Genomic DNA, 60,948 nt, shown 5'->3' on the forward strand with positions numbered 1-60,948 from the left:
TCCACCACCCCAAATAGACTCTGCACCCATTACACATTAACTCTCCACTCCTTCTTCCTTCTGCCCCTGGTAACCTGTGATCTACTTTTCTGTCTCTATAAATTTGCATATTCTAGTCATTTCATAAAAGTAAGATCATGCAATGTTTGTTCTTTTGTGTCTGGCTTATTTCACTCAACATAAGGTCTTCAAGGTTCATGCATGTTGTAGCACGAATCAGAATGCCATTCCTTTTTTATGGCTGCATAATATTCCATTGCATGTATATACCATATTTTGTTTATCCATTCATCAATTGATGGATACCTGGGTTGCATCCACCTTTTGGCTATTGTGAATAATACTGCTATGAACATTTGTATACAAATACTAAGTCCCTGCTTTCAATTCTTGTGGGATTGCTGGCTCATATAGTAATTCTGTGTTTAACTTTCTGGCAATTGCCAAACTGTTTTCTACAATGGCTGCAACATTTTACATTCCCACCCAATGATGTAGGAAGGTTCTAATATCTTCATATCCTTGCTGACATTTGTTATTTCCCATTTAAAAAATAATAGCCATTCTAGTGGGTGTGAAGTGGTAACTCATTGTGGTTTTGATTTGCATTTCCATGATGGCTGATGATGCTGAGCATCTCTTCATGTCCTTATTGGTCATCAGTAAATCTTCTTTGGAGAAATGTCTGTTGAAGTCCTGTGCCCATTTTTTATTGGGCTGTTTGTCTTTTTGTTGTTGTAAGAGTTCTTTATACATTCTGGGTATTAAACCCTTATCAGATATATGGTTTCTAAATATTTTCTTCTATTTGGTCGGTTGTCTTTTCACTTTCTTGAGATGTCCTTTGATGTACAAAAGTTTTTAATTTTTTAAAGTTTCAAATTCTGACAGAGCCCCATTTATCTATTTTTCTTTTGTTGCTCATGCTTTAGGTGGAAAGCCTAAGAATCCATTACTCAATGCAAGGTCCTGAAGATGTTTCTCTATGTTTTTATTCTATGAATTTTATAGTTTTAGTTCTTCTTTTTAGGTTGTTGATCCATTTTGAATTAATTTTTGTATATGGTGTGAGGTAGGGTCCACTTTCATTTCCTTGCTTGTGGATATCCAGTTTTTCCAGCCTCGTTTGTTGAAGAGACCATTCTCTCCTCATTGAGTAGATTTGACACTGTTGCCAAAAATCCCTTGGCCATAGACGTGTGGGCTTATTTCTGAACTCTCATTTCTTTTCTATTCCATTGGTTTATATGTTTGTCCTTGTGCCAATACCACACTGTTTTGACTACTGTCACTTTGTAATAAATTTTTAAATCAGGAAGTGTGAGTCCTCCAACTTTGTTCAAGACAGTTTTGGCTATTTGGGGCCCCTTCTCCTTCCATATGAATTTAATGATTGACCTTTGCATTTCTGCAAAGAAGGCTGTTGAACTTTTATTGGGAGTGTGTTGAATGTGTAAATCACTTTGAGTAGTACTGACATCCGATATTAAATCTTCCAATCCATGAACACAGAATATCTTTCCATTTATTTAAGTTTTTAATTTCTTTGAGCAGGGCTTTTGTTTTGTAGTTTTCCATGTACAAGTTCTTTACATCCTTGGTTAAATTTATGCTTAGATACTTTATTCTTTTTGTTGCTATTATGAATGGAGTTGTTTTCTGGATTTGTTTTTTGATTAATTATTGCTGTTGTATAGAAATGTCACTGAAGTTTACATATTGATCTTGTATTTGCCACTTTGCTGAATTCATTTATTAGTTCTAGTAGCTTTCTTGTAGATTCTTCAGGATTTTCGATACCTAAGACCTTGTCATCTGCAAATAGCGATAGTTTTACTTCTTCTTTTCCAATTTGGATGCCTTTTTACTTCTTTTGCTTGCCTGATTGCTCTGCCTAGAACTTCCAACAGGATGTGGAAGAGCAGTGGTGGAAGTGGGGAGCCTTGTCTTGTTCCTGTTCATAGGGGGAAAGTTTTCAGCCTTTCATCGTTGAGTATGATAGTAACTGTGGATTTTTCCTGTAAGCTTTATCATGTTGAGAAAGTTCCCAGGGAAGTTCTTCCTGGGATTAACTGCAGGTCTCTTGCTTGGCACAAAGGGCCCTCTGGGAGTAGTCCAGGGCGGAGACTGTGGCTCTCTGAAGAGGTCAGAAGTGAGGCCCTGTGGGATCAAGCTGGAGTTTTGTTCGTTACTAGATTATTAGAGCCCCCAGTATTGAAAAAGCCACCAAGACCCTCAAGGGCAGAGCCCCAAATAATTCAGCCTAGAGTGGTTATCTGCTCTGTGCCAGAACACCTCCAAAGAAAGGGTGCTCTCGCTGTCTGGTGGCAGCCTGCCCCACAACGGAAACAAGTACGTGACAGTCTCTTTTTGTCTAGGGTGAAATCCGGACCCTGCAGCTTCCAACCTTCAGACCTTGCTCTGCCTCCTGGACCCACATAGGAAACGTCTGGGCCCTTTAGCCCAAGAGTCCTTCAGACACTTAAGGTGACCCCACTTGTTCTAGTTTCCTAATGCTGCCTTTATACAAAATACCAGAAAAATGAATTCGCTTTTATAAAGGAGGTTTACGTGGTTACAAATTTACAGGCTGAAGGCCATGAAAATGTCCAAATTAAGGCATCAACAAGAGGATACCTTCACTGAAGAATGACCGATGTCTTCCAGCACACCTCTGTCAGCTGGGAAGGCATGTGGCTGGCATCTGCTGTTCCTTATCTCCCAGGTTGCATTTCAAAATGGCTTTCTCCAAAATGTCTCTGGGCTTCTCTCTCTTAGTTTCTCCAGAGCAAACTCTGGGCTAGCATCTCTTAGCTAAGCATCTCCAAATGTCCTTCTGTCTGCATCTCCAAGCATCTCTAAGCATCAGCATTTCTTGGGGCATTTTTGTCCTCTCTGCTCTCTGTGTGAGCTCCCTTTAAAGGACTCCAGTAAACTAATCAAGACTCATGCTGAATGGGCAGAGCCAAATCTCCATGGAAATATTCAATCAAGAGGTCACACCCTAATCAAAAAGATTAATCAATCTGCCCCCACAAGATTGCATTAAAGAATATGGCTTTTGGGGGACATAATGTATTCAAACCAGCACATCACCTTGTGTATTTATTTATTTTGAAATATTTCATATAAGCAATTCTATTCTATTCTATTCTATTCTATTCTAAACAGTAGTGTCCCTGCTTGTATCCCTTCCTTCTCTTCAGAGGGAATCACTGTCCTCTTCTTTATTTTTATCATTAATTGCTTTATAAAAAGATACCTACTGCATATGTAAGTATCTCTATGTAATACAGTGGTTGGTTTTGCAGGGTTTGAACTTTTCTATAGATGGCATCCTACTGTGTGCACTTTACTGCAGATTGCTTTTCTTGCTTAGCATGTTTGCAAGATCCATCCATGCTGATGTCTTTTCACTGTTGTATACTGTGTCAATTTGAGTGTATTATGTCCCCCAAAATGCCATTATCTTTGATGCACTCTTGTGTGGGCAGAACTATTAGTGTTGATTAGACTGTAATTCTTTGAGTGCTTCCACGGAGATGCGATCCACCCTACTGTAGGTGATAACTCTGATTGGATAATTTCCATGGAGGTGTGGCCCTGACCATTCAGTGAGGGCCTTGGTTAGTTTACTAGAGCACTGTAAAAACTCAGACGGTAGGAACGAGCTTGCTGCAGCCAAGAGGACACTTTGAAGAACGCACAGGAGCTGAGAGAAGAGCTGCAGCTTACAGAGACATTTTGGAGACAGCCTTTGAAAGCAGACTTCTGCTCCTGAGAAGCTAAAGGAGGGCAAAACGCCCCAAGAGCAACATTTTGGAGAATGCCATTTTGAAATGCAACCTAGGAGCAAGTGGACGCCAGCCACAAGCCTTCCCAGCTAACAGAGGTTTTCCAGAAGCCAATGGCTATCCTTCAGTGAAAGTACCCTGTTGTTGATGTCTTACCTTGGACACTTTATGGCCTTAAGACTGTAACTTTGTAACCAAATAAACCCCCTTTATAAAAGCCAATCCATTTCTGGTGTTTCCAAAAGGGCAGCATTAGCAAACCGGAACATATACCATCCCATCAAATGAATATACCTCACAATTGTCAAAACTTAAAAAAAACTGACAGTACCAAGTGTTGGAGACAATGTGAGGCAATAGGAACTCTTCATACACTGCTGGAAGAGAGTAAACTGATAAGACCACTTTGAAAAACAATGTGACATTATCCAGTGTAGTTGTTGATGTGCATTCCCCAGGACCAGCAATTCCACTCCCAGATTACACCTGGGAGGATGGTGTGCATCCATGCACCAGGAGACACGTGCAAGAATGTTCACAGCAGCAGGGCTGGGAACAACCTGGTCACCCCCACCTTATTCACACTTTTATTCACTCCACAAACATCCACTGAGCACTTGTTGAGGGCCAGGCACTGCAAATTTGAAACAGACAGACCTCGTCCCTGCCCTTACAGAGCTCACTCTGTGCTCAGACGAGGTGGGTATTATTGTCCCCATTTTACATAAGGAAGCTGAGACTGAGTAAGGTTAAGTGTCTCGCAGGAATTCAGACTCAGGTGTGCTTCCAGAGCCTGTGCTCTTAACAGCCTGGCTACTCTGCTTCTGGGCTGTTCATCCTTCACTCATGGGCACACGAAGGCTTGTCTGTGCCCTCCTTCCGTGGGGACTTAGAGCAAAACACAGCCCTGGAGGTGAGGGCAGACCCTCATGGGGGCTGCACATTCAGTCAGCAAACACCTCAGGGGACCTCAGTGTGGGCGGGGCATTGAGGCACAGACCTCGCCGTCTGCTGCTTCCCTGGTGGCCCAGCCCTAGCTCCCTACTCCCAGACCCAACCCAGACCCAGCTGGCCTCCAGTTCTCTTTCCACTTCTTCTGAGCTGTGTCCTCAGGTAGAAAATCATGGATGAAAATGACGACACTTTGACCTACCTCACTATGCTTCCAGGGCAATGTAGCTTTTTTTGAGGGAATAGTGGCCCCTGGTGGCCAAGCCCCACCACAGCGTCTTCTACTTTCCGCTGAAGCTGAGTGAGGAAGGGGGCAAGGCTGCTCATGAAAACCACAGACCCAGAGGGTCTGCTCCAGAAGGGAACAGCCCTTCGTGATGTGCCCATACCCTCTGCCCTTGAACGACCCCGTCCATGCTCACAGTTCCTCCCCACTCACTCCCTTTGTGCATCCTCCTCCTAAATCCACACCCCAGACCCACCCCTGCAGCAGCAGCCCTGCCTCTCCCCATGCAGGGTCCCCATGCCCCTAAAATCCACAGGGCTGACCCCAGACTTGTTACTTTTCCCCAAGATTGCTCCTCCTCTCTGGCAGTCGGTCTCAGGAGAGCAATGATGCTCTCCCCAGCCCTCTCCAGGGCACCCAAGTCACATACTTGGGAGTCTTTCCTGTCTCATCCTCCCAAACCCACATCTAACCAGTTTCTGATCTACGCTAGCACTCTCACCCCTTCCCCCCACCCCTAGGTTCAGATCTCATCACTCCAGACCTTGATGGCAGCAGCTGCCTCCTGACTGGCCGTCCTGTCTCGCCCTCCCCATCCCAATCCTCCACAGCCTTATTTCTAGGATGCAAATCTGACCAGGCTACCTCTTCAATCGAGGGTTAAAACTCTTCAACGGACCAAACTCCTCTTTTACCCATATGGGCCACCTCCTGAGGTCCCTAGTTCATATCTGCCTGTTCATAACATGATCACACCCTGTGGTCCCCGTGTTTGTCCTCTACCAGGCCCATCAGCAACTTGGGGCCACGGCTTCAAATTCATCATCCTTGATTCCTTTGCAACATTAACTGGGTGCCTACTGTGCACCTGGCATTCAATAGGTACTCAGTACCTATCATTTGAGTAAATTAATGAGGTAATCAAGACCCAAAGGGGTGAATCGATTTGTCCAAGGCTGCACAGAGAAACAGGGCTTCTTGATCAGTATTTTTTTCAACCTTACTGTGCCATCTCTCAACCCCTGCCCAAGGATGGCCTTGAGGGGAAGAGATGCCATTCCCATCGACCCCCTAGTTGGGAGAAGAGAAAGTGGAGAGACAAGGAGCATTTCCTCCTCCCAGTGCCAGCAGCAGCTCCAAGCCTCTACCCTCAGTGGCTGGAAAAAAGCAGGAGCTCAAAGACAGGGTGCTTTCTCAGTTCTGCTGATTCCATCTTTAGCGCCAGCTCTCTCCCTCTCTCCATTTCCCCACTTTGGTTGCTCCAGAGTGTCTCAAAGTGGTGTCCCTCCTACCATCTATTCTCCACCCCACTTGCTTCCCTCTATCCATCTTTTCTTGTCTAAAGACAACGACTCATTTCTGACCTTACCACTTACTACACACATCCAGTAGGTTCCATCTGGCTGGGAAATGGGAGGGGGGTGCAAAGAGGAGAGAGGAGGAGAGGGACAGAGAGAGTTGGGCAGGTGAGAGTTGGGGCAACAGTGACTTCCTGGGTCTGCCATAGCTCCTGCCTGAGTTGTGAAGAGGCAAAGAAGGGGGGGGGCGGGTAGGGAAGGTAACAAAAATGAAATGGTTTTAGATCTCTCTGACCACTGCCTGCAACAATAATCTGTTGTATCTCCGTCTCCTGTCCATTTATGACATTTTGTCTGATCCCAGAGATTTCTGAGCATTTGGGGGTATAAAAATGTCATTCTGTACAGTTCAATTTAACCCAGTTTGAAATTTCAATCTCATACCTCATTAAAAAGCTCCTTCTTACCTGGTAGCCAAGAACTCCAGATCCAGAGACCTGCAGTGAGGAGAATTGTGCTTTACTCTTCACCCTCTCCCCTTGCTCCTCTGAACCCCCCTGAGACTTCTTTCTCCTCTGAAGGGGGGAGGAGGAAATAGAGGGTGGGTGTCACTTACCTGGTGCTACAGGCAGCTTCCCTCGGATGTGGACCTCCTTTGGGGGTGGTGAATGCTCAAAGCTGGCTGCCCCATGGGCAGAGCCCTCTTGGCTCACAGAATCTCACCTCTCTCTCCCTGTGGACCCCTGTTCCCCTGCTGTCTCTCTCCAGAGTCAGAGATAAGCAGATAAGCAAGACCTCTGCCTTGAAAAAACAGCCACCCAGGAGGGGGAGGCCATGTATTGTTCAGGCAGGCCCCCAACCTTGAGGAGTCACTCCCTTGGACGCTCCTACCCACCCACCCCCCTTGGCGGGGCATCACCCTTCCTCCACATGCCACTTGTCTTCTCTCATGTAGACTGGGGCAGGGAGGCTCCCAGGGTGTGTCTAGCAACTTTCTTTGGGATGTACGTGGTACTCAAAGCCTATTATTTTAATTTGGGAGCTTGGCTGCAATCTGAGATGCAAGTTTATTCAGAAAGCCTTCATCAAACACATCTCCAAGTTCTCTTTCCATTTGGTCATATTCCTCTAGGATGAACTCCAACCTGTCAAGGTCCCTCTTAAAATACAGTGTTTAGAACAATACTCCAGGCGTGGAAGGCAGTGGGAATGGGACACCTTGCATCTATTAATCATTTCCATTCTTTTTAATTTTTTAGACAGCCTCTTCACAATGTTGGTCCTACCAAGCTTGTGGTCCTCTAGAACTGTCTGGTCTTCTTCACTAGACATGCTCTACTCTTCAGGTGGTTCTTCATTCTTCCTTTCTTATGGAGTTGATAGTTTTAAAATAAAATGTAGAATTTTTTTTTACTTATCATCTGGTTCACTTTTTTCCTATTCTGTCAAAATCTGTCAGTTCTTGCATAATCTGTAGATTTGATAAACATGGCCTCTACCTTTTTATTCAGGTCTTCAATAAGAAATTTTAATGGTCAGGACCAAGGCCAGAGCCCCATGGGGCAGCCCACAGAGCCCTTCTACTTGCTCATGGACATCTTGGCAATGGCTGCTGAACTGCTTCGTATCCACTCACTGCAGTATCTGGCAGCCTACATTCTCCTCACGGCCCCAGAAATATGATAAGGGATGCAGCCAAAGGCCTCATGAAAATCCTGTTAACACAGTATGACCCCCCGGGGGAGGAGAGGAGGACTCCTGGCCTGGCTTATGCCCGTTGAGCTTCTGCTGGCCCCCAGGGAGGCCGCCTTCTAAGTGCAGCAAATCCTTGGTTATCTGCTTAGAATCTGCTAAGCACTGATGTCAGCTCTGCCTGGCTGTATTTGCTAGAACCCATCTTCTCCTGCCTTAGGAAAATCAACACCACACTCTTCCCCAGCATTCTTAGCCCATCTCTGCAACCCACAATCCCCAAAACTCACAGAGAGTACCTCACAGCAGGGTGGACTTTCTTTAGTTTAATGGCTTTCATTGTGGTCCTCAAAAAGGCTTTATTCAAAGACCTCCTCCTGCCTGGTTCCCCTTGATCCTCAGAACAAACACATGGGAATGAGTAAGTATTAGCCTCCTTTACCAAATAGGTAAACTGAGGCTCACTCAGAGAGGTTATGTGATTTGCCCAAGGTCATTCAGCTAGAAAATGCAAAAGCCAGACCTGGTTCTCTTTGCCTGAGCCACAGTGCCAAACGTGTCCCCTCTGGGTGAGGGTGAGGGGCCCAGGGGAGGAGCCCCTACTTCAGCCACCTCACATTTCCAGGGCAACCTCTAAGGATCCAGGAGGATCTCACATATTCATCACTCATCTCCCCACAGCCAGGAGTTGAAAGAGAAGGAAGAGACCCAAACTGGCTCTCCAAGTGGCAACTCAGGTGTCCCCAGCTCAAACCAAACAGCAGGATTTGTGAGGTGCTGTGAGGATGCAGACACCTGGGCATTCTGGACCCTCAGCCTCTGAGTCTGACCTAAAGCTCAGTCAGCTCCCCTACTGGCTCCTCCCCAGTCTCCATCCCACATATTAGTAGTGAATTCTAAAGCCCAGTTGGCCTGGGGATAGGGATGGGACAGAGCCAGACTCAAAGTTGATGGCATGGCTCCTGGTCATAGCCCATGCTGTACCCTCCACCTAGAGAACCTTCTCCATCCTCTGTGCTCCCCCAGCTCTCTGTGGACACCTGACTAAATATTGCAACTATTTATGGTGTTTACCTCCACCACCAGACTGAGAGCTGTCATCACTGTCGACCTCACATCATGACTGTGGGCTCCTCCAGAGCTGGAACACAGTCCCTGATACTTTTTTTGGTGCAGACACATGCAAGGGGCTCAATAAATACTTGTAGAACTAAATTGGATTTACATGATCAAAAATACTTCTGAAAAGATCCCTTCCGTCTCATTATCCCTGAGTCTCCTCCTCCTGGCCCTGCTTCCCTTTTACTCTACACATCCCACAACCTACCTGTGTCCCCCACCATCTGGCTGGAGGACACTCCTCCTCCAGAAAGACTTCCCGACTATTCCCATCCTCAGTGAGCTCTCCGTTTCCTGAACTGTAACCCCCTTAAAGGGATGTTTCAAGGATAGAGTCAGATAATGTAAGTAAGATGTTAGCACTGAGAGTGGGCACACATAAAGGCTCAATAAACATGGGCTAGTTGTGATGATCAAAATTGCTGCCCCTTCTTTCTGCTTCCTGATCTGTAAGCCACCAGGGGGCACCCTCTGCCCCCCCAAAAATCCCCTGACATCAGCGGCAGGATGGGACGCTCTTCCTTGAGAACTGGGAGAAGACTTCCACTATTGAAAGTGAATATGTGAGTCTCAGATTATATGGAATGGTGGTAAGAAGGATGGGGGTGAATAATGGGAAGGACGTTCTTCAGCACTTGACACACTACTCCTGATCTCTGTTTCCTGACGGAGACCTCAGGCAATAGGGAGTGTATGTGTAGCATGCGAGTGAGCTGTGTGTGGGGGTGTCCCAATAGCAGATACTTGTTCTTTTTCCAGTGTCTCCAGTGTCTTTTTGCAGTGTCTCCCCAACTCTCTCTGTAATGCTGGTCTCCTCCAGTATCTCACAAGGATGAGCATTTACCCTTTACAAACGTCATGGCCACATTCATCCTTTCAGCAGTCCCATGAGATTTTCATCCCTGCTTCCATTTTATGAATGATGAAACTGAGTCTTAGAGCAACTGAGTACGGGATACCTCCCTTGGGTGTGCCGAGTAACTGGGACCTGCACGTGCACACACACACACACACACACACACACACACACACACCGCCTCTCAGGTTCAGTTCTGCACAGCATCTCTTTTCTCGGGGATTATGGCCCCTTCCTCATGGCCTCCTTCTTGAGAAAGCCATTCTCATTGAATTGGATTCTCCAGGGCGTGGTTCCTCCCTTGCTCCCACTCCCAAGCACATGGGAGACACAAGGACAGAGGAGCGGCCTTTCTCAGGACTCTAAGGGGTTAAGGCCTGGATCCCGCCCCTTTTCCCGCCCGGCTGGCGGGAGTATGAATAGCGGTCGCTCCTGCTCTCTACACAGTCGCTCGGCTGCTCCCTGCGCCCCGCCCCGCCCTGTCGTGTCCCTGTCGATCTTTTCTTCTCTTTCATTCTAAGAGCGGAGAGCCGCTCCAGTCTCCCGGTGCCCTGCTTCTCTCCACTTTAGGTGGGTCAGACGAGAAGGATGGAGGGCTGCCTGGGAGAGGAGTCTTTTCAGATGTGGGAGCTCAACCGGCGCTTGGAGGCCTACCTGGCCCGGGTCAAGGCGCTAGAGGAGCAGAATGAGCTGCTGAGCGCAGAACTCGGGGTTCTCAGGGCACAGTCCGGAGATACCTCCTGGCGGGCCCGTGCCGACAACGAGCTGGCGGCCCTGCGGGCCCTAGTGGACCAAAGCTGGCGGGAGAAGCACGCGGCCGAGGTGGCACGCGACAACCTAGCGGAAGAGCTGGAGGGCGTGGCGGGCCGGTGCCAGCAGCAGCGGCTGGCCCGGGAGCGAGCGGCCGAGGAGGTGGCCCGCAGCAGGCGCGCGGTTGAAGCCGAGAAATGCTCCCAGGCCTGGCTGAGCACCCAGGTGGCCGATCTGGAGCGCGAACTGGAGGCCCTGCGCGCGGCTCACGAGGAGGAGCGCGCCAACTTGAACGCGCAAGCCGCCTGCACCCCTCGCGGTCCCCCGCCGCCGCGCGGGCCCCCCGCGCCTGCCCCGGAGGTGGAGGAGCTGGCGCAGCGGCTGGGCGAGGCATGGCGCGGGGCAGTGCGCGGATACCAGGAGCGCGTGGCGCACATGGAGACGTCGCTGGGCCAGGCGCGCGAGCGGCTGGGCCGTGCCGTCCAGGGCGCCCGCGAGGGTCGCCTGGAGCTGCAGCAGCTCCAGGTGGAGCGTGGCGGCCTGCAGGAACGCAGGGCTGCGCTGGAGCAGAGGCTGGAGGGCCGCTGGCAGGAGCGGCTGCGCGCCACTGAGAAGTTCCAGGTGAGTAAATCGCAGGCCTGGGCCAGACTCCGGAAAGTTCCTATAGGCTTGGAGACCTAGTGGGGAGAGGAGTGGGTGGGGGGATGGCTGCCAGTTCTGGGGCTACGTCTCAGAAAACCCATCCCTGGTGCGGTGAGTCCGTTTAGAATGGGTTGGGAAGGTTGGGGGTTCGGAGACCTCTCCAAACACACCCAGTGACAGAGCAGTCAAGCCTAAGACCCCATTGCAGGGCCTCCCTCACCTTCCACAGAGCTCTTGGGCTGATTGCCCCCTGGGCCCCTTCCTCAGGTCTGCTATAATGCAGAAGAACCCCAACTTTCCCCCTCAGCCCAGAGTCTGATGGTCTAGCCACTCAGAATCTCAAAGTTCCTAAAAGCCCTCCTACCCTGAAAGGAGGATGTGAGGGGCCCTGGGTGAGTGGCCACCAGCCCCTCTCCTGTGTCCTGGATTCTCAGCTCCCTGGAACACATTCCAGAGGCTTGGGACAGCAGCTCCCCCTCACAGTCTGCACAGCTGTGACCAGCAGCTGAGAAAACAGTCTCCTGCCTGGGCCAGACAGAGGTCTCGCCATGGCCAGCCCCCACCCCTCCTTCTCGGAGGAGAAAGATTCCAGAGCATGTGGGAAGTGGGAGGGGGTGGGGGGCCCAGTGTGAGGAGCAGGAGACAGCGGACGCAACCAAGCTGTTTGGCTTCCAGTGCTGCAGGCTCCTGGCCTCTCGATTAATCTTTTTTCCTTCTGCTTCCACTATGTTCCCTCTCTTCTCTGTAACCCATCTCCTCTCCTCCCTCTTCCTGTGGGAGCTGAATTCTGAGCAGCATGTGCTACCATTTGATCAGCATCCTCAAAGGAAGAGCCAGGCCGTGGGAGAGGGTCGATAGGGGCCACTGTGCTCCTCCTGGAGACTCCAGAGGGGGATTTCTGGCCAGGAAGTGGGGCAGGGGACGCAGGGGGTTGCCTCTACAGAGAAGTCAGGCAGGGAGCAGAAGACGCAGCTGTAGCAGAGGAGAAGAATGCAAGTTAGTTAGCAGGAAGGACACCCGCCCCCCAGCCCACCCCTTCACTGACTGCCTCTGGCTTGCTCTGCAGCTGGCGGTGGAGGCCCTGGAGCAGGAGAAACAGGGCCTACAGAGCCAGATCGCCCAGATCCTGGAAGGTCGGCAGCAGCTAGCACACCTCAAGATGTCTCTCAGCCTGGAGGTGGCCACGTACAGGTGCGGCTGACCCTGATCCACCTGGAGACACAGATGCACACATATGCTGGACTCCTTTTTTGACAGGAGCCACAAGCCCAGGGTGGTGGCGTCTCTGCCACCAGCAGGCTCTGTGACCCTAGGCTGGTCATTTCCACACCCATCTGAGCCCACCTGCTCCCCTCATGGGTTCAGGACCAGAGAAGTGTCCTGAGGTGCCTTAACCCACCTCCCTCTCCCCAAAGTAGAGGTGATATTGCTGAGTGGAGCTGTCTCAGAAGATGTCTGGGGTATCTGCACCCAGACCCTTAGCCCAAGGGCTGAAAAAGCGCTGAGTCTCTGTGTTTGCTCAGAAAGGAGGAAAGGCAGGTGCAGGGTGGTCACACTGAGTGAGATTCAGCCTGCTTAGCTGGGGGATGAGAGATGACGGCCCGGGTGACTTCCAAGGCCCCTTCCAGCCTGAATGTCACAGAACCTGAGCCCTTCAAACCCTAATACCATTGGTCCCGCCCTCCCCATCTAGTGACCACATTTGCTGTCACCTTACAAAGGGCTGAGACCAAGTTGGTGCTGCTTCTCACTGGCTGTGTGACTCTGTGCAAAGCCCACAGTCTGTTCTGGAAAACTGGCCGGGTTGGCTGTAGTGAGGAGTTGGTAATGGAGCTCCGGGAAGGGGCTTTGTGACTGGTTAAGCGCTGTGCACCTCAAGCCCACAGGGTGGGGGCTGGGGCTGGATAAGCTATTAGACTGGTGCCCCTAGCATTCATTGGCGAAACAAGGCAGGGGCCCTGGGACAGGTTCAGGAGGGGAGGGAAGGCAGGGCCAGAGAAGAGAAAATCAGTGAGGATCTAGGGGGGAGTGGAAGAGAGTGGCTCCCCCTGGAACCAAGCCAGAAGGGAAGGATAGAGATGAGACTGTGAGAAGGACAAACCAGATTCAGAGGCCTTGGAGGAGAGCGGAGAGTAGGTGTGCAGTGCAGCTTGCTGAATTGATTGTCCTTTCCCTCCCTCAGTCAGCCCCATGGGGCACGGAGGCAGGGGAATGGACATAAAGACCCGTGCTGCCTGGGATGGGGGGTGGGGGTGGGGGAGGGGAGCGGGGATCCAGAGTGCTTAGAGATCCCAAGATGAGGGCCTTGACCTCCAATCAAACCACTGAGGGAAAGGGTCTGGGCAGGCCCCGAGGAATTTAACCACTGTTTTTTTGATGCATGAAAAGGATTTGGAGAGAGGGGACTGGAATTCATTTGCTTTTGTCTGTGACCAGCACTGGGGGCCCCGGGGAGGGGAGTGGGGACCCCATCCCATGGGAACGGCCTGAGAATTCCCACTTCCCCTCGGAAGCCCCCCTTCTCAGACCCTCCAGATGGCCGCCTGGACAATGGCAGCCATTAGCATGAGAATCGGCCCCCCACACTGAGGATGAGGTCATCAGGCCTTGGGTGGGGAGGAGGAGCCGAGTCTGAGTGATAAGGGGGTGTGTGCATATGCCATCGTGTCAGACTGTGTGGGAATCGGCCTGTGTGACCGTGAGCCCAACCGCGTGTTCCACATATGCATGTGACTCTGTGTGACCAAGTGTGCAATGTCGGTGGGTATGTGACCATGTGACTTTGTGTGCGCAGCCAAATACAACTCTGTGTGTGGCTTTTGTGCGGTAGTGATGGAAATGAAGCCTGCAGAGCAAGCTCAGCCAGCCTGTGGGTAGGGGGCTGACCCAGTCTTTCCTCTCTCATTCCCAGAACCCTCCTGGAGGCTGAGAATTCCCGGCTGCAGACACCTGGCAGCGGATCCAAGGCTTCCCTCAGCTTCCAGGGTAAGAGGAGGGGCTAGATTTGCCCCTGAAACTCTACCTTTCTTTGCTCTTCATACCCCAGACCTGCTCCTTTCCTAGGAGGCACAAGTCTTAAGTTTTGATGCCTTGACCCCAACAACAGTGAGCATACACTCAGTCCAGCCAGTGGGGCCGGGAACAGATCCCAGGGGGTACTCTTGCTAGAAGTGGGGTGGCTGCTCTCTGACTGCACGCCCTGCCAGTACATACTGACCCTATTTCTGCCCCCTCTGCCTTTCCAGACCCCAAGTTGGAGCTGCATTTCTCTGGGACCTCAGAGGGCCGGCGTCTGGCACCCCTGCTCCCTACCCTGAGCCCAACCCCTCTGACCTCACCCTTGCCTGACACCCTTGGGACACCTGTGCCAGCCTTTCTGAAGAGCCAAGAATTCCTGCAGGCCCGTACCCCCACCTTGGCCAGCACCCCAATCCCACCCACATCCCAGACTCCCCACCCTGCCACAGATACAGAGATTAGAGCCCAGAAGGCCCCTCTCTCCCTCCTCCAGCCACAGGGTGGGAAGCAACAGGCTCCAGAGCCCCTGCAGGGTGAAGCCATTCCTGCCAGCATCCTGCCAGGACCAGAGGAGCCTGGGGGCAAGCAGCAAGAAGCCAGCATAGGTCAATCCTCCGAGGATCATGTCTCCTTGGCCCCACCCCTCAGCCCTGACTACCCCAGTTTAGAGGCCAAAGATGGAGAGCCCAGTGGGTCTGGAGTATCCAGCATATCCCAGGAGGAAGGTGAAGGGCAAATCTGGGGGTTCACAGAGGAAAAAGCGGAGGTGAAAGTGGTGAACAGCTTGCAGCAGGAAACATGGCAAGAAGAGGGAGATCTGGAGAGGGTTGAAGTCCAGGACTCCCAGTGTCCTTTGGAAAAAGAAACTCTGAAGTCTCCAGAAAAGGAGATTCAAGAGCCACTGATGTCTCTGGACAAGCAGACTCATGAAACACTGAGATCTCTAGAGAAGGAGAATCAAGAATCTCTGAGATCTTTAGAAGAAGACAACTTAGAAACACTAAAGACTCTAGAAAAGGAGAATCAAGAACTATTGACATCTTTAGAAGAAAAGGATCTGGAAGTAGTGAGACTGCTAGAAAATGAGACTCTAGAACTATTTAAGTCTAAAGGAAAAGAAGAGCCAGATATGTGGCAGTCTCTAGACAAGGAGAATCAAGAAGTCATGAAGTCTCTTGAAGGTAACCTAGAGACATTTTTATTTCCAGGAAGGGAAAATCAAGAATTAGTAAAGCCTCTAGAAGAGGAGAACTTAGAGGCATTAGGGGCTCCAGAAAAGAAGAATCAAGAACCACTGATATCTCAAGAAGCAGAGAAACAGGAGACATTGAGACCTGTACCAAAAGAGAATCAAGAGCTGCTGAGATCTCTAAAAGATGAGAACCAGGAGACATTGAGATCCCTAGAAAGTGGGGAACAAGAGTCACTGAGGTCTCAAGAACAAGAGAACCAGGAGACATTGAAACCTCTTGAAAAAGAGACTCTAGAGTCACTGAGGTCTCTAGGGGAGGAAGACCAGAAGACATTGAGTTCTCTAGAAAAGGTGAATTTAGAGCCACTGAAGTCTCTTGGAAAAGATCGGGAAATATTCAGCCCTCCTGAAAAAGAGAATCCAGAGCTATTGCGCTCTCTGAAAGAAGGGAGTGTAGAGGCAATGCAATCATTAGAAACAGGGGATCGGGAACCACTGAAGTCTGCAGGAGAAGAGGGCCTGGAAATATTGAAATCACCAGAAACTCAAGAATCATTGTGGCCTCTAACAGAAAAGAATCAGGGGACTATGAAATGTCTAGAAAAGGGATTTCAAGAACCACTGGGGTCCATGGAAGAGAACCAAGAGACATTGAGACCCCTAGAAAAGGAGAATCAAGAAACAAGAAGATCTCTGGGAGAGGGGGATGTAGAAAATTTGAGATCTCCAGAAGAGGTGGACAAGGAAAGTCAAAGGTATCTGGGAGAAGAAAGGAACATGGAAAAGGAAGAGAATCAAGAATCGCTGAGGTCTCTGCGAGAAGAGGGACAGGAGTTACCACTATCTGCAAATCAGCAAAGGTGGGAAGATGTGGTGAGGGGGGACCAAGAGCTGGGCCAGGAAATCCCCCCTGGGAGATCTGGAGTGGAAAATGAGGATGAAGCAGAGCTGGGTCTGAGGGGACATGATGGCTTTGCTGGGAAGGAGGAAGCTGTAGAGCTAGGGCTGAATGCTGCAGGGGAAGCCTGGAGCACAGAGGAGGGGCACCCAGGGAGACTTGAGCCTGAAGAGCAGATGGTCCCAGCTGAGGGAGCTGTGGGAGAGGGAGACACTGAGGGCCTCCAGGACCCTGAAGGGCAACCAGAGCAGGTAGGGGCCCCAGACCTTGGAGCTCCCCAAGGAATGGCAGCCGAGATAGGGCCCATGTTGGAAGATGACGCAGCTCCAGGGGGTGACCGAGCCTCCCCACAGGTCACCTTGGGATCAGAGACGGCTATGGGTGAGTCTGATGCTGGAGCCATGGAGGGATGGGAGCAGGAGGCAGTAGGGAGGGAGGACCCAGGCCACCTGGCCACGGAGGAGGTGACAGAGCCACCCCTGGGGGAGGAAGATTTGGAGGCAAGGAGGGTACAGGGTTTGGAAGGGCCCAGAAAGGACCTAGAGGAGACAGACACTCTGGAGTCAGAGCTCTCCAAACTGCCCAGGAAGAACAGGGACCCCCCAGAGCCCGAGGGCCTGGAAGGCTGGGAGAAATCAGAACATGAGGCACCCTGGGGAGATGAGGAGGCAGACCCTGCTGAGACCCTGTGCCATGAGGGAAGCAGTGCCCCTCCACCCAGGCCCCTAGGGACAGAGAAAGCTGAGGAAGAGGCAGAATCAGTGCTGGGGTCCCCCAGCCCGAGGCCCACTGAAACCTGTCTGCCCACCTCACTCCCCAAAGATGCCCCTGGGCCCCAGCCCCAGGCTGAGGGGAACCAGGGGGCTAGCTGGGGGCTGGAAGGCAGGGCTGAGGCCCTGGGGAAACCAGAGGGTGAGCAGGAGGAGTTGGGTTCTGGAGGAATCCCTGAGGGCTTCCAGGATGAGGAGAAGGAGAGTGGAGAAGAGAGTGAGGCCGATGTGTTAGGGGAGACCCTACCTGATTCCACTCCGCTGGGCCTCTACCCGAGGTCCCCTTCTTCCCCCAGGTGGGGTCTAGATGGAGAGGAGAGGCTGTCTCCTCAGGGGGAGGACCCAAAGGAAGGCTGGGATCCCACTGCCTTGGCCCCTGAGGGCCCCGGGACCCAATCCTCAGAAGAAGAGGAGGGAGACGGGGAGGGGCGCCAGCCTGACTCTGACCTGTCAGAGGAGTTTGAGGACCTGGGGACTGAGGTTTCTCTTCTCCCTGGGGTCTCTGGGGAGGTGGCAGAGCCCCTGGGACAGGTGCCCCAGCTACTACTGGAGCCTGCAGCCTGGGATCGGGACGGGGAGTCTGACGGGTTTGCGGATGAGGAAGAGAGTGGGGAGGAGGGAGAGGAGGACGATGACGACGAAGAGGGCAGGGGGCTAGGACCCGGGCGGTGGGACCCCGGGTCCTCTGAGGGCAGCCTGCAGGCCCTGGGTGGGCCACAGAGAGAGAATCTTCTGGAGCCTGAGACTGTGAGTTTCGGGGTTCCTTGGGATGACAGCTTGAGGGACGCAGCAGCCGATGCCCCTGTGACCGTCCAGGAGCCTGAGTCCCAGGATAGTGCTGAGACTTCCGGTTCCGAGGAAGGGTCTGATCCAGTTCCCTTGGAAGGGGAGGACCGGGTACCTGGCGCTCTAGAGACCCCCGGTGGGGTAGCGGATGCAGGCCAGGGGACAGGAGACACCCTTGGGGTCAATGGCGGGGGCCCCAGCCTGGAGGAGGAGTCAGAGCCTGTGAACAGGGGAGTGATGAACGGGCTGGAGCAGTCTGAGGGAGTGGGGCAGGGGAAGCTGGGGGCTCCTGAGGGGGACCAGGGAAGCCCCTTGGAAGGGGAGGAGGGGAAGGGCCTGAAGACCCCTTGGGAAGGGGTTCCTCTGAACCTGGGCCCAGGCCAGTTCCTGAAGTTCACCCAGAGGGAGGGAGATGGAGATTCCTGGTCTTCAGGGGAAGACTAAAGAAGGATCTTCTCCTCCCTCACTGGGGACTTGGGGGAGGGGGTGGGGCTCTCCACAAGGCCCCTCCCAGCTCAGGGGCAGCACCCTTAATTTATGACCTCTTGACCCGTGTGGTTTCTTTCTGAGAGGCCTGGCCTGCCAAGGTGAAATGGGTGTGGCAAAGGAGCCTGTTCCAAGAATTGAGGCACCAGGGATTAAAAACCAGACCCTCGGATCTTGCAAAGTGGGACATCCTGCCTGCACTGACCCACAAGGCTTAAGCCATTTGAGGCCCTCCATCACTAGGCCCCTATCCTGTACTCCCTTTTCCTCCCCATCCCATCAACTAGAAGAGGTGGGGAGCCCAGCGGTTCCTCTCAGTGGAGGGGGCTGTGTTGGTCTTTGTGCCAGGGCTCCCCAGCCCTGCCCCCTCCTCACTGCAGCTGCACCGCCCTTGTGGGATGTCTGGCAGGTGGCCGATGGGGCTGAGAGAATTCTCCCGGGCCTTGACCCCCCTCATCCCTGCCGTGTGGTCCTGTCTGGCTCGTCCCCACCTGAATAAAGTAATGCCTCCTCCTATGGAGTCTGCATGCTCTTCCTTCTCCAGTTTGGCTGGGATGCGGGTGGGAGCATCCTCGGGAGCCGAAGGGTCTGTGGGGAGACTGTGGGGGAGGAAATAGGAGATGCCAGTGTTGGAGGGGGGCTGTCTGCTGAGGAGAGGAGGACCTCGGGGTGAGGTGGGGGGGCTCATGGGGGGCTTGGTGGCAGTGCTAGGGAGTGCCACTCGGCTGGGGTAGGCCTGTCCAGGTAACCTCAGAGGCTGTGAAGCCAGGCCTGTCATCATCTCCACCCGCAGCACTGATTATAGGGATTAGGCCTTGGAGCCACCCCCACCCCTGGACGGCCCCACAGTGCCGCCAGTGTAATAAGTCCCCTCGGCCCCAAACCCAAACAGTTGTCTGCCTATAATGTCTGCTCATACTGGCTGGCTCAGAGCAGGGTGAGGGGAGAGGGAAGCCCTGCTCTGCCTCAGACTGGCCGTGGGCCTCGAGTCAGCCATTTAACCTCTCTGAACCTCACACTCAGTCCCACGATGAGGGGAGCTGACTTGGGGGGTCTCTAGGGACAAGGAGAGCAAGAAAAAGGCTAGGGAAAGCCAGAGGCTGCAACTCACGTCTTCAGTGGGGCTTCTCCCCCCTTTGCTGAAGGAGGAGGAAGGGAAGATGGCCAAGTGGGGTTGAGGAGGCAAAAGGAATGAAGCTCTTAGGGGTGAGATGACAGAGCAAGGGGATGTGCTGAGAACTTGTGTCCGGCTGATACAAGGTTAGACCGAGGGTCCACCCAACCACAGCTTCTTCCCGTGCCCCCTCCCCCTACTTCCCAGCAGTCCCCCGGATCTCTGAGTGGGGCAGGAAGGGGACCAGGGGTTCCTGGATTAGGCGGGGCCTGAAGGCCTTGAAGTCAGGATACCCAAATAGAAACCAGCCCTCAGTTCAGCTCAGCGGGGAAGGAAAATCTGGCGACACCTCTGAATATCCCTGGTGGGGGTGGGGCGGGGGCTGCCAAACAAATGTCACACGTTTGGAAATAATCCCAAATCTGGAAGTAGGCTCTTTTCTCTCCTTGGGCCCCAGGCTGAGGGTTAAGGAAATATGTGAGGCCAAAGTCGCTGCCCCTCTGGGCCCCACTCAGGCCCTCTGGCGGAGGAGCTGGGACACCTTTCCCACTTGGCATCACTGACTCTGCTTCCCTGCCCCGTGCCTGCCTCCAGCTCCATCTGGGAGTCTCTGTCATGGGTACTTGGGCCCTCATTTCATCAGCCTGGTGCACGCCACTGCCCTCAGGGCCCAGGATCCTGTGTCTCCCCACCCCACCCTCCTGGCTGCCCAAGCCTCTACTCTTTCCTTCCTGTCCCCTCTGCTAACAAGGCCAGGTCTGATCCTGCCAGGCTGCCAGGCCCAGGAGCCAGCACGTTGGCATCCGGGTGAGTCAAGTCCACTCTCTGCCCCTCCACGGGGACAGAGGGACCCTGTGCTCAGTCTCCCTTGGGCACTCCTGCTTGGGTGAGGGCCAAGGACAGAGGCTGAGCCAAGTCCTTGCCTGTGCCCTGGTGGCCATCCCTGCCCCACACACCAGGATCCCTGGGCCCCTACAGAGCTACCAAAACCCACCTTTCACTGCTGATAATCCCAAACAGGGGGAGGGATGGGAGTTAGACAGAAGTGAGGACTTTCCTAAAGGGGGTAGAGTGGGAGGTATATTCTCTTTGGAAATGACAGTCTTTCAATGGAGCAAGAGAAATGGGGGTTAGACAGAAAAAGAGATATTCCTGGTGGGGATAATAGGGGTGACTGTCATTTTTCAACAAATATTCGTTGAGCATCTACTATGTGCCACACATGGTGCAGTCGCTGGGAATCCAGCAATATATAAAAACGTGGTGTCTCACTCCCAGTGCTTTACCATCAAATTGACATGCAGGAGATCGTGGGAGCAGAGAGCAGAGAACCTCACCTGGTTGTGGGCTAGGGAAGTGTGGGAGGGAGTGGCCAAAGAAGGTAGCCCTGAAAACCTGGAGGATGAGAGGGAGCTGGCCAGTAAAGAGGGGAGGGAGGGGAAGGAAAAAGATTCTGATCAGAGGGAAAGGCATATGCAAAACCTGAGGCAAGAAGAGAGAGCTTGGGTATCTGAGACACAGAAAGGAGTGTGTGACCGAAAGGTTGAGAATGAGAGGGAAGAAAGTTCACAGTGAGCCTGGAGAGAATAAAAGGCCAGTGGGCAGGGGCCTCTCCAGACAGCTGGGGAATACAGCCTTCCTTCTAAGGGAAGTGGGAAGCCTGTGAACAGTTTTAAGTAGAAAGTGCATGACCAGGTTTGCGTGTTAAGTCAAACTTTCTGGCTGCTGCGTGAGAATAGATCGGAATGGGCAGGGGTGATTTAGGAAAGTTATTGCAGTGATCCAGGCAGGGGATGATGGTGGCAGCAGGGACAGAGAGGAGGGGATGGATGGGAGATACTTAAGGGAAGCAGAACCTCAGGACTCGGTAATCCATTATGGGAGATGGAAGAAGGTATGGCAGTGAAGGTTCCCAGGCTGGGCAGCTGGCAGCTGGTGGTTCCATTTTCTGAGCTGGAGAATCCTGGAGACTCCATGAGGAGCTGCCCTTGGGGAGGGAGGATATGTGGGCCTGGAGCTCAAGAGCACGGATCGGGATGGAGGCAAGAATGAGGGGTTCACTGGCCTACAGATCACCCAGTGGAGGGTGTAGAATGAGACGAGTGAAGGAAGACCCAGGACAGAGCCTCCCCTTCCCCACCAGGCACTCCCAGCAGAGTAGGAGACACATGGGAAGGAGCCAGAGCAGAAGAGGCCAGAGAGTAGGAGGGAAACCAGGGAATGTGGTATCTCAAAAGATTCTGTCACCGTGGAATGTTCCAGGATAGCAAGGATTTTGTCCATTCATCACTCAGAGCTTAGCACAGTGCCTGGGGCACAGTGGGTGCTCAATAACAATGTATTGAATGAATGAATGAATGAATGACTATGATGAGGTCAGACAACAGGAAGCACTTTGGAGGGAAGTGTCCCTAGAGGAGGGAATGAGGAGGGAATGAGGAGGGAGCAAGGAGGGGCATCTCCCGAACCCCCCCACCCCCCACCCCTCCCACACAGGGACAAGTGGGAGGTTATTCTGGGGCCTCCTCTTGGTAAATATAGCCTCAGTAAGCAGCGGGGGCAGGGTGGGGGGCCGGAGGTGGCTTCCTCGTTTGTTTGGGGGACTTCCTTATAAGGCTGTGCAGGCTGAGGCGCCGTGGAGGGTGAGGTCAGGGGCTGAGCACCCATTCAGCCCAGCCTGCTGCTGCTGCCACTAAAGACTGGAAGGAAATCAAAGGCCCAGGCTCTGGGCCAAGCATGAGGGAGTTTGGAACGAGGCCTCTTAAAGGGTCCCCTCATCTGTCACGTCTGCTGTGGGAGCTCAGCCTTCCAAGGGAGACTGTCGGGGGCAGGGGTGGGGAGAACAACTCACTCCCTGATGGGGCCTTGGTTGTCCCATTTCTACAGCACTTTTTGGACTGAATCATACCCCTGAGGCTCCCAACAGCTCTGATACCCATGGTCTAACCTTTAACCCTCCCACTGCCGGGTCTGACCCTCTTGCTCTGGGCTGTTGAGGTTGAAGAATCAGAGCTCATTCATTGCCTCAGAAGGCCGTTCTCCCTGAACTCCCCGGCACACCTCCCCCCAGTCCCTCCTCGGGGAGCCAGCTGCTGCCACTTGACCCTGTGGTGGCACAGCTGCCACCAGCAATGCCATCCTTGGCAGGCAGGGAAGGAGGAATGTGATTTAATTTCAGCTGGAATGTGCTCTCTGGAGCTGCCCTTAGAAGGGGGAGGGAATGGAAACCAGGCCCACCCTATCCCAGGAAACTCAAGAGGACTCTGGGCTTGGGGTCAGGCCTCTGGGCCCCTAGTGGGCCCCTGTCCCCATACCACAGGGGAGGCTAAGTCCCAGGATGGGTACTGCAAGGGGATGGATGGAAGTTAGACATGTGAGCCATCCTGGGAGGTGGGAAAAGAGATGCAGCTCGATGGAGAAAGAAGGGACCTGGGCACGCTGCTCTCGAGTCCACAGGCCCACCTTAGGCAAGGAAGACTTTCAACTGGCCAAACCAGGGAAGGGGCTGCTTGGCCCAGAGGCCAAGGGAGAGACTGAACGGTCTCAGGTGAGGGCCCGCGGAGTCCGAGATTGGAAGCAGAGGAAAATACGGTCCTTGGTGCTCCCTGATTTCCTCTCTGAAGGCCCCGAGGTCTCCCATCCACGTCCCCTGCCTCCTTCCACCCTATAGGGCCCCCTTTTCCTCTCTCTTCTCTTTCTTTTTTTAAATTTTTTGATTGTGAATATATACGACATACCATTTCCCATTGTAACCACTTTCAAGTATACAATTCAGTGGTGTTAATTACATGCACAATATTGTGCTACCATCACCATCCACTACCAAAACTTTTCCATTACCCCAAACTCCCTTCTCTTTCACACACACACACATCCAAGATCAGACTTGTGTTTTCTCCAACATCTCAGAGAAGTAGGCTCTGCCTCCTGCTCTCAGACCCCTTCTCCAAGCCTCATTATTCCAGGGACTCCAGTATGGATGTCTCTCCTGTAATCTAACTCCCATTCTTCTTGCTGTAGCATCAGTCCCAACTGTCCAAAAGGGATAGACCCTGGTGACCAGCCCCCAGGTCCCAGAATCCCAGGTCCTAGAGCCCTCTTCCTCCCCCTTCAGCCTCCTCCTCTCCCAGTCACAAACTCACCCCCCCCCACCCCCCATGACTCAGCTGTGGCTCCAGAAATAAACCGAGGCAGGTGCCAGGAGGCCTCTGTCGAGGAACCCCCTCCCAGCAGCTGCGGGCTCAGCTGTTCATAAGCCAGCCCCAGGGCCCCAGGAAGGGTGGCTGAGAGACTTTGTGGGTGGGGGGTTGCCCAACTGGCTCTGCACGCTTCATGGGTCCTGCTGGACTCCATCCTCCCACCTAAGGAGATCCTCCCCACTGCTGGCCTCACTCACGCACCCAAATCTCCTCCTCTGTCTTCCCTTTCTCCCTTCTCCTCTGGCTTCCACCTGCTTTCCTGCCTCCTCCCTGGCACCTTCCCAACTCTTCAATCCCTTCATCTCACCCTGGTCCCTCCCTTTTCCATTCACCTCTTTGCGAGGAAGTCGTGTGTCAAAAAGAACCTCAGCTCACCTTGATGGGGAAACTGAGGCACAGAGCGCCGTCTCTTGCCAATGATATTAGGAGTCCCTAGGTGCCACTTGGGGGCCTAAAGAACATGGCCTGGAACTGTGGGCTGCCCCCTTAAGTACTCTAGTCCAAAGTGGTCAACAGCCTTCCTCTGGGGACAAGCCATTTCCTGTGAAAACCAAGGAAGAACCGCAGGGAAATGAGAAGCCACGAGATGCACCCCCTCAAACGATTAACTAAAGCCGCTCACATACAGCAGTGGGGGGCATTCCCTCACTTTCTTCCTTCTCCCCTCTTTTTCTTTTCTATCCTCGCCTTCTTCCTCATGCTCTGCCCCTGAATCTTTTAGTTCTCTCTTCTCAGGAGGAAGTATGCAGCCTTGCAGCAGGCAGGGTAGCAGTTAGATCTCAGGAAGGACCTCTAGTCTGGGGGATGGAGGCACCCCTGCGTAGATGGGAGAGAGGGCATCTGGGTCTTCACTCTGGGCAGGGGCCTGGCTACAGCCCCCCAGGAAAGCCCTCCCACCCGCAGGATCCAAGAGGCTGAGGATTTTTGGAAATCTTTGGGAGCTGCTGTGTCACACAGGCAGCCAGGACAATGGGGCCCATTCTCTCCCTGTGCAGGAGACAGCCCCACAGGCAGGGCCTTGGGGCTCGGACAAAGGCCCTAGTGAGGTCAGGGCCGGGCTGTGGGAGTTCCGGGCTGGGTGGGTGGGTGGGGACAGGGGGTGGGGGATGGGCGGATCAGAGCTGCCTAGGAGGAAGCTGGGGACCCTGGCAAAGGCCCATTTCTCAAGGCTCTCGGCCCTGCCATGATGCCTCATCTCCCCAACCTTCACCCAGGCTGGGCCTCCTCCCTCCACAGATACCCACTCACCCTCTGACCACCCTCACCCCCAGGGAACAGGAAATGCTGCGGAGGGAACTCGATGTTGGAGATGCGGAAAGGCTGAGAGCTTAACCACCCATCCTGGGGTTGGCAGGGTGGGCACAGAGTCAGATCTGTGCTGCACCCCGAGGCAAAGGCAGGGACAGGCATGTCCCCTCCCCATACACATACACCCTCACACACTGGGCCAGGGATTGGATTCTGTGTAGGGCGCTGAGTCATTCCCGGACCAGCTCCCTCTTCCCCAGGATGCCCAACAAAGCCAGGAGAAGGCTTCCGTTTCCGGCCCTGCTCAGACCAGCAGGTGTCAGGGAGGGGGGCAGGGGAGGAGGGGAAGTATTCTACATCTACTTCTGGAATTCTCTTCACTCACAAGTCAGAGAAGATGGTGGACCCCTGCCTACTGCTCTGGGGGAGATTCAGTGAGAAAACATTGATGAGAGAGTCAGAAAACCAAGATCCCTTCCAGCTCACCACTGGTGTCTCTCTCTGGGAAATCCAGCATGCTATCTAAACGATCTCTGTGACAATGTGTTTCTCAGAGAAACTCTCTTAAGAACACAAGGACCCACAAGCCCCCTCCCAAGCCTTCTCTTCAGGAGCCACCTTCAAAGGCCCACCTTGTTCTTCTCACACTTAAAACTCCAGCTAAGTGCCCTGCCATCTCTAAAAGTTTATTGAGTGAGAAATTGCAGGATAATGCAAGATAAAGCTGTGCGGTGTGGGGAGGTCTACTCTGGCCCCAGGATCATCCTCTTCCCTGCAGCTTCTTAAGAAACAGCCCCCACTCCCTGGCCATGCTGGGATGGGTTGAGTGGGGAGGACAGGTGGGTGGGTGGGTGAGCCCTGGGGTGAGGTGAGTGAGGAATGTGGAGGTAGGTGGGGGTGGTGGGGCAGCTGGGGTCCGGGAGGTCACTGTTGGTATCTGAGACCAGCTGGTTTGGGATTTTGTTACTGGGTGCTGGAAGGCCTTGGGGCTGGGCAGGGATGGCTGGAAGAGTCCCCAGCTCCCACCACCATACCACTCCCCACCTGTCACTTTCCTCCTGTCTTGTCTGTCTCTCTGTCTTTTGTCTCGGTATCTTTCTGTAACTCTCTCAGTTTTTTTGCTCACTGTCTCTTGGTTCTTTTATTGACTTTTAGGAAAAGGAATAAGAATTACCCATGTGGGTGAATATAGTATAAATGAGTGGGCACCAGCAGGAGTGTGTGCACATGACAGTGTGCCCAGGCGTGTCGCGTGTGGCTAGGTATGAAGTTCTACAGCAAGAAAATTCAACCCCCTTACAAAGACAGACACACACTTTACCTGTAAGGCTCACTTCTGTGCATTGTGATAAGGTACACGGAAGGGCTCAGATACTTTGCACACACACACACACACACACACACACACAGAGTCAGTCACTCTCTCTGTCTTTCTAGTTCTCAAAGAGTGACCTCACCATCTCACCCTCTGCTGACTCACAGCCCACAGGGATAGCTCAGTCTGCTCGGAAGTATTACCCTCCCCTCCCCGGCTGACATTACTACCCACCCTTCCCAACCCGAGTGGCCTCAAAGAGAAAGGCCGCAGCGCCCCCTGGCAGTCCCTGGGGCGCCTCACACTCCTCTCGCCCGTCTCTACTCACGCATGCGCACACGGTCCTCTCGGGCTGACGTGCCTGCCCCCGCAGAGCTCTCTGCTGGTCCCAGCCTAGGCGACCCACCGGCCATACCGGAGCCCCGCCCACAGCAAGGCTGGGGACCTCTCCCCAGCCCTTATCTCGCTTCCCTATTCCTGCAGCTCTGCCTCTTCTGTTGGCAGTGAGCTGTCCCTTCACCCTCATCGCTCCCCAACCCGGACCCCAAGAAATGGGACACGAAGGCACCCCCCTCTCCGTTTCCCTCTCTGGGCCCTCGGCCCCTCCCTCTTCCGAGGATTGAAGCCTGAACTCCAGCACTCCATCTCCTTCCAAACATTCTGATGCTGTACCACCCCAGGTGTCCCCCACAAACACTTACTAGGCATCTATTCTGTGCCAGGCACTGTTCTACCCACTTACAAATTGAGGACTTCCTGATCTTTGGACACTAATAAACACAGAAGCTCTGTTTACCCTCGGAGACCCTGCCCAACCCCACCTCTCTCTCACGAACACACAGAGGCATTAAACTTGCTTGGGTTCAAATGCAGTTTTACTTCCTGCTGGTTTTATAGGTATTCCATCCTGCAAACCCATTCCCTTGGAGAACAAACAATGAGTGGACACAGTGTCCAAAGGAAGCGGAGGGGACAGGCTGACTGGCAGGGAGACGGCAGCTGAGGCACTTGGGGATTTACCCGTTGCCCTGAGGGAAAACCCTGATACACAGGGTGGGGAAAGAGTGGGCCTGGGCTGGGCTGGAGCATCCCAGGTGTTTCCGAGAAGCCCCTTCAGGCACTGCCACCTGGACTCCAGCTCCACCCCTCTCATGTCATTTCCTGTAGTGGGAAGAGCACAGGGTGCAAGGGAGGGTTGGGATGCTGGGGGCAGCAGTGTTCAAGACCTTGCCCCCTAAGGACCTGGAGTGGGGCTGGAAGGAGTGGTCAATCGCGCCTTCCAGTGCCCCAGTAGCCTCGCCTGATGTCTTTCTGTGGCCTTCATTGGATGCAGAGCTCGGGCCTGGGAGAGACACACACACTCACCCTCCATCCTGGGCTCTTCCTCCTTCTTCTCTCTTCTCAGAGCCTCCCTCTGGTGCTCTTGCACCTTTGACCCCCGACCTCATTACATACTTGCCCTGGTTTAGCTCTTAAGATCCCAGAGCATGACCACATGTTCTCAGACATCAGCACTGAAGGGGACCCCAGAGCATGCAGCCCACCTCCCTCCCTTTGCAGAGGAGGATCAGGGGCCCAGAGAGGGACAGTGATTATTCCAAGGTTACACAGCCCATGTGGGTGTGGAGCCCAGGACTCCTGTAGGTTATGCCCCTCTCCTGCCTCCTCTTGGACACTCACAGGCCTACGGGGTACACAAGAGATCTGGAGGGGCTCCCAGTGACCATTCTCCTGGCAGCGGATTAGTGGCAGGTTGCGCTGAGCCAGCCCTTCCCGGCACTGGTATCGAAGTACGGTATCCACCTCATAGCGCAGCCGTGGACGGCCAAACACTTGAGCCAAGGGCAGCTCTGGCGGGGGCCCACAGGACACTGCAGGGAAGAAATGGTCAGGAACTGGGAACCTGGCTCTGTAGGTGACATTCCCCAGAATAGGGATGGAGGGGAAAGGAGTGGGCCACAACCTGACATGCAAAAAAGAGCAAGGGTTCCAAGTGGACCCACATATAATTTGTTATCCCTCCCAGGGTCTGGGACACATTTCTAGACTCCCTTGTGCAGCTTTGCATCCTCCTTCTAGCCACACATCAGTCCCATGGATCCCTAGCCCCATTCCTATTCTCCCCTGCCTGAACCCTCCCTTTCCCGCCCTCACCCAGCCCCATCTTGCAGGTGTAGGACAGGTGGTAGTTGCAGGGCACATCACTCCATTGTCCCTGATCATGCCACACCATGACCACGCAGTTCTCTCCGGACAGGAAGTAGCTGTCAGGCTGCCCAGGGTTCCAGTTCTCATAGAGCTGGAGGGTGAGGGGTTGGAGAGGAGGTGGTGAGCAGCTCTGGAACACCAGGAGCATTGGGGGGAAGGCACGTGGGGAGTAGAGGGAGGAGTGGGGCAGAGCCCCAGGAGAGGCAAGGCTAGGGGCTGGGAAGAAGGAGGCCACTGGGAGTGGAGAATGGGAGCTGGAGAAGAAGAGAGAGGGGCACAAGGAAGGGAGGGGGCCCAGGGAGAAGAAGGAGGAAGCCCAGGGGGAGAGGGAGGAGCACACGAAAGGGAAGGGGGCCCGGAAAAAGAGGGGAGGGAGAGGGGAAGGTCACTGGAGAAGGGAGGGCAGAAGTGCTTCGATGAGGCAAAACTAGACGACATGAGGAGAGACCGGGGCCTCTCACCAAGGGGACGCCGTCTGACCACAAGAAATCGCCTTCAATGGTCCGGTCGTTGAGCCCAATCCACTGGTACTCCCTGTATCGATCTAGAGAACGACGGCAGAGACGAAGGTGTGCAGTGAGCGCCACTGCCAGCAGATGGCGCCCATTCCCTATTATCGGGCGGTCACTATAGACCGCCCGGAAGTCCTTCCCGCAATCCAAACAAAATCCGCGCTGCCCTCTTGTCTTATTCCTACCTCCAAGTTCTGTATATGGGCCAGACGGGAGGCAGGAGCGTGGGGAGAGGGGAAGAGGAGAAGAAAAATACTAACCAAGGCTAGAAAAGGGAAACACTGGGAGAAAAAGAGTAGGAACTTTCAACAAGGTCAGAGCCGGGAAAAGCAGGTGGAGAAAGGAGAGCCAGGGAGGATGGGAGGGGCTGAAGGCGGGACCCCCGAGCCGTGGCCAGCTGATACACAAGTCATTTTTTGAGCGAACCCCGACCCTGCCCTGCCTGAAGCTCCCACAACCAAACGCGGAGTGGGAAGGAGGGAGCTAGAAAACAAAAACGTGATTGAATGAATGAATGAAGCAAGGCAAGTAAAGAGTGCGTAAATTAATGATTAAGGGAGTTAATTCATGAGTGAGCAAGTGAGTGAGTGAGCGGATGATAAGAGTCCCTGCCCGATAGGGGTCTCCATCCCCTGGCTGACTGTTGATGAAGTCCTGTTCCTCGGGCGTGCTGATGCTAGCTAGGTGTGCGCCGTACAATCGGCACTGGGTCTCTGCCTCCTCCCAGCTCCTCCGTGTAGAAAAGTGCTTGTAGCAGGCGCCCTGGAAGGCGTCCCAACCGGGGTTGCAGAAGCGCAGGCCTGGGGCACAGAAGAGCGAGTAACTGAGGTCAAGTCTGCGAACCCCAAAGCCAGAAAAACCAGGTACCTGGGAAAGTGACTGGGCTCCTCCCACACGGCACGGGGAGAGGAAGGGGACTAAGGGGCAGCAGGGTGGTGCTAGAGAGCTAGTAGGAAATGAGGGGGTTGAGGAGTCCTTTGGTACCTTCCACCCTTCCCAGGAGAATGGAAACTGGCAAGTATTGAGTGCCTACTAAATGACAGGAGTATGCTAAGCACTCTGCTAACCACCCCTCACCCTAACCCCTACCCCCAATATCCCTCACCACCACCACCACCCCCCATACCTGAGGCATTTTGGTTCCACTGAACAGATGAGGAAATTAAGATTAGGCCTCAGAGGGGTTATGTGATTTGCCTAAATTGGGGATTCATCAATGACAGTGTCACAACCAGTGCCCCCACTCCCCCTGAACTAGCACATTGTAGCAGGGTCCAGGCTCCAGATCAGCCCTCCCCCCTGCCCCTCAGCACACTCACCAACATCGCACAGGTTCCCCCCATAGCCAGGCAAGCACAGGCAGCGGACCCCCTCCTCCTCCTCCATGCATGTCCCACCATTGTGGCAGGGGCTGGGGACACAGTCACCTGAGGGGAGAAGAAAAATAAGTTGGGGGAGTAGGGGCACAGCTCTGCAGCCTGAGCCCTCCAAGAGAGGCTCAGAGTCTCCCAGCCCTGAGAGCTACCATGGCCCCCTAAAAGTTCACCCTGGGGCCCATCTCTGGTCACAGCTCAGCCCTGAGTTTTGGGTGTTCCCCCCCTCCCCTCCCCCATATCAGCACTGGCTCATCCCTGGAGCTGCCCACCAGTGTGGGCCCAGCCCAGTGAGTGCCCTGGAAGGCCCTCAGCACCCAGCTGCATCAAGGGGTGAGAAACTGGGTTATCAGCCGTAAGACCTCGGCTCTGCTGCGTGACCTTGGGCAGGCATGTCCCCTCTCTAGGTCTGGAGTTTAGTACTCCCCTCCCCCTCCCTTTCTGTGCCAGGCCCCAGAGCAGCTCTGTATGGTCTAGTTGGACTGAGGGAATGGGAAGAGAGGAGAGTTGTCGTTGCAATAGTAGGGTGTGGCCTGCCCTTTACTGGGTGCTAACCAACCCTCCTGCTGTCCACTGAGCAGGGTCAGCCAGCCCCAGAAGCTGTCAGCGGAGATCCAAACCACTTCCCTCACTCTGTCCTATCCCCTCTCCCACAGCTCAGGAATGAGGTTGCAGGGGTTCTCACTGTCCTGCAGTGCTTTCTCTCAACATCGCCCCACCTCTTCACCTCATCTTAATATCTCCCAGGATTCTTTCCCCTTACCACCTTCACTTTGGGTCTTCTTCAGGTTCCCCAGCCTGGAAACCCTCCAATCCATCTAGTTAACGTATTACCCCAAAGCCTGGACTCTGCTGGTTAGGTCCAGCTCTGTCAGGCTATGCCCCCTACCCATCCAGGGTCTCTCTCTCTCTCTCTCTGTCTCTGGATCCTAGGGTGTGGAGTAGCTGCCCTTAGGCTGGAGCCTGGGTGCTGGAGGGCTGTCAGGTTCCACCCCTTTCTGGTCTGGATGACCCCCAGACTGACAGTATGGGCCAGGGCCCTCAGTCCTGAGAGTTAAAACCTTCTTGGCCTGGACTGTTCGGGTAGTACCATTTACCCCTATTGGTAGAGGCCAAGGCCCACAATGCTTCACTCTGGCCCAGGAACCCATTGCCTAGCAGGGAATCAGGGCAGAGGTGGCGGGAGGAGAAGCTGGAGTTGATTCAAAGAATTTTGCTGGGATGACCTGGCTGTTTTGGTTAAAATGAATCAGCTGTTCTAGCACTGCTCCCCGTCGTCACCTCCCCTCCAGCCAATGGTTTCTCCCAAGCTGGTAGTACTGTCCCCCTGGACAAAGGGGGAGGCATTTTGTTTAACCCATTAAGTACCAGGCCCTACAGAGGGTAGGAGTCCTGAACACTCCCCATCTCTCACACTTTCCTGCTCTCACTGCTTTACTCTCTGCTCCTCACTGACCAACCTCTAGCCCTGTGGGACAAAAATGCTCAAAGTTGGTCTCTCGCCCAGGCCATAGGGTTCTCTCCCTGGCAATGGGTTGTGGAATCTGAACCCAGGACACGCAGAGTGGGGTGAAGGAACTCTTCAAGACTTTTTTGTCTTCTTTCCTCCCCTACCTTGGGGCTGACTACTAGACACAACTAGAAAGTTTTTCCTGTGATCTCATACCTTTCCCTCCTGCAGTAATAGCAGACCAGGTGACCTCTCACTCATCCTCTGGCCCAGTCACATGTTGATGCTGGGGTAACTAAGATACTGCAGATACCTCCAATGGCACTCCTTTCCCCATCAAACCCTCTCCCCGCCCCACGCAGTGCAGAACTCGGAGGTCAGTTGGAGAGGGAACCAAGAGGTGGCAATTGGTGAGCCTGAGTGTGACGCAGGGGCACCTGGCCTACCTTGGGCCATCTAGGAGACGGACCCAAGAGTGGCAGGCTCCCAGCCTCCTCCAGGGGCCTCCACTGGGAAGCTCAACCTTCTCCCAGCAGGTAGGGTTTCTCTCAGCCCCCAGAACTTAATTCCTCACTCCCTCCATGTACTCCATCTCTGATTTGTGTCTTCTCCAGCATTAGGAACTTCAAGATCCTTTGGGTTTGGGGGGTGAAACCATTCCCTCTGGGATCTGGGGGTGGCCATTAGTACAGGGATTAGTGGAGGAGGGCAGGATGTGGGCAGTGGGATGAGAGTTAGATGCCATTCCCCCTCCTGAGACGCAGGGGGTAGGAAGTGGGGACTCTTCTATGCTAAGAGGGACCCTCTTAGTCACTTTCCTGTCTATATGGGAGTCACTAGGGTGGATCAGAAATGAATATAAACAGACACACACACACACACACACACACACACACACACACGTATGTGCATTGCCACCCCCAGGTTGTATTGGTTTCTCCCCAACAGGAATGTGGGATTACAACTCCCAGCACTATCCCAGGCTGATGATGACTTCTCTGGGATAATGAATGGTCAGATTTGGGATCTCGGCAGTGAGGCAGGAAAGTGTAGACAGGCCTGAGGAGAGGATGAGGGAGGAGCAAGGGGCTGTTAGCCTGCCAAGCCAGGAAAGGGTACAGACTGAAGGTGAAAAAGAGAGGCAGAGACGCAGGGACACAAAGAGTCAGAGGGAGAGAGAAAGAGAGGGAGACACCTGGAGCCAAAGAGAAGCATCAGAGAGCTACCCAGGACATAGATCCATGGAATGAAAAGGTCAGACAGCTCGAGATGGAGACAGAGGGTGCCAGAGTTTTGGTTATAAAGCAGTTTAATAGAGATTTATTTCCAAGGCTTGTTTTCCTTGAAACAGTCAAAAAAATACTTCACAGAAGTAGTCGCTTAAGGCTCCGTGGGGATAAGGGCACTCCTGGGCCCCAGAGGGTCTGGTGGGGCTGGAATCCCAGGCTCCCCTGATATCAGTGGAGGCAGCTGAAAGGGGTGGCACATAGGAGGGGAGAAAGGAGCAGTGGTGGAAGACAGGCCTGGGCCCCAAGGAGTGCAATGGGGGGGCACCCTGAGGAGGGCGTGAGGGTGCTCTGAGGAACAGGTGGGATGTGAGTCGCAGGGTAGAGAGCCTGAGGGCAGGAAGGGGCCACAGGTTGTGGGGCTGGGAGTCACAGTGTGAGTCACAGGAGAATAGGGTCACCAGAGACAGGAGAGGGTCACAGGATGGGGGTCATGGAATTGGGGGGTCCAGAGTAAGGTATCAGAGAGTTAGGATGGAAGTCACAAAGTGACGTGTCCAAGATTGGAGACCCACAGGTGGAGGTGGCTAACAGAATGAAGGCAAAGGACAGGAGGGTGTGGGGCGATGGTGGGTTAAAAGGACTACAGGTTAGGTGGCCCAGAGTTGCAGGGGGAGAAAAGGGAGGAGGATAAAGAGAGAGGTGGAGCCTTGGGCAGAGTTACCTGATGCGGGGGCCACGGCCACTCCACTGCTGGCGCTGTCAGTGGGCAGCACCGGCTGGGCATGCACCGAGGTCCCTGCTGGGGCAGTTCTTCCAGAATTCTCTTCGGAGGGGGCCTCCAGCTCCCTGGTGCTCTCAGGGGTCCGTGTGGCTGGAAGCAGGGAAGGGACCTCCTCGGAGCTCCCTGTCTCCTCACTCTCTCCTCTGGGGACCCCAGACAGCTCAGGACTCCCCAACTCCTCCCCCACCTCTCTCACCCCAACTGGCGTGGAAGGTGGTGGGGATGCCAAGTTCCCCTCCCTGGGAGTGGGCAGGGTCTCAGTGGGTGGTCCATGGACCCTCGGAGGCCCGGGAGCCTCTGACTCTCCTTTGGGAGTTGCCGAGGCATGAGGCCACAGGACTTCCCTTGCTGTCGGGGATGCCTGAGGCAGTGAGTCCTCCCGGACCAGCTCCGTGGGGAAAGAGGCCTCTGGGCCGGGGCTGCCGAGCTCGCTGGGCCAGGTCCACAGGGCCTCGTCCTCCACCTCCTCCTCTTCTTCCTCCTCCTCTTTCTCTTCTTCATCCTTGTTCTTTTCTTCTTCCTCCAGCACCTTGTAATATTCCTCTTCTGAGGACCCGGTGGGTGGTTCAGTGGATTGGGTTTCTAATTCTGGGCAAAGCACAGAAGGTTCAGCACCAGGGACAGCGATCTGTCAGCCACCGGGAAAAAGAGGGAGGGTGGGGCCTGGGGGCCAGGCAAGGGCTGCTCTGGGGAAAGGGTCTTTGCTCCACACTGAAAATAGAACTTCAACCCAAGCTGCAATATTGAGCCAACACTTGAGAAGGCTCTGTGAGCTGTTATTAGTTCAGGAGGACGTGGTCATTGCATCTCCCTCTCCTAGAAAGTCAACTCTCTAGACTGTTTTGGGGAGGTGAGGAGAAGGAAGAACCAAGGAAGGGAAGTCTCTCCTTCCCAGGGGGCAGCTCCTTAGTCCAAGCATTTCCAACCCTTTCCAAGCTCTCTGAATCTGCCCTGGGGACTGCCAGTGCAGCAGAAAGGGTGGAGACTCGACAGCAGAAAAGATTTCCTGGAGTGTTGGAGAGGAATTTTCTGGAAAGGCAGAGGTTGGAGAGGGACAGGAGAGATGCCCTACACCACTGGGCTGCTGAAAAAGGATGGGACAGTCTCATCCAGCCATGACCCCATCATCTACCTGAGCTTCCCTCTCCAGCCCCCAACTTCTCTCAGGTGGAAACATCCCCAGGATAAGGGATTCAAGTTACCTAGGAAGATCCTAGGGGCCTCTGCAGGGTCTTCTGGAGTGGAGGTGCCACCTCCTCCATCCTCCATGATGGGAATGGAGTAGATGGCTCCACGGGACTCACTCTCCACAGCTTCCTGAGGCAGCTGCAGCTCTTTCAGTGTCTCCGTCACAGTGACGATGGCCTCCAGTCCATCAGAGGCTGGGTCAGAGGCTGAGTTGGAGGCCTCAGGAACGGCAGAGGGCTGGGCATTGTCTGAGGCAGGAGGAAAGTGCCAATGGGAGGCTGAACAATTGGCTCTTCCCTCCCAGATCATGGCCTGCAGCAGTGTGAGGGTTTTGGGGTGGACTGTCAGAGACCATGGAATTCTCTCAGTGCTCTCACATCTCCCTGTGGAGCTGCCATGGGGCTCAGGGAACACCCCAGGGCTTCATCACTCATTTCTCAAACATCTATCAAGTGCCTACTGTGAGTGAAGCCAAACACTCTTCTGGATACAGTGGAGAACAAAACAGCAAACTTCCTGCTCTCAAGGGACGCTATATTCTAGATAGAGATAATAAACATATATTATAATATTGTAATATAAGGAGAAATTAGGCAGAGTGAGGAGATGGAATGATGGGAAGAACTACTTTAGATAGAGTGGTTGGGAAAGCTTCAGGGGGGAGATATTTGCTAGAGTGAGAGGTTGGAGGCAGAAGAATGAATGGAATGACCTCGACACCTTGGGATCCTGGGCTGGGTGGCAAAGTGTGAGGGATCTGAGTCATTTCTGAAATGGAAGGGGACAGGCTGCCACCACCACAGGAGAGGTAAAGGACAGAGTGCAGGAAGAACACTCAGCAGTCACCACCTGAGGATCTCAGGTTTGGAGCAAGAGGGCAAAGGAGGGCCACTTCCTTCCTCTGGGGTCTGCTACCATCAAATATCCAGAGGTTTAGTATAAACTGCCTTTTCCTTTGGGAAAGGGAGCAGAGAGGAGAAAACCAATGAAGCAAAGGTGAAATTGGGCTAAGAAACGCCCTGAGGACCAGCTGCTAAGCCAGGTGAGACAGGACAGTACGTCCCTGCTCTCATCACCTGCTTCAGTGAGCCTTGCTCCACACCAGACAAGCAAACCTGTGTCCTTGACTGCCTCTGTCCTCCATCTGCTCCCAACCACAGTCATCCTCTGTCCTCCTCCTGATCTTGCTCCTTATTCCATTTCTTCCTAGAACAGTGCTTGGCATATAGTCAGTGCATAGAAATGTTAGCTATTATTTTTTTTATCATCGTCATGATTATTATAATCATTATTGTCATTATTAATCCTATTTCAGGACTCTTCCCCAGATGGACCCATTTTCCTGCAGACTTCATTTTCCCACCCTTCCCCAGCCCCAGGTCAGAGATGTCCAGAGATCTGTTTCCATGGAAGTAATGCTTTTCTCAGTCTCTCCCTGGGAGGGAGGCATCCTGTCTTCCCTTAGTTCTGGGGCTCCCATGGCAGAAGCTGAGTCTTCCCCCTCAGACTAGTGGCTCCCTGAGGGTAAGGGCTGTTATCTCCTTGTCTCACTTCCATCTCCAGCCCTTGCTGGAGGCTCACAAGCGAGGCAAAGACAGACACAAAATAGTGAGTCCTCCCTGACTGTTAGTCTCCATTGGCCTGTGCCTCTGGGGGTTCCAGACACTGCCTCGCCTCTGTCTCCCAATATAAGATACATGCAGGAGGCATCTCTACACCCAACTGTCCTATGGAGTGAATTATGTCTGTCCATCAGTAAAGATCTGACATCTTCAGGCTGCGTGTTCTAGAGACCCCTGGTCTCTAGACTGGAAGAACTTGAGGAGTGGGTCTGACCACTCATTGGATTCAGAGAATGTCAGTCATCACTACTCTGCCAATAAGCTGGCAGGAAATGGGACCTTGTCGGCAGCCCAATATGGACTATTAGTGACAAGGCATGGACTATTAGTGGGGGACAACAGGTAAGCAGGGAGGTGACCACTCCATGGGACCACACAGCTGAGTGAGACCAAGCCAGGGTCATGTCTAGAATTAGGACCCTAGGTGACAAAGCTGCACACCACCCAAGGCTCCTTCAGGCAAATGGCACAGACCAGAGAGAAATCAATCAGAACTGGGCTAGGATTTCCAGGGCTCAATCCTGCTTCTCTGAAGTTGGTCTCAGCCTCTTCAGGGAGGTGAGCTCACCTCGGAAGCAATAGACGTTAAAGCGGCTGTGCTTGTTGGGGAAGCCAGTCTGGTTGGGGAAAAGGAAGAGGGTCTTGACGCCAGGCAGGCCCCCTCCACATCGCTGGCTGGGTGTGACAATGGGGTAGCGCACACTGCCATCTGCCAGCCAGCCTGGGCTGCAGCGGTCCAGGCCACCATCCCAGGCTGCATACAGCTGGCCTGTGGTGGCAATCTCTGCACCCCGATCCTGGCAGTATGCCTGTGCCTCCTCCAATGTCAGCTTTTCTGGAGGAGCACCCAGGAACAACTCTCCTGAGTGGGGAAGAGAGGGCTGGGTTATGAGGCTGTTGGTAGCCCCTCCTACCCTGGGTTCCCACATGGACCTGGTGCAAGATTCTCTGGGCCTCAGTCTCCTCATCTGCTACATGGGGTCAACTATGCTACTTCATGGGATCCAAGTCTGGATAGAACCTCAGGATGGATATTAGAGCTGAAAGGAATCTGGCCCAACTGTCTCATTCTGCAAAGAAGGAGACTGGCCCAGAGATGCTAAGAGGCTGAGAGATGCAGGGTAGGTAGCAGCAGAGACAGAATTCAAACTCAGTCTCCTGCCACCTATCTAGGGCTTTGACCATGAACTTGCATCTATGACAGTGTTTGTAGGGAAGGACACCAATTATCTCAATGCTGGCTGTCCCCTTAAACACATAAGGAACCTTTCCAGATGGGTAGGGCCCTCCCCCAGCAAAGGCCATGGGAGAACCTATGGACAGCACGGGAGACAGGGCCAAGCATGGGTGGTCCAACCCCTGGAAACCCTTCACCCCCAATCACCATTTAGGTCTTCAGCATAACAATAGACATCATAGAGGTCATCCGGGTCCACCACCCCATAGTTCCGGACCCCAGGGTAGCCATCCATGTCTCCATAACAGGCTTCTCGTGGAGTCTGGATGGGATACCTAGGGAGGGAGGATAGAGGCTCAGCACAGACATCCTCCCTGGGAGCAGTCCCCTATTGACCCTACTGAATCTCATTGCCCTCACATGCAGCCAACTGACAGCTGGGCCACACCCCCAGGGCAGAGGCCTCTCCCACCCTCCTCATACCACTCACACTTCCCAGAGGTAGGGGGCCCTGTAGGCCCAGCCAGAAGCAGCAGGCAGCCTCTGGAAGAACTGGAGGCCACAGCCACCTCCCAGAGGCAACTGGAATCCCCCGGTCCACAGTCCCCAGCCCACCTCACGGTCTGATCAGACAGCCAGCCGGCATCACACTGTTCATAGCCTCCGAGGTAGGCAGCGTAGAGCTGCTCAGGGGTGGCGATGCGGGCTCCAATGCGGGCACAGGCTTCCTGGGCACCGTTGAAGGAGAAGGCATATCGGGCAGAGCCCTCCCGGTAGAGAAAGACAACCCCTGAGTGGCAGAGAGGATTCCTGGGTCCAGCGATCTCCCAGCACACTGATCTCCCCTCACCCTCCTTATCACTCCTCTAAACGCAAAGGGAGTCCAAACTGCCCTACTCCACAGCATAAGGGGCTTAAGTTAGACCATGGTTAGAGTTTCCTCCACCTGAAGAAAGAAAGGAGCTAACAAAGGCCTGTGTCTCCTCACTCTTTTTCCATCTTAGTCTGTGCCATTCAGGTGTGTTGTGTCCCCCTGGGACTGAAGGCTGCCTGAGAGCTGGAGGCCTCTCCTTCCTTCCTCCAGAAACCTCTCCCTATTCCTGCCCCCTCACCTTTGACCTTGACCTCCACAGCGTCGCTGCTGTCATCTATGCCATGCTGGACCTCGCAGCGGTAGATGCCCGAGTCGTTGGGCCGCAGCTCGCTCAGCGCCAGGGAGACGTCGGTGAGCGATGCCGGGTAGGCGGGCAGCGCCACGCGGAACCGGTAGGCTTCGCTCACCTTGACGCGCAGGCCCCGCGCCACCAGCACCTCGGCCTCCCGGCCCCCAGACAGAAAGGTCCACTTGACCCGCGGAGAGCCTGGCGCGGCGCGACGGCTCGGCGGCGGCCGCAGGTAGTGGACGTGGCACGGGATGGTGAGGGCGCCGCCGAGCACGCCGTACAGCGGCGCGTCGCCCGCGATGCGCACGCGGAAGGCCCGGTCCTCTGTAGGTGGGCGGGGACGGCTGGGACTTCATGCAGAGGACCGGCGGGATCCCGTCCCAGGGTCCCCAAGTCCCGCCCTAGGATCCTGCGGTCACGCCCTCAGAGTGCTGTAACCCCACTCTTGGGCTCCCAGCCCCACCCCTACGGTCCTCCAGACCGCTTCCCAAAGTCTCCCAGTCAATTCCGTACCCAGCTTCAAGGTCCTCCAACCTTGCTTCCTGGGTCTCAAGCCCTGTCCCCAAAGTCTCCCAGTCTGTTCGCTTCAGAGTGACCTCCAGAATTTTCTTCCATCCCCATCCCTTATCCCCTCCAAGCCCCCTTTGTCCCCCTCCCCACCAGCGTCTCCCAACCTCCCCTCTAGGGTCTCTCAGCAGCCTTGCACTTAGGGCATTTTCCCAGCCCTACCTCCAAGATTTCCCCACCTTATCCAAGGTTCCACAACTCATCCCTTACTTCCAAGTGTTCCAGACTGGACCATTCCCCACAGTTCTCCCAGCCCAGTTCTATCTCCTCCCCAGGTACCCCAAGACTGGAGGCAGTTGGTTAGGGCTGGGCAAGGGGCCACCCCATACCACAGGGGAGATGTAGGAGACAGAGCAGTGACCCCTTTGCTTACCTGAGCTGTCCCCTTCCAGTGAATCAGCTGAGGCTGCAGGGACCTGGTCCAGGGCCAGGGCTACCAGCAGGGACAGGAGCAGTGGGGCCATGCCACAGGCTGATGGGGGAACTTGAGGAGGAAGGATGGGGTTAAACCTCAGGATGGATTTCGCCTGGCTCCCTACCATATCCACCTGGGCTCATGCATATCCTGGCCCCTGAAGCCCACTGCCCCACCTCACCATTTACTGTGTGACTCTCCCTGCCAAGAGATCCCTCCTCAGAGCCAAAACCTGGATCCTAGTCAACTCACTGTGTGACCTTAGGCAAGTTCCTTACTCTCTCTGGGCTTTTATTTCCTTACTTGTGCAACAAAAAACACCATTACCACCACCTTACAGGTCCTGCTGAGGCAGCTATGATGCTTTGAGAATGCTTTGTAGCCTAAAAAATAAAAACCTGTACAAATGGACAGCACCAGGCACACAGTAGGAGCTCTATAAATGCTTATAGCATGATGGTGGGTGCTATTACACTTAGGATTCCCTCTGCCCCTCCCAGTGCCAAGCTCCTTCCTGGAACCCAGAGCTTTCCCCTCTCACAGTACCCTTTCTATCCCTTCCTGTCCCCTCCTCCCTGGCACTATACCCTCCTGGAGGAAGCCTCCTAGATTGAAACCAGGCAATGCACAACCTCTCCCCAGGCCAGCCCATCCTACCCATTACTTATAAGGGAATTCCTCATTTACTCTCCAGCATCTTCCACTCCCCTTGCCTGGAAACCTCCTCCTTTCCTCCCCCAGCCTTTCCTTTCTGCCTGGCATGGGCTTTCCCACCAGATCTCCTGGCTCAGAAACTAGCAGGGACAAACCCCCCCGTCTCTGCCAGTCTGGCTCCCATCCAGCCTCTCCCTTCCTCCACTCCACCTTTTGTGAAAGCTCTGGGCTGGGTGGCTGGGTTAAGGGGACTGGAAATAAATGGGAGGGGCTACCCCCCTTCTACCCCTGGGTATCAGAAGCTCTGAGAACCCAGAATACTCCTCTGAATATCTCAAAGGCACTTACACTCTCATAATGGAGAAATGGAGACTGAGGCCCAAAGAGTGATAGAGCTTGACTCTCTCTGGGCTCCAGGTCAGGAGGAATGGCTGCAGAGTCAGTGTCTAAGGTCACCTTTAAGGGTCGGGCTACACTTAGAAGAGCATTGGGACTAGGTCTGCCATGGAATAGGCCAATGATGCAGCAGGAAGGATGAAAGTTAGACTGCAGGCAAGATTTCCTAGAGGTTGGGCTTATTCCCACTGGCTTATACCCACTCCCACTCCATGCCCATTGTTCAACCTTCATTTCCCCTGCCCTCTTAGGCTCTGCATTCACACATGTCCCCCCTTTCTGAGCCTGGGCTGATGGGAAGTTTCCCTCTTCTCCCAGATCCTCCCAGACCCGAGTCCCTACCTGCCTCCCCACCACTGTAACTTCCATTTCCCCCACTGTGGCTGGGTATCATTTTCTCAAGGTCAGGGTTGGGGGACCAGTGGCAGAAGTCAGATGCCCAAGGTCTCTCTCTGATCTGTAGGAAGGAGAAGTTTCTTTGTGGGGCCAGATCAGAAGCAGTTAAGACTAATTCCAGGCATAGGGCACCTGGGAGGGCTGTTTTCTCAGGCTGGAGTGAGGACTGTTTGACATGAGCAGCTGATGCCTGCTGGGTGCTGGGGAGACTGTTTGCCATGCACTTGAACTGTACCAGAACCTGGGCCAAGCCCCTTCCTGGCGCCCTCCGTCCCCTCTCTGGCCTAGAGCTGGAGCTGCTCACAGAGCTGGCTTCCAGCTCCCTGACAGGCGACCCAGAAACCGATAAAGCTGGAGCCACTCTGGGGCCAAAACCCTGGACCACCCCTCCCACTCCTGTTCTCAAGGCCCGTGAAGACCTGGCCACCCTGGAGTATGGAGGACACCCCTGCTTCCAGGACCCAGAGTCACTGACCAGAAGAGCAATAGGGTGGCTCTGATTCTAGAGTAGTTCAGAAAGCTCTGCCTCCCCATCCCCATCTTAACAAGTGAGGGCCTCAGTCCCCTCCTGGTACAGCCAGAGTCTTGAGGAAACTCCAGGTATATCCTCATCTGGCACCAAACTTAGAATCCAGGAGTCCAGGCCTTGGCCTTCCCCTTTCCACGCACACCACCACCTCTACCCTGCCTTCTCTTCCCCCAGAGCAAGATTCACCCCTCCATCTCTAATCTCCAGAGTCATCCTGTCCCTTCTTCTGCCTGCACGCCATCCTCCTCTCTCTCCAGCTCTCTCTTTCCTGCCCCAGCCTCTAGATTTCTGCCCTTATCCTGAGTTTCCCAGGCTGTTCAGGAGCTTCATCTCATCTCATCTCATCTCATTCCTGTCTGGCCACGGACATTCATCTCCCTCACAGGCCTCACAGACCTAAGCCACAGAGAATCAAGACCAGGCTGCGTGTGTTTGTGCACACGTGTGAGTACGTGTGTGCACTTAGTAGGGTCAATAAGGATGCAAGCAAGGCCAGAGCTTCAGTCACAGCAGGAGGGACCCTCTTGGCTATCCCCTTAGTGGCCTTGTGAGGAGCAGTGTGAACCCACACAGTATCAGCAAATATCAGCAAGGTCTTAGCAGGGTTGGCAGGGATAATTGCAGTGATCCTATAAATAGTCTTATTTATTGGAAGCACAATTACTAATCCCATGAACAGCACCACCAGCCCAGCTGTTGTGGCTCCTTTTAGCATAAAATCTGAAATGTGGATGATGCTGTTATCAATGGCAAAGTTAGCCCTGACAGCACAGGCACTGGTAATACTGGGTGGGTCTATCAGTACCTGTGTTCCCTGAGCTTTCTGGCATCACCTGGACTCGATATAACATTACTAATAACAGTGTAACAAAATCGACGGTAAGTCTCTTAGTCCTGTGGGAACCATGTGGTGGAGCTATTCTGCTAGGAGGGGGATAGGGGAGCATCTGGGGGAGGGGGTTCCCAGCCCGGGGCAGTGCTATGAACAAAAGCAGGAGTGATAACTGGATTTCCTGCTAATGTTTACTGACCACCTACTGAGCCAGGTCTGCTACTAAGTACTTCCCCGTGCATAACCTCAACTAAGAGGAAAGTTCTGTTTATGTTTTCATCATCACACCATTAAGAAACCCGAGGTTCAGGGAGGTCAACTAACTTGCCCAGGTTCACACAGCAGCAAAGTCGTAGAGTTGGAATTTCAGCTCCAGTCGGAGCCCTGAACACCCGCCACAGCGCCTCCTATCGGTTGTCCTGCCGGCTGCAGAGAGGTGCCCCAGGAGGGCTGTTCGCCGCCGCTCCTCCCGTGGTGCTGCCAGCACAGCGAGCACGAGCACGGAGTGGGGGGCTGACCCGGACCGCCACCGCCCTGCCCAGGACAAGGTCGGAAATCTTGGCGGTGGCGCTGGGACTGGAGCGCGTAGCAGGGAGCACGCGAGGACCAAGAGGAGCGTTTCTATTAGCCTGAGGTTCCGAGGGGGCTGCTAGTCAGACTGCAAGCAGCAATGGGAGAGGCAGCGAAAGAGTGGGCGAATGTAGATCGGAGAAGGCAATAGGCGCTTCGAGCCGGCCGCCTGCGGACCTCGCCAAGGTGTCCGAGGACGGCGAGTTGGGCGCGCCGGAGCCTCGGAGGCAGCGGCTGCGGGGCGGGGGGGCGTGGACCACAGGGCGGCCGGTGGGCGCCCTTTTCTCTGTTCCTCCCTCCCAGGGCCGGGTGCTTGGGCTGATGTTGCACTCACCTGCCGGTAGGCTACCAAGAGCCGGGGTGGGTGTGCGGCGCCGCGAAGTTTGTCGCCTCCTCCGGGGGCCTCCTCCGGGTCCACGGCTTGGTCCTGCAGCTGCAGCCGAGACTGCGGCGGGAACTGCGCGAGCGCAAGGAGAGGCCGGGCCCACAGGACGCTCGGAGGAGGGCGCCGGGCCGCCGGGCGCAGCACAAAACCCCCTTTCTTCCCCCCGCCTCCGCCCCACTCTTCTCCCAGGCCGCCCCCGCCCCCGGGCCGGGAACGCGGGGGGCTTGGGCGGGTCACGGGACCCGCTGACTTCTCTGCGTCGGTTCCCGGCGGCAGCGGCTAGAGCAAGGACGAGCGAAGTAGGACATCGTTCCAGGGATGAGAAGCCGAGGGCTCCGAGTAGGGAGGGAGGGCAGTAGGGGCGGGGAGAGAGCGCTCGCCGAGCGCGAGGATGATGTTGCAGCTGAAGGGATGGAAGTTAGACAGCGGAGGGACTTCCCGTTGGTCAAGAGGAGGGGAGGAGGGACTCAGACTTGGGGTAAAGGAGGAAGGGAAAATGGGAGGTTTTGTACCTGGAAAGAAAGACACACTCCCCTTCGTGGTTTGGGTTGGAGTATAAAAACGAGGGAGGGCAACTCATTTCAGAGGCATGGATGGGGTGCAGATGACCACAGCCATGTCCCTGGAGGCAGCTCTGATTGGGTTTTGTCCCCTGTGGGGCTCTCACTCCCTGCACAGAGGAGGAGCTGACTTTGCAGCTAGAGGGATGGAGGTTAGATAGCAGAATCATGGGTTAAGTAAAGCAAGTTAGGAAATCTCTAGACATGGGGGGCAGGGGGTGCCCTCTGTTAACAGACATTACTGGTCATGCAAACAAATGTGCAAAACGTGGGCGTTGCTGGGAGCCCAGAGAGTCCACTGGCCAGGGCTGTTGCTACTGAATGTACAGCCTGGTGCCAGGAGGCGGTCCTGAGCACTGCCCAGCCTCTGGGGACTCCTCAGTGCCTAGAATACCAACGACACCCCCCACCCCCACCCCTCCAGCCCCAGGGTCTCTGCTTCCTTCTGCTTTCCCAGGCTCCCTTTTCTCCTCCCTTCTCCCTCCTGGGACTGCAGGCAAAGCCCCTGGCATGGACTGTGGGCAGGACAGCCAGACGCCTGGATTCTCTCCCTGGATACCAGTGGTGGTACCCAGGGTAACTTGTGGGAGAGTGGGGCCTTTGATCCCCATACTTTCCAGCAGCACCTCCAAAACATCCCAAATAAAGTGGGGTGGTTGCAATGCAAAAGCAGCCTCAGGAAAGGTCCCCTAGCCAGTTCACGGCTCCTTCCATGTAGACTGCATCCTAATTCGCTCCTGTGTGGGAATCCTGGGCTGCCCCAACTCAACCCCCACCCCCACCCCCCACTCCCATGCTGTGCATTCTATTCCAAAGGCTTTGAGAAGCTCACAGGAAACTCCTCTCCCAAATCCTTGAGGATCTAAAGACAGGATTCTGGCCCCTCCCCAGAAAACCATCTCCTGTGGGGTTGGGACAGGAAGGCCTGGGGGTGGTGGGTGGTTGGGTCCCTCAGCAAGGCCAGCAGACATGCTAGACTGAGGAGGACAGAGCAAGGTGCCTGGGGGAGTCTGGGGAGGAAGAAACCTCAGTTTATTCATTTCATTAAACAAATATGAATTGAATGCCAATGATGTATCAAGCTCTGTTTTAAGCCTTGAGGATGCAGTCTAGTAGGGAGGGGGGAATCTGAGAAGGCCCTTGGGGACAGGATCGGGTGGCACTTGGGTGGGCCTAGGACCTCCCTTTGCTCCCATGAGAAACCTGCATCCCAGAGCTGAAAGACAGCCCCCACCCCACCCCGTGGCAGTCTCAGTGTGGGCGTGTACACTTAGCCTGCCTCCACTTGGGCTCTTGGGGACTTGAGCCCAGGCAGGCCAAGCCAGACAACAAAGTGGCTGAAATTCAATCCCAGTGGTGGCTCAGATGTAACCACAGTTCTTGCATGGGGGAAACCTGGCTGTGACAGGGTCAGGCAGAGAAAGTGACCTTCCTCACCATCTTCCCTCATGACCTGAGTGTGGTCACACATCTGGGTACTCTGGGAGGAAATCCAACCCTGATCGAGGCCAGCAGCACCTGGTTCTGTTCAAGGGCTGGTACCAGGCTGTTCTGAGAGGGGGACCCCTGGTGGGAAGCTAGACATTGTGAGAGCAGACAGCTGCTGCTGGGATGCTCAGAGCCAGGACTCTGTAGTCATATGGATGGATGGCACTGAGGTCAAACTTCTGTTTTGCCATCTGCAGAGAAAAGGTCTTAGTTTCTCTGAAACTGTTTCCTCTTCTTTGTGGGCTGAATCATATGTACTGCACTGGGTAATATCTATTGCACCTGGACTCAATAAGGGAAGCCCCTGGTTTGGTTTCAGCAAAATCTAGTTCTGTTCTTCTTCCAGACACACACATATGTGCATGCACACTTTCTGTGAGGAGGCAACATCCAAGACCTCCCCTTGTCCAGCCCCTCCAGGTTTCAGAAGGGGATCCCCAGGGACTAGCTGAAAGCAAATGCGAGCAGGAAGAAGGCAAGTCAGATTTTACGTAGAACCTCCCATCGCAGTAATGGAAGGAGAGTGTCTCAAGTAACCCCAGGTATCTTTGGATAAGGTAACTGAGACCCAAATAGGTGAAGTGACTGTCCAGGGTTACAGGGGAGTCTCCTGACTCTCACACCAGGTTTCTTGCCAGGGATCCCCAACTGTCTCACTCAGGGGAGAGAAAAGAGGGGAAGGAGGAGGGAAGAAAGAGAAGGGGGGAGAGTGTGGGCAGCTCTCCTCCCACTTCCACGTGCAGCCCAGCTGGCTCGCCTCCCAGCCTCCCAGGCCCTGGGGAGTTTGCCAGCCTCTCTGGATGAGAACAATCTCCTACCACCACCACCCCCCAAACCCCCCATCCAGACTAAAGCTGAGGCCATGACCCAAGTTGAGGAAAAAGAATCTCCCTTCCAAGTTCCTACACCCCAAGCTCCCTGCATCTGCTGTGTTAGCCCTAGGCCTTCCCACTAGATTCCGAACCACAGTGGCCTGCCCTCCCAGTCCCCTGGACACCTGCCCTGACTCCCCCAGGCTTGGTGTCCAGGCAGCTGAGTTCCTCTCTGACGCCCTGTACATTGCACAGGCACCTGGCTTCTACACCGTGAGGACGTGGGAATGTGACTGAAGGGACCGGTGGTGGTGGTGGTGGTGGTGGTGGGGGACGGATGCAGTGCTGCACGCTGGCACAGCTGTGCTCAGAGAATGGGGCTTTGATAGCTTCTGAAAGGGGCCAGGAAGCACAGGGACCCCAGCTCAGGCGAGGGAGGGGCCAGGAAGAGCTGGGTGTAGCTCTGAGGGTTCCTGCAGCTGAACAGGGAAAAGTGGGGTGGTGGGGAGACAGCAGTGGGACTTGCAAGCCGAATGATATTGTTAGAGTTCCCCTGCTGTATTAGCAGAAGCCAAGTGACTCCTGCGCTTGGCAGGACCCCCTTTCCTACTTTGAGGGGTACAAACTCATGTGGTCAGATGAGAGCACTAGCCTGTTCCACAAAGGACATCTGAAGGGCCTGGAGGGCTCGACCCTGAATACCTCCAAATCTACCTCTTGACAAAAAGTCTGTCCTGCCTGCAAGCTCCCTGTAGCCCCTTTTCCTGCTTCCCAAAGGGGAAACACCACTCACTTATCTATGATGATGGGCAAGGTGCCAATCTCTCAGAGCCTTAGTTTGCTCACCTATAAAATGGTACTAACACCTTGTTTTATTGTTTGGATGTTGAAACCATGCAAATATTTCATATAATTAAAATGAAATTAAATTTAAAAGAATTAAGGTAAATTTAAATTAAATTAAAAAGAAAAAAGTATAACAAGCCCCCCAAATCTGAAACAACTGAAACAAATGCACCTAACTATATATGAAGTTGGAAGCAAAATCACACAGAGGAGAATTTTCTTTCAAGTCATTATAAAATTCAGCAATTTCAGGATATATTTTTAGTCTTCTAAGAACAAAAGAAATAATGGAGAAATCTTTATGTTGGCATCATTATTTTGAAAATGCTATTTTTTTTTAATGATAAAGCAAGTAAGTAATTATATTACTGGTGCTAGGAACCAAAATTTTCGGTATAGGAGAAGGAAAGTTAAGAGAAAAAGTCCTAATCTTTAATTGGAATTGGAAATATCAGCATGAACTCATCATTTGTATTTATACATCCTGTTTATGGAAAAGCCTTAGAAGCAGTAACAAACCAAAAAGGACGAATACTCTAGTATCCAGATTGTCCTCTCCAAATAGCACTTCCAACTGAAAGGAACAGCATTCTTTGGAGAAATTCCAGGTCGGGGGCAGAATAGCTTGCCATGCTTGAAAATAATGAATTTATCAGATTCAGGGTCATGCTAAAAGGGCCAAAGAGCCAACATGAGAAAGCTCCACTGGCCAAAGATGAAGCAACTTGAGCATTAAAATGAGTAATGATTTTAATAGATTGAAACACATATAAGAAGTTCATGAGTTCACACCAGACTAAAAATATATTCACTGGCCACCTTTGGGTATTACTAAGGCACCAATTCATGAATTTGGAAAATTAATGGAGCATAACACATCCTGTGGGTGCTCCACCCATATCCCCTTAGCACTCACCCCTACAAATCCTGAGGATTTTTTTCTGGCTGTGAGCATATGCTTGGCCTAAGTGTACAGCAAGTCAGAAGTGCCAGAGAGTTACTACCTCTGGAAACAGCCCTCAACCAATGACGGATGGGAAGCTGGTTGGTTAACACCACAGCTGCCTCACCTCTCAGGTGGGGACACTCCAAGACAAGTACTGCACTGTCTCTTAGCATGCCCTAGCAGGAGTTAAAACCAGTTGTCCCTTTGTTGGCTTCCTTCCCTTCCCTGTTTCACTTGTTTATCAAGATCTGGAAAAGTTCAGACCCACCAGGTCATAAGGACAGTCGGGCATAGCGGTAATCCATTGTAAGCTGGTGTGGTAGTGGAGCTGCTATGTACCCCAGAAAAGGCCATGTTCTTTTAATCCATGCCTGTGGGTGCAGACCTATTATGGTGGGACTTTTTGGTTAGGTTATTTCAATTGAGATGTGACCCAACCCATTCAAGGTAGGTCTTAAATCCCCTTACTGGAGTCCTTTTTAAGAGGATAATGGACAGAAAAAGCTGAGAGAGCTTAGAGAGAGAAAAAAGCCCCTGGAGGAGCTGAGAGAGCCACTGAAAGCAGAATCCAGGAGTAAAGGACCAGGAGCAAAGGACCAGCAGATGTTGCCATGTCCCTAATGCCAGTAGCCTGTCTTCAGAGTCCAGATATCATCCTGTTGATGTCTTCATTGGGACATTTTCATGGCCTTAGAACTGTAAATTTTATGTTAATAAATCCCCATTATAAAAGCCAATCCATTTCCAGTATATTGCATTCCAGCAACTTTAGCAAACTGAAACAGATGGCAATGGCACACTTGTGATTGTGATTGGGTGTGAGCACTTTCAGAGGGCACAAATGAGCTCTGCGAGCAGGTAGCCCGGACTCCAATGTTACCTGCCTGTATTGCACTGATGCATTTCTCTCAGCTCATGCTATTGCTTTGTGGGGGCTTCTCAGTGTCTGGTTCATGGATGGGTCAGTTGAGATGAGCTAAAAATGGACTGGTGTCTTACTCTAACCCCACTCAGGAGTGGCCCTGAAAGACAGTGGTGAGGGAAAATCCTTCCAGGAGGCAGAGTTTCAAGCAGTACACCTGGCCATCTACTTTGCATAGTGAGAGGGGTGGCTTAAGGTCTGAGCTGTACATGGACTCCTGTGCAGTGGCACTTGGCTTGGTTGGTTGGTCAGGGGCCAGGAAAATGCAAGAGCAGAAGGTTGAAGACAAGGAGATCTGGGGGAGAGGCATATGGACTGATGGATAGGAGTGTACAGATCTTTGTGTCTTTTATCAGAATCACTAAAGAACATCACTGCAGAGGAGGCTGGAACAACCAGAGGGACAGAAAGATTCCAGTGCCAACTGCCAACCTTTGTCCTCCACCATCCCAGTGGGCCCGTGAATGGAGTAGTCATGGCAGTAGAACTGGAGACTATGCAGAGACCCACCAGCAGGGTTCCCGCTCACCAAGGCTGATCTAGCTACTGTCATACTGCCACTGCTGAATGTTTGGCCTGTTGGCAGCAGAAATAGATACTGAACCTTCAACATGTTACCATCCCTCAAGAAGACCTATTAGCCACTTGGTGGCATGTTGATTACAATGGACCTCTTCCAATCTGGAGGGGGCAGCAAAATGTCCTTATTGGGATTAATGCATATTCTGGATATGGATTTGCCTTCCCTATCCAATATCCAAGGTCTCAAAGTTAACGATTTATCATTATAAGATCCCAGATAGTATTACCTCTAATCAAGGGGATCCACTTTACAGTGAAGGAAATATGACAATAGGCATATGACCACAGGATCTATTGGTCCTACAATATACCACCTGACCTGGACACTGTCAGCCTGGTCTACATCAGTGTGGCCTCTTTAAGGCACATCTAAATACTAGCTTGGGGATAACACCCTCTGGGATTGGGGTGCTGTCCTTCAAAATGCAGTATATATTTTGAACCAATGGCCATTATATGGTGCTGTGTCCCAGATAGTTAGACATCATGGATACAGGAACCAAAATGTGGAAGTAGGAATATCCCTCTCACCATCACTCCCAGCAACCCATTTGGGGGGTTTGTACTTCCTGATCCTATAATTTGGCTTTGCAGGATTAGAGGTCCCAGTTCCTGGGGTGGGAGATGCATCTACCAGGAGTCACAGTAAGGGTACCACTAAACCTAAGGCTACAGCAACCACTGAGTCATTTTCGGCACCTCATGCCAATTGACCAGCAAGCAAAGAAAGAAATTATAAACTGGCAGAAATATTTGATCTTGGTTATCCCACATCCAATGGTAACTATGAATAGAAAGTTGCAGCAATGGTGGCTTGTCAAGGGCATGGTAATGAAGATTTCAGAAGCAGCAGGGAAGAAGGTCTAGGTTTTTCCATGCCACCTAGAGCCACAGAATGGGTTGTAGAGGTGGGAGATACTGAATATCCATTACAGTCTTGGATCCAACTGCGACAATGGTTACTGTAGTTTGTCCCACTAACCCTCCTGTTGCAAGACTTAAAAAAAAAAAAAAAAGAAGTTGTGATAAGTCACTGCGGGGACTGAGCTTGTGCCTCGACTTACCAGGCCTGGGCCAGGGGACCTGATCACCCCCTGGGGAGGGTAGTAGGTACGGGCGTGAGTGCCCTCTGCAGCCCCCCCGAGCCTGAGGAGCGAGGTCAAGGCAGCTCCCTTTTCCTCACCCAAAATGCCACTGGCAGGGGAGGCTTGCCGGAGGAAACCGCCTTTCTCCCAACTGCCCTTTCCCCACTACCTTATCTTACCCACTCACTCCCTTGTGCCAAGGCCACTCCTGCCACCGCCAGCGCGCATGCCCCGTGGCCAGAACAACCCCCGCCCGCTGCAACGGCTCCTGCGTCCTCTCAGAACCAATCCTAGCCCCTCTCCCTTCAGTATTGCCATTTAAGGCTACTTCACCTCTTTTCCAGCCCTGCCCTTCTTACCAGCCTATATAACCTGTAATCACCCCTGAATAAATCTCTTTGGCGCCTACTCCTACTGGATGAAGAGTGTTTTTGTCCTTATCGCCGCCCTCCTTGCACGCCTCTCGCCGAGGACTCTGGCCACGTCCTCCGCCTCGCCCTCGCCTCCGGGAAAGAGCCCCCGCCGCCGGTAACCTTTAAGCAGCCCCGAGAGCTGAGGGCTCGGCTACCGGCCGCCACTCCCCCTAGAAGCAGTAACCCCGACCGCAAGTCACCACCTTGAAGAATCACTGATAAGACAAAATGAAGTTAACATGGGGTACAAAGGGATCTCAGCAGTGCAAAGATGGATAGTGGCTGTCACCCACATCCTTCAGCATTCACCTCTACAAGGAGAAGTCTTCTTTTTGTGAACAACTATGACTCTGCCTGAAGGCTTTTTTTTTTTTTTTTTTTCTGAAGCATGCTTGTGCTCAGGGCAAGCCAGGAATGTAGAGAGTGAATTCTCCCAGAAGCAGCCCTCAACCAAGAATAGATAGAGCCCACGAATAATACACTAGTTTGCCCCTCAGGTGGGATTCTCCGAGGCAGATTCTACACTGCCTCCCAGAGTTCCCCAGCAGGATAGAGCCTCAGTTGCCAACATTGGGAACCTGCTCTGTTACACATCTTTAACTGGCTTCCTTCTCTTTCCTGTCTCATTTCTCAACTCCTCTCCTACTAGTGCCTCTTAGCATCATCTCCCGAATAAACTACTTGTATTCAAATCCTTGACTTACAATCTGCTTTGGGGGGACCTTACCTAAGACAAAGGGAAGAGAGTCAAGCAGTAATCTTACCTTTCCTGAATGGGCTGTATGTCCAGGTAACAAAATGGCTGATGTGGGAAATCACAAAATTAGAAAATCTTCAATTTTGCAACTCCTAATGAAATAATGGATCTAGGCAATGATCATCTGTAGCCATTAGATACAAAACTGACTGGGAACTTTCAGCTTTCAGTGTCAGACTGACACTACCTGAAATTATTGATCAATCTTACTAAATTTACTAAATTTACTAAAAATGGAATAACCAGACACTAGATGCCTCCTGATATGATGAAAGAAGAAGTTTACAGACCCACTTATAAAATATTCCTGAAAAAATTGGATGTGAATCTAATCTAACTTGTAAATACAATTACAGTTAGAAATACAGGGACAGAGGAACATGTTAAATGACACCATGAGGATACACTCAGCCAAATCTGGAATGTGGGAAAATCAACAGGAAAAATGATCCAGTTTCTTAAAAAACAAACAAAAGGCATAGATAAAATGGGTTGGAACTGTTATAGTCTAAAAGAAGCTAAAGAGACATTAACCCAATGCAATATGTGAACCTTGGTTGAAGCCTGGTGTGAGCAAATCGAATATAAAATTACATTTTTTAGACATCCAGGGAAAATTGATCATGGACTAAATATTAGATGAAATTAATTCAATTTTGGTGGGAGAGCGTGATAATGAAATTGTGGGCTTTTTAAAAGCCATTATCTGTGAGAAATACACACTATTTACAGGTGAAATGAAAGGATTTCTGGGTTTGCTTTAAAATAGTTCAGCAAAAACAAACACAAGGGAAGGGATTCATGAAACTAAGAAGGGCAGGATTTTTATAATGGTTGAGGGGGATGATGGGGACATGGTTGTTTATGATACTCTCCCTACTTTTGTGTATGTTTGAGTTTCCATTATAAAAAAAAAGAATGGCAATCACAATATGCAGAACAGTTGTAAGAATTAGTGGTCATGTGTTTTTGTTGGTGAAGAAACAGTTTGCTGCAAATGGAAATTTCCTGGCAAAGCCATTTCTTGTATGGTTTCTTGGCAAAAGCCGAAGGCATTATATCGAAGAAAGTCATTTGCCTGCCGACTGAAATGAGGGGTCCCAGTGTCTTGGCTTTCTGGGGCTCTTTCATAATAGGCCAGAACTTAGAAAACCCAAAAGGGGGGCGGATGGGTGGTGCTTGTAGTAGACCTTCTGGTGCTGTCCACCGGGTATTTCCAGTTCTCCTACTCTATACCAAAGAAGGATTGAGCTTTGCTGCCCCCTTGTGGTTGGGTGGGGTCATGTGATTTGTCTGGCAGTTGAGTTGTGAACACAGCCACAGGTTTCACTTCAGATCTAGAGCAACTAACTGCCTATATAAGACCCTCTAGAACTTTTTCATTCTATTTTTTTTCCTTCCGGTGTGGTGATTAACCACATTTGAGATGGTGGCTGCTCTATCAGCCTGGGTCCCAAATGAAATGAGAAGACCCCCTTGCAGACCCTGTGCACATGTAGCCATAACTAGAAATAAACCTTTGTTGTTTTAAGCCACTGTGATTTGGGATTGTTTGTTATCAGGTAATCTAGATTACCCTGACTAATACAGCAGCATACAGCAACCAATCCTACAAGCTGCTTCGTAAGAATCTTCAAAATAATAATTATATTATTATAACAATTGTTATAGGTCCCACTTACTGAGCTCTTCCTACGTATCAGGCATTTCACTACTACCTAGTACAAAGACTATCTCAACTAAACCTCACAACAAACCCAGGAGGCAGAAATTATTATCCCATTACCCAGATGAGAAAGCAAGGCTTAGGAACTGGTACACATATTTCATTTGCTTTATAATGGCTATTGAAGATACTGCTCATTCTATTATTCCCTGTCCCTTATACAAAGTCCTATAGGATGAATTCTCTTTAGCAATTATAGCAAGACAATTTTAGGACATGCATCAAGTGCCATTACAATGTTCATACCCTTTGCACCATTCATTTCTCTTCTCTCCTCCAGGCCTTTTGCAGCATAGAGTGCTTGAACAAAAAATATACATTGTAAAGAAAAATGAATCAATAGTATTAGAGTTTGTTTCTCGAGTTATGTTTCCTTTAGCCAGATGCTAAGAATGTTAGCGGTCCAGCTACCCCTTTTGCCTTAGCGGCAAAGGTGGTGAACATTAAACCGAACGCACAATCACGGTCAGGTATCAGCCCTGCGCTGTTGTCGTTTGTGTGCCTCCTCCTTACACAAGGCTTAGAATTTCCCTTCAATTGTAACAACGGTATGACTTTCCTATCTTTACTAGCAATCCATTCAAACGCTCATAGGAGATCGGGAGCATGCAAACACATTCTGAAATATTTTTAGGGTCTTCTTGTATTTGTTCTGCGGGGCCCAGTGGGTAGGCCTGGGGACATGGAGCGCCCCTGGTAGAGTTGAACTAGGGTAATCGGTGAGCGCGCGGCGCCCTCGCGTGGCACTTTGTGCAACTACACCCTGGGTTCTACAGAATCGGTTCTCGGCCACAGGATTGCAAACACCTCTTCCTCCTTGTCCCGAATTCTCTGTCTCCTTGGGCCTTTGGTTGCCCTCTCCTCGCACTCCTCTCTTGCCCGCTAGGCTCACTCAGCCGAAGCAGAGGCCGCTCCTCTTAACCTGTCTTCTTAGGCTCACGGTCTGCACGTTGAGTCCACGGTCCGTCCCCTAACCCCCTATGCCTCGCCACTGTCACAGCTCCACGCAACACACAGGTCTCCAAGTTATTTTATTGCTGTACACAGAGATCAGTTATTGCCCCCATATGCTCCTCCCGTCCTCCTTGCAGTGGCTGGGTCCCCTGCAGGGGGCACATGAACAGCTGCCAGTCCTCGATCCGCGAGTCCGAGGTCGGTATCCGCACCCCTCCCACAGGGGGCGCCACCATCTTTGCTCCCCGACGCCGGGCTAGCCGGGGTCCGTGGCCCGCAGCCTCGGGCTGGGGAGGCGAGTCACAAGGGACCGCTCCTCTTCCGGCGGGAGACGAAGCGTGCAGGAAAGAAGCATCGAGAGACTCCGCCCCGACTCCCAGGCTTTGTGGCGCGCAGCTGGAGGGGGTGCGGTGGGCCCCTACTTCTCGGAGTAGCAATAGGACCCGTAGGCCGCCTGCTGCGGGCTGGGGAAGCCGAAACTGCGTACCCCGGGATCCGGGAGGCCCCCGCAGCGCGGCCGCGGCGTGGTGATGGGGAAGCGCACGCTGCCGTCCGCCAGCCAGCCGCCGTCGCACTGGTCCAGCGCCGCAAACTTCCAGGCGGCATACAGGTGCCCGACCTTGGCCACCACGGCCCCGCGCCGCCGGCACGCCGCGTGGGCTTCAGACAGAGTCAGCCGCCCCGGCACGAAAAATACCTGGCCTGGGGACAGGAGCCGGTCACCGACTGGTCGAGAGCCGGGCGAGGTGCTGCGAGATTCAGACTCTTAGGGAGCAGAGTCCGGGACAGGGCCGTGGAGGGGCGGAACTAAGCTGGGGGTAGAAGCAGTAGGAGAGTCGAGGCAGCCGCATGCAGGTGCGGTAGCGCGAGACTGGCCGGAGCCGGGATGGGCGGGGCCATGGAGGGGGCGGTGCCTTAAAGACACAAAGATTCCCGTCCCTGTTCTCATTCTTTCAGAACTCTATTACAGGGGCGGGCTCAGACAGGGACTTGGGGCGGGGTCAGAAGAATGGGGAAAGGGACCCCGCCCCAAGTCTCTATCTTAGCCCCGCTTGCCCTTCCCCGCCTTATTTGCTTCCCCCGTCCACAGCCCGCCAGGCCGCGCCCCCTCCAGGCGCCAGGGGTCCCTCGCCTAGCTACTCACCCGCCAGTGCCGAAGTGAAGCAGAAGGCGTCGTAGCGGTCGCGCTTCCGGTCGCGGGGTCCGTAGCTGCGGATCCCGGGCCGACCCTGGCCGCCGCAAGGAGTGCGTGCCGTGAGCACAGGGTAGCGCACGGAGCCCTCGAGCAGCCAGCCTGCGTTACACCAGTCCAGACCCTCGGTCCACGCTGGCGGGAGATGAAGGGGGGCGGGGTAAGAGGCGTCAGAGGCAGGAGTCAGACCCCAAGCTTAGCCCCGCTCCCTCGCTGGGGCCGCTGGGACAGCCCGGTGGGGGCCTGGGAGGGGCCCGGGTTCCTCCACTCACCCTGGTACAGCTGGGCGTAGGTGGCCAGGCGTCCGTCCTGTTCCTCGCACGCCTGCTTCGCCTCGTAGTAATTGAACTGGTACCGGCCCCGGCTGGGCTGGTACGGAAACACCACACCTAGGGGGCGGCGGAGAGCCTGGGAAGCGGCCGGCAGCGGAGGGGATGGGGCAGCCTAAGAGAGAGGGGCTGGAGAAGGAGCCCTGGGATACCCGCAGCGAATCTAGCGGGAGAGGTAATGGATGGGAGCGGAAGGGCCTCACCCTCCAGGCGCAGCGTCAGCGCTACGCTCTCGTCCTCGATGCCGTTGACGAGCTCGCAGCGGTATCGGCCCTCGTCCTCCAGGCGCACGGCCGCGATGACCAGAGAGGCGTCCAGTCGATGCCCCCTTCGCATCCTGGCGCGCCCCCCTAGGGGCCCATAGCCCCGCGCGTGGAGTCCGTTGGTGATGAGGATCAACGTTTCCCGGACCTCTCCTGGCTCCACCTTGCTCCAGCGCACCTTGTAGCTGGGAGGCGTGGCGCCCAGGACGCAGGGTAGCGTGGCCGTGGACCCACGACGAGAGTGAATGACCTCGTGGATGGGGGGCAGGAGGTAGTGGGGTGCTGAGTAGAGGGGGCCACAGTGGCAGGAACCCTCTGATCCTCACTGCCCGCAAGGCCCATCCCAGACCCTGCCCCCCAGAAAAAGTAGGCTCCCCCAGGCCTCCCCTCCATTGCCCACTCAGCGGTGGCCCTCCCTCCCTGGATCCCCTTCCCCTGCAACAGCTGCCCTTTCCCCTTTCTCCAGTCCTTGAGCCTCTACTCCAGTGTTCCTCAGATTCTGGACTGAGCTGGGATCTTACCTGGGCCCCCCAGGGCTCTGTGGAAGATGGCAAATGCCCAAGGGAGAAGGAAGTGACAGAGTGTGGGGAGGGTGAGCCGGCCTGGCATGATGGAAACTCAGCCCAGCACTTCTGTGGGACACAAAGGGTGGGCATTGTGTGGACAGAGGGAAGGGATTGGGGTAGGAGCCAGGTTGGGGGTGAACTTCCATCAGGGATGCCCCAGAGGATACTGTCCATGTGGAAGCCACTCTGCTCTAAGGGCAGGAAAAGGGGCCAATGTTGGCTAAAGAAAGGTAATGAGGGGGGCACTAACACACTCCTCCTCCTGAGGCCTCCTGGGCCCCTCCTTTTTCCTCCTTTTTCTTCTCTCCCATCAGTCAGTCAGTAGGTTCTGATTCAACATCTCTCTCTCTCCCCTTCTTCTTGCAATTGCTGCTTCCCTAGTCTTACCATCTGGATTGCTTGGGCTCCACCCTCCCCCAACACCTATTCTCCATCCTGAAGCCAGAGTAACTATGATCATGTCGCTCTCTTCCTTAAAACAGTGGCTGCCTATTACCCTGAGGTTGGAACCCGATCTAACCATGGCTTCATGGCTTCCAGGACTCCCTTCCATCCAGCCTCTCTGCACCTCCAACATTGCCTCCTTCCCCTTGCCTCTGACCACAGATGCTCCCTGCACTGTGCTCCAGACACGATGGACTCCCACAATTCCCAAAACAGTTCAAGTTTGCTCTCCTCCTTTTCATAGCCAGCAGGTGGGACCTTACTTCCTCCAGGAAAACTTTCCTGAGTCCCTGGCTGGCCACACTCTAGGGCTCTGTGATCTGCTCCTTAGACTTCCCTACTAGACTGGACTGGGGACTTACTTTCCCCCTTAGAAGTACTTTTATTAGCAGCTAAATTTACAGTGTGAATTTGAAAGCAATACATATTTTTATTATTAGAGTATTCTTTATACTGTTTCTTAATTCAGACAGACTTCCCCAAGGATAGAATATATCAGTGAGTCTTTCAGTAATTACAAAAAACACTATTTCAAATGGAATTGTCTATCTTGGTAGTTCCTTTTTTTTTCTTTCTTTCTTTCTTTCTTTATTGTACCCATTTTTTAATTACCTGACTCTCTCTCTCTCTCTTTTTTTAAATTGGACCAGGACCTCTTGACCTAGTTTCCATGATTCCTAGATTCACTTTCCAAATCTGACTCCTCCACTTCCTACTTGCATGACTTTGAACAATTTACTTAACTTCTCTCTGCCTCAGTGTCCTCATCAGTAAAATGTGGATAGTAATAGTACATCTATCTTACTGGGTAGTTGTGTGGATTAGATGAATTAATATATGAAAAATGCTTTAAGTAGTTCTTGCACCTGGAAAGTGCTATGTATGTGTTAGCTATTATCCCCAGCTCCCAGCATAGCATACAGTAGATGCTAAATAAATGTATTTTAATGAATGAATTCACATTAAGGACATCTGGGAAGGAGAGAAGGGATATGGGGAGCTGAGCTCAAGTTTTAAGAAACTTGAGCTTGCAGTAGGAGAAATGAAGGTAAGACTGATAAGGACCTTCCCAGTGGTTAAAAATGAAAATATCTGGAACAGGGACATGACCTAGAGAACCACTTCTCCTTTACAAGAAAAACTGGTAAATAAGTGTGTTCATGGAACTGAGAAATTGATTTAGGGACCAATAATAATGATAACTAGCATAAACAAATGTTTAAAGTTTAATATGTCTGGCCCTGCTCTAAGCACTTTACATGCATACTTTTATATTTATTTCTCCCAGCAATCCTATCAGGTAGGAACTATTATGAATCCCATTTTATAAATGATGAAACAAAGGTGCACAATCTTTAAGAAACTTGAGTGAGGTCACACAGCTAGTAAGAGCTGGGATTTGAATCCAGAACTGATAGTGAGGCTCAAGCTCTTAGTCACTGATCTATATTTCTGTATTTCAGAGCAGGTGCACACATATCATCTTCGTACCCTTTACAGAAAGTGAGAGAATGGCCAGTAGCTTCATTGCCTACCAGTAAGAGCTGGTCTCTTCACAGGGACAGAGAGAGTAATGATTAGCAGCTTTTTGTCCTGCTTGAGGAAGAGGTTCCAGCTGAAGGTATGGCCAGGGCTCCTGGGAGGTCCAAGCACCTTAAAGCTTCTGGACTTGAGCACCTGATTGGGGCAGTCACTCCTTTTGCACCTCAGAGGAAAGGCTTCTGCCCTGAGCTCAAAGAAAAAGCCAAGGTGCAAAGAACTGCCCCACCAACCCTACCCCTCACCCCAATCCTCCACTAAGCCAAGTGTCTGATGTCTAGCTCTGTGACTGGGCACTACATCTGTGGAACTTGCTGTCCTGGGGCCAATACTGGGGGTGGGGGTCCATGAAGGGAGTTGGAATAAAGGAGGCAATCCCGGGAAGATTACCTGGGACAGTGTGGAAAGGGTGGTGCCTAGTTGTTTCTGAGATGCTCTTGGACCAGAGAAGGGGGTGGATTGATTGGTGGGTGGGAGGGCTCAAAGATCCATAGCTGTCATGCTGCCTCTACATATGAGTTCCATATGGGCTCATCTAAGCACACTCTCCACCTCCCCCCACCCCCCCCCACCCCCTACCCCCCAGAGTCCTCACCTCTGCCTTCCAGTGCCTGGGTGCGCATTACCTACAGGACAAGCCTCTCAAGGTGGGAACCAGACTTCCAGTACTTCCAGCTGCTTCAAGAAACCTGACTCCTTCTGCCCAGCCCCCCGTCTGTTGTCCGTCTGTCCTTTCGTTCTCTGTCCCCACCCCATCGGAGGCACAATTTCCCATTGTCTCTGGTTTTTCCCCTATTGTTGAACAACAGGGCCCCTTTCTTTATCCCGTGGGTAATGGCAACGAAATGTCAACAGCTGGTGATGTGGGATGCAGGACCGGCTGGCACGCCCCACCGGAAGAAGGGCCTGGGTGGAGGGTGGGCTCAAAAGAAACTGAGATATATATACATACATATACAGATCATCAAGGAGAATGGAATGGGGTGCAGGGCAGAGAATGGATGGTGAGAAGGTTGAAATACATCCCCCACCCATGTCAAATACTCCAAGCTACAAGGCTCTGAAGAGATTTTGTCTGAGGCCAAGGGAGTGGCTGGGCTCCACGGAGGGCAGAATGAGCAGCTGGTGTTGCAATAGGAGTGTTTGGTTTACTAAAGCTGACAAAATGCAATATACCAGAAATAGGTTGGCTTTTACAATGGGGATTTATTAGCTTACAAATTACAGTTCTCAGGCCATGAAAATGTCCAACTCAAGGCATCAACAGGATGATACTTGGACTCTGAAGGCAGGCTGTCAGCATCGGACACCTCTGTCACATGGGAAGGCACGTGACTGGCATCTGCTGGTCCTTCTCTCCTGGTTTTCATTGCTTTCAGCTTCTGGCTTCAGTGGCTTCCTCTCAGCTTCTCTGGGCTTTTTCTGTGAGCTTCTCTTAATTCATTTCTCACTTCTGTGTCTCTTAGCTTGTCTTTTATCCTCTTATAAAGGACTCCAGTAAGAGGATTAAGACCCACCTTGAATGTGGTGGGTCACATCTCCATTGAAATAACCTCATCAAAAGGTACCACTGGAATGGATTAACTTAAGAACATACTTTTCTGGGATCCATAAAGCTTTAAACTACCACAAGGAGAGATGGAAATTAGATAGCAAGGAAGATTTGTTTCTGACCCTGGGAAGGGACATGGGAATTTCTGAGGCTGGAGGGACTTTGAAACAC

At 53.0% G+C, this 60,948-nt stretch overlaps 3 protein-coding genes across 15 annotated transcripts; 1 reads left to right on the forward strand and 2 right to left on the reverse strand.

Annotated features, from left to right (window-relative positions):
* The first annotated feature begins 9,674 nt into the window (after nt 1-9,674).
* Nucleotides 9,675-18,994, forward strand: NES (nestin). The gene is made up of 4 exons (XM_037825711.1): nt 9,675-11,307; nt 12,395-12,519; nt 14,240-14,313; nt 14,574-18,994. Exons 1-4 carry the CDS (start codon nt 10,525-10,527, stop codon nt 18,434-18,436), a joined length of 4,845 nt encoding a protein of 1,614 aa, XP_037681639.1. The 5' UTR covers nt 9,675-10,524; the 3' UTR covers nt 18,437-18,994.
* An 8,217-nt stretch (nt 18,995-27,211) lies between these two features.
* Nucleotides 27,212-44,473, reverse strand: BCAN (brevican). 8 transcript variants are annotated; one of them, XM_037825717.1, is made up of 16 exons: nt 44,314-44,473; nt 43,751-44,204; nt 43,171-43,272; nt 39,998-40,108; nt 39,007-39,381; nt 38,510-38,684; nt 38,102-38,229; nt 37,286-37,579; nt 35,110-35,343; nt 33,848-34,495; nt 30,394-30,501; nt 29,716-29,874; nt 29,024-29,106; nt 28,524-28,653; nt 28,035-28,225; nt 27,212-27,696 (listed from the first exon to the last, which is right to left on the reverse strand). In XM_037825717.1, the coding sequence occupies exons 4-16, from the start codon at nt 40,086-40,088 to the stop codon at nt 27,589-27,591; spliced, it is 2,724 nt and encodes a 907-aa protein (XP_037681645.1). In that variant the 5' UTR covers nt 40,089-40,108; nt 43,171-43,272; nt 43,751-44,204; nt 44,314-44,473; the 3' UTR covers nt 27,212-27,588. The 8 variants fall into 8 exon arrangements, with proteins under 8 accessions (XP_037681645.1, XP_037681646.1, XP_037681642.1 ...); XM_037825718.1 differs by having other exon boundaries at nt 27,212-27,515; nt 28,509-28,653; nt 44,314-44,472; XM_037825714.1 differs by having other exon boundaries at nt 28,509-28,653; nt 43,175-43,272; nt 44,314-44,471.
* A 10,479-nt stretch (nt 44,474-54,952) lies between these two features.
* On the reverse strand, nt 54,953-59,976 carry HAPLN2 (hyaluronan and proteoglycan link protein 2). Of its 6 annotated transcripts, XM_037825721.1 has the most exons (7): nt 59,821-59,969; nt 59,222-59,412; nt 57,198-57,308; nt 56,617-56,958; nt 56,357-56,473; nt 56,037-56,219; nt 54,953-55,594 (listed from the first exon to the last, which is right to left on the reverse strand). In XM_037825721.1, exons 3-7 carry the CDS (start codon nt 57,283-57,285, stop codon nt 55,311-55,313), a joined length of 1,014 nt encoding a protein of 337 aa, XP_037681649.1. In that variant the 5' UTR covers nt 57,286-57,308; nt 59,222-59,412; nt 59,821-59,969; the 3' UTR covers nt 54,953-55,310. The 6 variants fall into 6 exon arrangements, with proteins under 6 accessions (XP_037681649.1, XP_037681650.1, XP_037681651.1 ...); XM_037825722.1 differs by lacking the exon at nt 59,222-59,412 and having other exon boundaries at nt 59,821-59,968; XM_037825723.1 differs by lacking the exons at nt 57,198-57,308; nt 59,222-59,412 and having other exon boundaries at nt 59,821-59,976.
* Between the last annotated feature and the right edge of the window lie 972 nt (nt 59,977-60,948).

Source organism: Choloepus didactylus, chromosome 2 (genome assembly GCF_015220235.1).
Source record: "Choloepus didactylus isolate mChoDid1 chromosome 2, mChoDid1.pri, whole genome shotgun sequence".
NCBI lineage: Eukaryota > Metazoa > Chordata > Mammalia > Pilosa > Megalonychidae > Choloepus > Choloepus didactylus.

Coding starts and splice junctions, on each gene's coding strand:
- NES (XM_037825711.1), top strand. CDS start 10,525: ATGGAGGGCTGCCTGGGAGAGGAGTCTTTTCAGATGTGGGAGCTCAAC. Junction 11,308..12,394: donor GCGCCACTGAGAAGTTCCAG/GTGAGTAAATCG, acceptor CTTGCTCTGCAG/CTGGCGGTGGAGGCCCTGGA. Junction 12,520..14,239: donor CTGGAGGTGGCCACGTACAG/GTGCGGCTGACC, acceptor TCTCATTCCCAG/AACCCTCCTGGAGGCTGAGA.
- BCAN (XM_037825713.1), bottom strand. CDS start 40,088: ATGGCCCCACTGCTCCTGTCCCTGCTGGTAGCCCTGGCCCTGGACCAG. Junction 38,230..38,509: donor CTGTCTGATCAGACCGTGAG/GTGGGCTGGGGA, acceptor CTCCCTCCCTAG/GTATCCCATCCAGACTCCAC. Junction 37,580..38,101: donor TTATGCTGAAGACCTAAATG/GTGATTGGGGGT, acceptor TTCCCCACTCAG/GAGAGTTGTTCCTGGGTGCT.
- HAPLN2 (XM_037825720.1), bottom strand. CDS start 57,388: ATGGAAGTTCACCCCCAACCTGGCTCCTACCCCAATCCCTTCCCTCTG. Junction 56,862..57,197: donor CAGAGCCCTGGGGGGCCCAG/GTAAGATCCCAG, acceptor CACGCCTCCCAG/CTACAAGGTGCGCTGGAGCA. Junction 55,595..56,036: donor CTTCACTTCGGCACTGGCGG/GTGAGTAGCTAG, acceptor TCCTGTCCCCAG/GCCAGGTATTTTTCGTGCCG.